This window comes from Oryx dammah, unplaced genomic scaffold (genome assembly GCF_014754425.2).
Source record: "Oryx dammah isolate SB20612 unplaced genomic scaffold, SCBI_Odam_1.1 HiC_scaffold_16, whole genome shotgun sequence".
NCBI lineage: Eukaryota > Metazoa > Chordata > Mammalia > Artiodactyla > Bovidae > Oryx > Oryx dammah.
The window spans coordinates 47,802,889-47,861,455 of NW_024070200.1; the positions used below are offsets into that span (position 1 = coordinate 47,802,889).

The 58,567-nt window shown below is 52.8% G+C and overlaps 3 protein-coding genes and 1 non-coding gene across 5 annotated transcripts; 2 read left to right on the top strand and 2 right to left on the bottom strand.

Moving 5' to 3' along the window:
* The first annotated feature begins 1,268 nt into the window (after positions 1 to 1,268).
* Positions 1,269 to 29,287, top strand: LOC120875628 (alanyl aminopeptidase, membrane). Of its 2 annotated transcripts, XM_040257556.1 has the most exons (21): positions 1,269 to 1,383; positions 12,105 to 13,096; positions 13,622 to 13,764; positions 13,889 to 14,028; positions 14,654 to 14,780; positions 14,870 to 15,024; positions 15,289 to 15,402; positions 15,503 to 15,646; positions 15,812 to 15,877; positions 15,994 to 16,059; positions 17,648 to 17,823; positions 18,087 to 18,166; positions 19,415 to 19,548; positions 19,667 to 19,722; positions 21,029 to 21,176; positions 22,809 to 22,900; positions 23,447 to 23,557; positions 23,687 to 23,854; positions 24,847 to 24,987; positions 25,563 to 25,644; positions 28,682 to 29,282. In XM_040257556.1, the coding sequence occupies exons 2-21, from the start codon at positions 12,465 to 12,467 to the stop codon at positions 28,829 to 28,831; spliced, it is 2,925 nt and encodes a 974-aa protein (XP_040113490.1). In that variant the 5' UTR covers positions 1,269 to 1,383; positions 12,105 to 12,464; the 3' UTR covers positions 28,832 to 29,282. The 2 variants fall into 2 exon arrangements, with proteins under 2 accessions (XP_040113490.1, XP_040113489.1); XM_040257555.1 differs by lacking the exon at positions 1,269 to 1,383 and having other exon boundaries at positions 11,574 to 13,096; positions 28,682 to 29,287.
* Positions 29,288 to 34,291: 5,004 nt separating this feature from the next.
* MESP2 (mesoderm posterior bHLH transcription factor 2) lies at positions 34,292 to 37,016 on the bottom strand. The gene is made up of 2 exons (XM_040257557.1): positions 36,186 to 37,016; positions 34,292 to 35,045 (listed from the first exon to the last, which is right to left on the bottom strand). The coding sequence occupies exons 1-2, from the start codon at positions 37,014 to 37,016 to the stop codon at positions 34,776 to 34,778; spliced, it is 1,101 nt and encodes a 366-aa protein (XP_040113491.1). The 3' UTR covers positions 34,292 to 34,775.
* Positions 37,017 to 55,649: 18,633 nt separating this feature from the next.
* On the bottom strand, positions 55,650 to 55,722 carry TRNAK-CUU. Its single transcript has one exon. It is a non-coding gene; the product is annotated as a tRNA-Lys (tRNA).
* A 1,240-nt stretch (positions 55,723 to 56,962) lies between these two features.
* On the top strand, positions 56,963 to 58,333 carry MESP1 (mesoderm posterior bHLH transcription factor 1). Its single transcript, XM_040257558.1, has 2 exons — positions 56,963 to 57,658; positions 57,973 to 58,333. Exons 1-2 carry the CDS (start codon positions 56,963 to 56,965, stop codon positions 58,045 to 58,047), a joined length of 771 nt encoding a protein of 256 aa, XP_040113492.1. The 3' UTR covers positions 58,048 to 58,333.
* Positions 58,334 to 58,567: the final 234 nt, after the last annotated feature.

Genomic DNA, 58,567 nt, shown 5'->3' on the forward strand with positions numbered 1-58,567 from the left:
CCCTTTCAATGAGTGGGGCTCCCCCTTCCCTCGCCCCAATTCGAAGGGTGGGCCTCTGTGCCCTTCCCCCAGGGGCAGATGCTGTCCAGATGGGGGCGGGGGCGGGGCCCTGGGGCTGCGGCCACGGCGGGACTGTTTGGGGAGCAGGGGAGGGGCAGTGGTTGTGGAAGCTGGAGACCTGGGGAACCAAAGAGCAATTCCAGGGCTGGCGGGCGGGCCGTCGCTGGAGCAGCTGCCCTCGGGGTGCTCCGGGGAGGCTGTGGGCAGGCAGGGGAGGAGTCCCGGCGGAGCTGCGGGCCGGCAGGGGTTAACCCGGGAGTAGTGGTCGGGTCAGGTTACTTCCCTTTAAAAAGAAGGGGAAAGGAGGAGTCAGGCCCTGGTGGGCAGTGTCCGTGGCTGGTCCGGCTCGTCCATCGGGGGAGGAGGCTCGCAGCCGGCCAGGGTCGGGCGCCTGGCAGCCGCAGGCAAGTCGAGCGCGGTGCAGAGGGGACCGGGTGCGCGGAGGGGCCGCCGGGCGCAGCCGGGCTGAGGAAGGGACCTCGATGCAAGCGCGCGCAGGACTCCGACGTCCCTGCCGACGCCCCCTTCCCAGACCGGCACACTGAGGTCCAAGGCGAGAGAAGGAGAGAGACCCCTCTAGGATCGCGCCGCCAGGATGGTCCCGCAGCGGGCCTGTCAACCGGTCGGGGGTGAGGGGTCGCCCCTCTGAAGAGGTGGCCCCCGGGGTGGCAAGCGCGGCTGCTGGCGCCTCTGGGGGTGTGAACCGACGGAGAAACACCACTGGTGCGGCGGACTCAGCCGTGCTGGGGTCCCGGGCCGCGTGGGGTGGGGACAAAGCGTGGTGGCGAGCGTGGTGACTGGTGGTGACTGCGAGGCTCAACCGCTCAGACTCGCAGTGGGTGGGGCGGAGCCAAAGATGCGCGAGGTCCTGGCCAAGGCTGGGGGTCTGTTTACACAGCCCCCAGAGGGGAGGGGGGCCGGGGTCAAGACTCCAGCAGGAGATCCCCTTAGCTAGCCTTGGACGTCTTGCCTCCCTCCAGAGCCCTCCACCCGACTACTATTTTAAAGGGAATTCCTATTTTTAGTGAAAGTTGCTCAGTCGGTGTCCGACTCTTTGAGACCTCATCGGCTATACAGTCTGTGGAATTCTCCAGGCCAGAATATACTGAAGCAGGTAGCCTTTCCCTTCTCCAGGGGGTCTTCCCAACCCAGGGATCGAACCCAGGTCTCCTGCATTGCAGGCAGATTCTTTACCACTCCCCTACTCCTTACGACACCACCACTGGGATGAGGGTTTTCCTGATGTGGGAACAGAGTGCTTGCTCCAGCCCTACCCCGAAGCCGAGATGATCAGTGTTCCTACTGCTTTCGGCATTTGCTCTGGTAAGGGGCTTCCAAGTGGAACCAGTGGGGCCCTAACCTTGCGCTTCCCCACCCCCGAAGCAGTGCGGTGGGTGGGGGTGCCCAGGTGGGTCATGCCTTGGGTGTTGTGACTTGAATCCTCCTCCTCCTCCCTTCATCCCAGCCCAGGGCAAGGTGCTAGTTACTAGAATCAGTGGGACAGTCAGGCAGTGTGGCTGACTGGTCAGAGTGCAGTTCTCAGGCAGACCTGAGGGCTGATGCTGGCTTAGTCCCTGAGTCTCTCAATGACTGGACGTCTCTGGGCCCTGCTTTATTCACCTGTAAAAGAGGAGTGTGGGCCTTCCCAGGTGGAGCTAGTGGTAAAGAATCTGCCTGCCAGTGCAGGAGACAGCAAGAGACAAGAGTTTGCTCCCTGGGTCAGGAAGAGCCCCTGAAGTAGGTAATGGTAACCCACTCCAGTATTCGTGCCTGGAGAATTCCACAAAGGAGCCTGGCGGGCTACAGAACATGGAGTCGGACACTACTGAATGACGCAGCACACACAGGCACACACACAGAGACACACACAGTAGTGTCTGAAAGAGCAGTCTTGGAGCAGATGGGCCTTCGAGTTGACTGTGGTTGAAGAGTTGGCTGCAGACACATGAGGTGGGGGAGGGGAACAATGGGGGCGCAGCCAAGAGAAAGTGGGAATGGGCCTCGGATCTGCCAAAGACCCCCTCCCCACACACTGGGGGCAGAGGAGGTGGGGAAAGCAGGGTGACTTCCCCAACTCTGGCAGTAGGCTGGCATCCTCCCCTAGCCCACCTCCCTAAAGAGCCCTAGAATCTAAGGCTAGACTATGAGTGGAAGGAAGCTTAGCCCAGGGAGCTGCCTCCACTTCACAGATGGAGAAACAGGCTTAGCTGTGTGAGGCAGCCCAGCGCCTGCCCCGTGATTCCCCCCCAGAGTCTGCTAGAGTGGGGCATCAACTCCCCACTTCCACCACTCTTAGGCCAAGTTTTCCAGCCCCTTTGCTTCAGGAGTTTTATTGCTAAGCATTCCAAGAAGAAAGGTTGGGGTCCACACGTGGGAAGGCAGCAACCTTCCCAGTATTGGAGTTGGGCCTAGTTCCTGGGCCTCTGCCTTTGGTGGAAGACCAGGACCCCACGCTGGGGACTCTTCCAGAATCTGGGAAGGACGGTGTGGATGGTGGGCCAGCCACTCACATGGAGCCCCCTGAGTGCCTTCCTTCACACAGGCCACCAACCATCACCTCCAGCCTGGGCCCAGGCCTGGGTGTCATTCATCTGAGGCGCAGCAGTGTTTCTCAGCTGCACCCTGAAGGCAGACCAGGGTCCCCCACAGCGGCCTGAGTCTGGGAGCACCGCCCTCCCCTTCTGATAAGAAGTTCCACTTCCTAGTGCCCCCACAGCTCCGGGTCCTGGTCTAGGGGCAGGGAGTTGCTGGCCTCTTTGTAGAGCCCCCAAGCTGACTTCCACCAGATTCCCAGTCTCTCCTTGCAGTAGCTACTCCCACCATGTCCCTTAGAGTGCCTATAAAATTCAGAAGAAGGGACACACAGTTCCCCTAAAAGATGATCAGATCTTTCCTCCTGCCTGGCCTTCTTTAAATTGCTGTCTTGTGCTGTCTCCTCCTGAGGTCTCTTGAAAGATGTATGTCTCCTCCTGAGGTCTTTTAACCCTCTGGGGCACTGCGCAGTAGGAAATGTAGGTGCTGTATGAGAGGACGCTTTCGGGAGGTATGTATAATCCAGCAATAGTATCTGCCACAACTGTCTGTGTGACCTCGGGCAAGTCACTTAACTTTGTGCTGTGGTTTCCTCAAGAGCCAGTGGTGGTGATTATCCTGGTGGTGATTGTCTGGTGGGTCACACAGAAGGGAGTTTTCCAAGCAGGATCTGCAGCCCAGAAAGGCCCTTCCAAGGCTGGTGTCCTTCCACCCACTCCCCACGGTCCCCGTCTCTCCTTTGCTCCTGAGTGCCCTGCATTGGCTTCCAGAGGTCAAAACAGGAGCTGACTTCCTATGGGGGCCTTCTGTGGTTCCCACAGGATGGACAAGGTCCAAGGCTCCCAGAGGAAGCACCCTGGGGGGCTGGCCTGGGCCCAGGCTCCTGCAGCTGTGGGTGGAGACCTCAGAAGCCTGGGAGAAAGCCAGGAGCCTCAGGGGCCAGAAAGTGCCGGCACTGAGGCCCCAGCCTCATTCCTGCTCTTCACTGTCTGCTCCTTCAGAGCAGATAGCTGGCCTTCGGTTTTTCTATTGCTCCCAGCCTGCCCAGCCCTGCAGCTAAAGGGGACGACGGGGGAGGTACTGAGTGAACCTGAGCAGCAGCTTACCCCCAGGGCCCAGTGGTCTGGGAGGGAGCCTGGGCTGCATAGTTGCCTGACTTCTGATCCTGGGTTTCCCATCACAGTCCCTCCCAGGCTGCTGGTGTTTTCATGTTTGAATAGAAAGTAACTTGCACTCCTATATCTGAGATAAAGCTTTGTCTTCTATATGAGTGGCTATGCCTTAAATATTCTCTAACACGAGGGTTGTTAGCCTTTCTTTCTTTCTTTTTTTTTAATTTATAACTTTTGTTCTCTGGACCAAAGCATAATTGGGTAGGAAAAATATAAACCCACAGGTAGAAAGGCAGCTTTGGTTGAGGCAGGGGCTGGGGACTCAGCTTCTTCCCCATCCAGAGATAAATAGTGAAAGGAATGCGCTCATTGGCAGAAATCTTCCATTCCAAAGACCTTCTGCACCTGTCGCCTCCCCCAGAATCGGGCGGGATGGAGCAGTGATTCCCAAAGTGAGCGCAGCTGAACACGATGATTTTGTTGGCTACCTAGATGAATGATTTTCATTTATTTATTCATTTTTAATAACTCAGTTTGTCTTTGGCTATGCTGGGTCTTCGCTGCGGCATGGACCTTTCTCTAGTTGCAGCAAGCGGGGGCTACTCTCTAGCTGTGGTTTGTGAGCTTCTTACTGCGGTGGCTCCTCTTGTGGAGAACCGGCTCTAGGACACAAGGGCTTCAGGACCTGCAGCGCCTGGGCCCTGGAGCACGGGTCAGTAGTTGGGGCATGGGGGCTTAGTTGCTCTGTGGCATGTGGGAGCCTTTCCAGGTCAGGGATCAAACCTGTGTCTCCTGTATTTAGCAAGTGGATTCTTTACCAGTGAACCACCGGGAAAGCCCCTTTATTTATTTTTAAATTTTTATTGTATAAGTCATTTTCCTTTTTCAAAGCAACCTCATCTGTGGTACTTTGTTATGATGGCCTGAGCTGACTAATACATTGATTTTATTTTTATTTATTTAGTTTAGTATTTATTTGGCTTTGCTGGGTCCTGACTGCAGCACATGGGACCTTCAGTCTTTGTTGCACCATGTGAGGTCTTCAGTTACGGCCTGCGAACTCTTAGTTGCAGCATACGGGCTCTAGTTCCCCGACCGGGAATGCAACCCAGGCCCCCTACATTGGGAGCATGGAGTCTTAGCCACTAGACCAGCAGGGAAGTCCCGAATTGTCTTATTGCTGCACCTGTTCCATGAGCATGTATTACCTGCCTGCTGTGTACCAGGTGCTTACCTGGTGTAGAGGATTCTACCCTCATGGCACTGAGTCTTGAGGGTACTGGGAGGGCTTCCCTGGGGTAGCATCGCTGAAGTGAGCTTCCTGGGTGAGTGGATGGCAGGTGAGGGAAAGACACAAGCTTTCCAGGCCCAAAGAGCAGCTTGGGGTGGGAGTGAAGGGTGGAGGAGGGAAGAGATGATGGGCTTGAGAAACCAAAAGAGGCCAGTGGGGCAGAACAACAGGGGGCAAAGGCTTGAGATGAGACCAGAGACTCACAGGAGGCTAGATCATACTGGACCTATAGGCTGTTGCAAGGAGTGTCGACCTTGTCATTCATTCAGCCAACACTGAGCTTCTCCCCTGTGCTAGGCATGGCACAGTCTACAAAGTCATGGCACCCTTGAGGTGCCTTGGTCTAGTGAGAAGCTTTTGAACAACATAGATGGCCTTTTCTTAAGTTCTGTGATAGAAGTGTGAGCCAGAGGCCAGGGAAACACCAGGGGAGAGGAGCTGCCTCTGCTTGAGAGGGCAGTGACATTTGACCTGGGTTTTGGAGGATGAATAGGAGTTTGACAGGAAAGAGAGAAAAGGCATTCCCAGCAGTGAAAGCAGGCACAGAGGTATGAAAAAGTCCAGGGAGTTTGGGAGAAATGCCAACAACTGAAGTCACGCTGGGCACTGGAAAGAGGAGAGGCCAGAAGGTCAAGTCCACAGATTCTCAGGCTTGAGCCAGAGGTGAGCTTTCGTCCTCCGAGCAGTGAGGAGAGGGACACCAGGTGTGAGCAGGAGAGGAAGATCTCTCTGCCAGGTTGTGGGGCAGGGGGGGCGACAGGAGGGGAGAGCGAGGTCACTGCTACCCAGTGGGCTGTAGCCATGGCCATGTGGGGGCTATGGCGGGGGCTGGGAGAGAGATCTCTTTATATTTTCAAAGAAGGTGGGGGCTGTGGAGCTTGCCCCTCTCTGTGTCCCCAGACTGGGCCGGCACAATGCCCAGAAAAGGGACCTCTCATTCCAGGGCAATGGGCTGCCTGCTGCGCCAACTTTGAAGACCAGAGGCCCTTTCCAAAAGAGTAAGGATTCCAGCCAGCTGGGCCCATGGGCTGTGTCCAAAGCAAACAGGAAAAGGCCATGGTGGGCCAGGCAGGGCCTCTTTCTTTGTTTGGAGTCGGAACAGGCCAAGCAGGCTTGTGTGTCTCTCTGCTGCAAAGGTGGGAGCAGGCTGCAGGCCCTACAGAGTGAAACTTGTTGCGGGGGGAATACACGGCCCCTGGGTGCCAGCCTTCAAGGGCACAAGAAAGATGGCTTTCCTTGGCAAATTCTAGCCTTGATGGAGCGAGACGGGGAGCACACGCTTCTCTCTCTCGATCATCCTCAGGGGCCTCTGTTCCCTCGGTCACAGTGCCCAAGCTGGAGCCCTCCCCAGGGACTTGGTTTCCCACTCTTGCCTTTTGGTCATCAGCCCAGGCCTAATAGGGGTGGCTGCAGGTCACTGCAGTGGAAAGTCCACACTGCCCAGACCAGGGCCCCGGGGGCATGTCTCCAGAGAGAAGGAGGGAAGTGCTGACTGCTCAGAGCACCCTCGAGCCCAGGGCACCCGGGATTCCCCTGAAGACTCTATCCTGTACTCAGACCCAGGCCAGATGACAGGTGGCAGTCATTCAGTCTCCCAGGGATGCCTGGATGAATTAACCTATGTATATATTCAACCCACTCACGCATTTGTTTCCCAAGCCTCCAGGCAAGCTCAGGGGATGGCCAGCCCAAGCCAGGGCAGGGAGTGGTAGAGGAACAGGGTCCTCAAGGAGCTGATGGAGGAGGCAGACTCAAGCCTGAGATGCATCTGGCCCAAGCAAGAGTCTTGCCTGTCTGCCATGGTTGGAGAAGGGCTCAGAGAAGGAGCAGACCATTCTCCCAGGGCAAAGTGGAAGTGGAGACAGGGGTGGGGACGGGCTACAGAGACTCCAATAAGGCGTGACCCCTGAGTAGACTCACTCATTCATACATGCACCAGTCCCTGCCTGTGTGTATTCACTTCAGTTCAGTTTAGTCGCTCAGTCATGTCCGACTCTTCGTGACCCCATGGATCGCAGCATGCCAGGCCTCCCTGTCCATTACCAGCTCCCGGAGTTTACTCAAACTCATGTCCATTGAGTCGGTGATGCCATCCAGCCATCTCATCCTCTACAGTCCCCTTCTCCTCCTGCCTAAAATGTTTCCCAGCATCAGAGTCTTTTCCAATGAGTTGGTTCTTTGCATCAGGTGGCCAAAGTATTGCAGTTTCAGCTTCAGCATCAGTCCTTCCAATGAACACCCAGGACTGATCTCCTTTAGGATGGACTGGTTGGATCTCCTTGCAGTCCAAGGAACTCTCAAGAGTCTTCTCCAACACCACAGTTCCAAAGCAACAATTCTTTGGCACTCAGCTTTCTTTATAGTCCAACTCTCACATCCATACATGACTACTGGAAAAACCATAGTCTTGACTAGACGGACATTTGTTGGCAAAGTAATGTCTCTGCTTTTTAATATACTCTCTAGGTTGATCATAACTTTCCTTCCAAGGAGTAAGCGTCTTTTAATTTCACGGCCGCAGTCACCATCTGCAGTGATTTTGGAGCCCAAAAAAGTAGTTTGTTACGGTTTCCTCTGTTTCCCCATCTATTTGCCATGAAGTGATGGGACCGGATGCCATGATCTTAGTTTTCTGAATGTTGAGCTTTAAGCCAACTTTTTCACTCTCCTCTTTCACTTTCATCAAGAGGCTTTTTAGGTCCTCTTCACTTTCTGCCATAAGGCTGGTGTCATCTGCATATCTGAGGTTATTGATATTTCTCCCAGCAATCTTGATTCCAGCTTGTGCTTCTTCCAGCCCAGCATTTCTCATGATGTACTCTGCATATAAGTTAAATAAGCAGGGTGACAATATACAGCCTTGACGTACTCCTTTCCCGATTTGGAACCACTCTATTCCATGTTCAGTTTTAACTGTTGCTTACTGACCTGCATACAGATTTCTCAAGAGGCAGGTCAGGTGGTCTGGTATTCCCATCTCTTTCAGAATTTTCCGTAGTTTGTGGTTATCCATACAGTCAAAGGCTTGGGCATAGTCAATAAAGCAGAAATTGATGTTTTTCTCGAACTCTCTTGCTTTTTCCATGATCCAACAGATGTTGGCAATTTGATCTCTGGTTCCTCTGCCTTTTCTAAAACCAGCTTGAACATTTGGAAGTTCATGGTTCATGTACTGTTGAAGCCTGGCCTGGAGAATTTTGAGCATTACTTTGCCAGTGTGTGATATGTGTGCAATTGTGCGATAGTTTGAACATTCCTTAGCTTTGCCTTTCTTTGGGCTTGGAATGAAAACTGACCTTTTCCAGTCCTGTGGCCACTGCTGAGTTTTCCAAATTCGCTGGCATGTTGAGTGCAGCACTTTCACAGCATCATGTTTCAGGATTTGAAATAGCTCAACTGGAATTCTATCACCTCTACTAGCTTTTTTCGTAGTGATGCGCCCTAAGGCCCACTTGACTTCACATTCCAAGATGTCTGGCTCTAGGTGAGTGATCATACCATCGTGATTATCTTTGTCATGAAGATCTTTTTTGTATAGTTCTTCTGTGTATTCTTGCTACCTCTTCTTAATATCTTCTGCTTCTGTTAGGTCCATACCATTTCTGTACTTTATTGAGCCCATCTTCGAATGAAATGTTCCCTTGGTATCTCTAATTTTCTTGAAGAAATATCTAGTCTTTCCCATTTTATTGTTTTTCTTTATTTCTTTGCACTGATCACTGAGGAAAGCTTTCTTATCTCTCCTTGCTATTCTTTGGAACTCTGGATTCAAATGGGTTTATCTTCCCTTTTCTCCTTTGCTTTTCTCTTCTTTTCTTTTCACAGCTATTTGTAAGGCCTTCTCAGACAGCCATTTTGCTTTTTTGCATTTCTTTTTCTTGGGGATGGTCTTGATCCCTGTCTCCTGTACAATGTCACGAACCTCCGTCCATAGTTCTTCAGGTACTCTGTCTATCATATCTAATCCCTTGAATCTATTTCTCACTTCTACTGTATAATCGTAAGGGATTTGATTTAGGTTATACCTGAATGATCTAGTGGTTTTCCCTACTTTCTTCAATTTAAGTCTGAATTTGGCAATAAGGAGTTCATGATCTGAGCCACAGTCAGCTCTCAGTCTTGTTTTTGCTGACTGAATAGAGCTTCTCCATCTTTGGATGCAAAGCATGTAATCAGTCTGACTTTGGTGTTGACCATCTGGCGATTTCCATGTGTAGAGTCTTCTCTTGTGTTGTTGGAAGAGGGTGTTTGCTATGACCAGTGCGTTCCCTTGGCAAAACTCTGTTTGCCTGTGATCTGCTTTGTTTTGTATTCCAAGGCCAAATTTGCCTGTTTTTCTAGGTGTTTCTTGACTTCCCACTTTTGCATTCTCTAGTCCCCTATAATGAAAAGGACATCTTTTTGGAGTGTTAATTCTAGAAGATCTTATAGGTCTTCATAGAACCATTCAACTTCTTCAGCATTACTGGTCAGGGCATAGACTTTGATTACTGTGATAATGAATGGTTTGCCTTAGAAACAAAGAGAGATCATTCTGTCATTTTTGAGACTGCATCCAAGTATTGCATTTTGGACTCTTGTTGGCTATGATGGCTACTCTATTTCTTCTAAGGGATTTTTGCCCACAGTAGTAGATATCATCTGAGTTAAATGGTCATCTAGTAGTAGATGGTCATCTGAGTTAAATTTGCCCATTTCAGTCCATTTTAGTTTGCTGATTCCTAAAATGTCAACATTCACTCTTGCCATCTCCTGTTTGTTCACTTCCAATTTGCTTTGATTCATGGCCCTAACATTCCAGGTTCCTATGCAATATTGCTCTTTACATCATTAGACCTTACTTCTATCACCAGTCACATCCACAGCTGGGTGTTGTCTTTGCTTTGGCTCCATCCCTTCATTCTTTCTGGAGTTATTTCTCCACTGATCTCCAGTAGCATATTGGGCACCTACCGACCTGGGGAGTTCCTCTTTCAGTGTCCTATCTTTTTGCCTTTTCATACCGTTCAGAGGGTTCTCAAGGCATTCACTTAACAAATATTTATTGAGGACATCCAGTGGTGAAGAATCCACCTGCCAATGCAGGGTACATGGGTTTGATCCCTGGTCTGGGAAGATCCCACATGCTGTGGAGCAACTAAGCCTGTGTGCCATGACTACTTAGCCCACGCTCTAGAGCCCGTGCTCCACAATGAGAGAAGCCAACTAGAGAGCAGCCCCCTCTCCCTGCAGCTAGAGAAAGCCTGCCTGCAGCAATGAAGACCCAGGGCAGCCAAAAATAAATAAATAAAAAATTAAAACTATACATAAAAAAAACCAAATATGTGTTGAGTGACTACTACGTGCCTGATGCCCTCAGTGAGCAGGAGCAGCCATGCACTGCTCTCATGGGGGCCTGCTGGTGGTGGGCGTGGGGGAAGCACTCAGGCCAGCACTACACAGGTCAAATGGAAAACTATGCCCAACTATAGGGCTTTGAAGAGAGGTTTGTGGTTCTCAGGACCTTGACCTAGCCAGGGAGGCCAGCGTATCTTCTCTGAGAAAGCCTTGAAGAATAAATAGGGAGTAACCAGGGCAAGAGTGGAGGGAAGATGATCCAAGCAGAGAGAATTGCACATGCAAAGGTCCTGTGGTAGATGGCCTGGATGAAGGCCAGATTGGCTAGGGTTCCACAGCAGAAGGGAGTGTGGTGAGAATGAGGTCAGGCAGTCAGCCAGCTGACAGCACTTGACTTGTGGGTATCGTTAGAAGATTTGGTCTGAATTCTGAGAGCAAAAGGACACTTTTAAGCAGTGGTGCAAAATGATTCAATTTATGTAGCAAACTGGTTTGGTGTTGTTGTTCAGTCAATAAGTCGTGTCTGACTCTGCAACCCCATGGACTGCAGCACATGAGTCTTCGCCATCTCCTGGAGTTTGCTCAAACTCATGTCCATTGAGTCAGTGATGCCATCCAACCATCTCAGGCTCTGTCATTCCCTTCTCCTCCTGCTTTCAATCTTTCCCGGCATCAGGGTCTTTTTCAATGAGTTGGCTCTTTGCATCAGGTGGCCAAAGTAGTGGAGCTTCAGCTTCAGCATCAGTCCTTCCAATGAATATTCAGGGTTTGAGGAGCCCAAATGTTAGCAAGGAGTCCATGAGGGTCTAGAAGTGCCCACATAAACAGTGAGAATCGCTTTGACTCAGGACATGGTGAGACTGGGGGGCAGGGTGAGTTGAATGTTGGGGTGGGGATCAGGCAGTGTTGAAGTCTGAGAAACTGGGCTGGTGGATGGGGGGCGGTGACAATGAACGTCATATTCCTGTAAGAACATATTATATTGAGTATGATAAGTAATATCTTCATTTTTCCCAGGGGTAGAATGGCTGACTTCTGGGGAAAAAGGACAAAGGACTTTCAGGTTCTACTATAATTCGTGTGCTCGGTCACTCAGTTATGTCCGACTCTTTGCGACTCCTCAGACAGTAGCCCACCAGGCTCCTCTGTCCATGGGACTTCCCAGGCAGGAATACTGGAGTGGGTTGCCATTTCCTCCTCCAAGGGGTCTTCCTGACCCAGGGTTTGAACTCTCGTCTCTTGCATCTCCTGCACTGGTAGGAGGATTCTTTACCACTGAGCCACCTGGGAAGCCCTCTACTATAGTAGATGGTGTTTAATATGTTTTCTCATTAAATCTGTTCAGCAAACCTGAGAAATAAATTCTAACATGTGTGTATGAAGAAAGGGGTCTCGGAAAGGTAAAATAATCATGGCGGGGAAGAGGTTAAGCCTCCACCAGCCTCCTCTCTTTAAAAAAAAAAAAAAAAGGCAAAACAACTTCATTTCATTCTACTCAGTGTGCTGATAATTGAGGGGAAAGTTTTTGGCAAGAAGGGAAAGGGAGGGGACCTGGAAGAACTCCTTGCTCTGGAAGAATGCAAGGGAGGCTGGGGCCATGGCTCTGGGGCACCCCAGGCCCTGTCCAACCACAGGGGTGACCAACTTGCTCTTGACCCGAGCCAGAAGCCGATTCTCCCTTTCCCTCTACCTCCCACCTCCTGCCCCGGGGAAGTACTCCTAACCTCCCGGATCTAACCTCCATCCTCCTGTTTCTGTGACCGCTGTCTCAGCTCGCAGGCACATCCAAGCCACCTGGCTGCTACCTCTCCCCGCTGGCTGCCTGCCTGCCCTTCAGCCCTTGGTGGGGCTCCCAGGCGGCCTGTAACTGGATACCAGACACCGATTCGTCCCTTCAGGCACCCCCCTGAGCTGCACTCCACACACCCTGTTTCTGGATCTGCTCTTGGAAACCTGGATAGTGCGTGTTTCCACTCAGCCCAGTGACCTTCGCCTGTCTGAGCCCTGGTTAATTTTTGCCCAGTCTTTGCAGGCTCTGGGGCCCCTCCCCTTCGGGGATATAAGCCTGGCCTGAGGCTGCCCTATTCCCTCCCCGTTCCTGAGCCTCCCTGAGCTCCCTCCCCGTCCTCACCATGGCCAAAGGATTCTACATTTCCAAGGCCCTGGGCATCCTGGCCATTCTCCTGGGTGTGGCGGCTGTGGCCACCATCATCGCTCTGTCTGTGGTGTACGCCCAGGAGAAGAACAAGAATGCCGAGTGTGGCACCGCGGCCCCGACGAGCCCCACGAGCCCCACGAGCCCCACGAGCCCCACAGGCCCGACAACCACCTCGGCCACCACCGTGGACCAGAGCAAGCCGTGGAACCGATACCGCCTCCCCACAACCCTCTTGCCCGACTCCTATAGGGTGACGCTGAGGCCCTTCCTCACTCCCAACGAGAACGGCCTGTATATCTTCACGGGCTCAAGCACCGTCCGCTTTGCCTGCAATGAGTCCACGGACGTCATCATCATTCACAGCAAGAAGCTCAACTACACCAGCAGCAATGGGCACTTGGTGGTCCTGAGGGGCGTGGGGGGTGCCCAGGCCCCTGAAATCGACAGGACCGAGCTGGTGTTGCTCACAGAGTATCTGGTGGTGCACCTCAAGAGCCCTCTGGAGGCGGGCAAGATGTACGAGATGGAGACCACCTTTCAGGGGGAGCTGGCCGACGACCTGGCGGGCTTCTACCGCAGCGAGTACATGGATGGCAACGTCAAAAAGTGAGTCAGAGGTGGGCCTGCCGGCTGGGGGCAGATCCTAGATGCCGGGGCAGAGCAGGATCCTGGGGGCCAAGGAAGGGCTTGGATTCGGGGCCTTTGAATGTTCCAGAGCCCTTGGCTGGCCCATCGGTCCATCCAAAGTTCCCAAGACAATCAGCCATTTTCCCCCAGCACCCCCGCAACCCCCCACCCCACTCAATAGGGAATCAGGGGTGAACAATGAAAGCCACCTTGGACAAATAAGAGAACAGGCTCGGAGGAGAGAAATGTGTCAGTGGATGGGGGCAGCCAGGACTTTGACCCTGAGTCCAGAAGGAGCTCTGATCACCCATGTCAGCTGGCCTGTCAGCCTCGAGGTGGCCTGGGAGAGGAAAGAGGGGGTGAGGGGTAAGGGGACAGGGATGAGGCCAGTCAGCATCTGTGAGCCCGCCCCCTGCACAGCCAGCCACAGCCTGCAGCCCCTACCCTGCACACCCACAGGCACAGACACTGTGGACACACCCTCTAACCCCCTGCTCTGGGCAGGGTGCTGGCCACCACACAGATGCAGTCGACAGATGCCCGGAAGTCCTTCCCCTGCTTTGACGAGCCCGCCATGAAGGCCACATTTAACATCACCCTCATCCACCCCAAGGAACTCACAGCCCTGTCCAACATGCCACCCAAAGGTGAGCAGGTCTGGCTGGGGCCTCATGGCCTGGGGCCTGGGAAAGCCGACCCTCCCCCGCAGGGCTGGGGTGCAGGGGCAGGGGATGGGGCACACCTCCACAGGTCTGCATGCTCCCTGCCCAGGTCCCAGTGTCCCGCTTGAGGGAGAGCCCGACTGGAACGTCACTGAGTTTGAAACCACGCCTGTAATGTCCACGTACCTCCTGGCCTACATCGTGAGCGAGTTCACAAGTGTGGAGTCAGTGGCGCCCAACGGTGTCCAGGTATGAGGCCCAAGCTCACCTCGCCTTCCCCAGGGTTGGTCCTGGCCTGGGAGACATTCCTGTTTATCCTCATCCTGGTCCCAGCCCCTAGGCAGTGTGTGAACCCCAGCTCTGAGTCATCTTGGGCAGGTGTCTTTAGTTCTCTGAGCCTCAGTCTCTGTGTCTGAAAAGCGGGACCCTCCTCATTAGCGGGGGCTTCCGCAGTGGCTCAGCGGTAAAGAATCGCCTGCTGGCAGGAGACACAGGAGGCACAGGTTCAATCCCTGGGTAGGCAAGATCCCCTGAAGGAAATGGCAACCCGCGCCAGTATTCTTGCCTGGAGAATCCCCCTGGCGGGCCACAGTCCATGGGGTTGCAGAGAGTCAGACACAACGGAAGCGAATTAGTATGCACCCCTCATGAAGGGAGGTCCTGATTCCCTCTCTAGGTGCCAGAGAGTCGCCATGGCTCATTCCCCACAGGCCCCTCCCTACGACTCTAAGAGAGACACCCCCCACTCCACACACTCCCTGCTGACCAGCTTCCCAGTTTAACCTGGTTGGTCACCAGCCTGCCAGACTCTGGGACTTGGCCTACTTGCACGAGACCCAGGAAGAGCCCCTGACCTCTCCTATCCTCTTTGCAGATCCGGATCTGGGCTCGGCCAAAAGCAACTGCAGACAGCCATGGCCTTTATGCCCTGAATGTGACAGGTCCCATCCTGAACTTCTTTGCCAGTCATTACAATACAGCCTACCCACTCCCCAAATCTGGTGAGTGAGGGGGCTTGCATTGGGGGAAAGTGAGTGGGTCTCCCCCTTCATTCCCGGAGGCCATCCTGCCAACCACCTGGCCTCCCCAGACCAGATTGCCCTGCCCGACTTCAACGCTGGTGCCATGGAGAACTGGGGGCTGGTTACCTACCGGGAGAACGCGCTGCTCTATGACCCTCAGTCTTCCTCCAGCAGCAACAAAGAGCGAGTAGTCACTGTGATTGCTCATGAGCTGGCCCACCAGGTATCCCCCCATCATGGGGAGCCCAGAGCAAGAACATGGGGGGCTCCGGGGGGAGATGGCCCAAGTCATGGCTCTGTCCTCAGAAGCTGAGAAGGGAGTGGGGATTCCACCTGGCCAGGGGTTCGGGGAGGAGTCAGGATGAAGTCAGTAAAGCCTCCAGCTCAAGACTGGCGTGTGGGGAGCATTTGGTGAAGGGTAGCCCTGAACGTCGTTAGTGACCACGAGGTCTGAGTGATTTGCTGGGCTGACCCCTCTCCCCTACAGTGGTTTGGGAACCTGGTGACCCTGGCCTGGTGGAATGACCTGTGGCTGAATGAGGGCTTTGCCTCCTACGTGGAGTACCTGGGAGCTGACTATGCGGAGCCCACCTGGAATCTGGTGAGCCCCCTGCCTAGGGACCGCTGGTGTCTGGGATAGGGGATGACCTGGGTCACCCCCTCCAAGGCCAGTCCCCTGATTGGCTGTTGGGGGTTTGCAGAAAGACCTCATTGTGCCGAATGATGTGTACCGTGTGATGGCCGTGGACGCGCTGGTCACCTCTCACCCACTGACCACCCCTGCCGACGAGGTCAACACCCCTGCCCAGATCAGCGAGATGTTCGATACCATCTCCTACAGCAAGGTGCTGCCCAGCCCCCATGCTGGTCCTCAGACAGTTGAGGGGTGGGTGGGGAGGGTGGCGGGGGTTCAGCCCCCCAGGGCTCCGGGAGCACCCGCCCAGCCTGATGGGGACACAGGGTCCCCCGGCTGGCTTGACATAGCCTCTTGAGCTCCCTCCTCTCCACAGGGAGCCTCGGTCATCCGGATGCTCTCGAATTTCCTGACTGAGGACCTGTTCAAGAAGGGCCTGGCGGTGAGGATCCTCGGCCAGTCACGGGGTTGAGGGGGGCGTGTTTCCCCAGCCTCACAGAGGCTGTGGCTGAGCCTGGGGCCACAGCTCCGCCCTCACAGAACTCTGTCTTTCCACAGTCCTACTTGCAGGCCTTTGCCTATCAGAACACCACCTACCTGAACCTCTGGGAGCACCTGCAGATGGTCAGTACCAATCAGCCCTCCTGAAGACGTTCTGTGGGGGTCCTGAGATGCTGAAAGCCCCAGGGCCGGCAGCACCCCCGTGGGAGAGAAGGTGCCCAGCTCCCCTGCTTGCCCCACCCCCCAGGCAGGACATCTGGAGCCTGGCCTGCTCATTGGCTGCTCCTCTGTGGGTGCAGCGATGGCTCCTTGAAGGAGGTGTGGCCAGAGCCTGGGTCATGAGCCTGGCAGGTGGCCCCTCCCCACCTTGCACTATAGTGAAGTTTATGAGGGGAGCTGGGGAGCACCCTCCTCTGAGTGTTGAGGAAATGGGCTCTCACATTTCCCAAGACCAAGCCATCATCTCCCTGGAACTTTGGAGCCAATCATTTACCAGCTCAGCACTCCTGGCTGCCCTGTGCCCCACCCAGCCCCTCCCAGACACCACTTTGCACACACCAGCACCCTCAGCACGCCCTCTGACCCTCCCATCCAGCCTCACTTCACATTCCTGTCCACTCAGACCCCGAGGGGCCCTGTCTGGGGCAGACCCTCTGACCACTCCTACCCTCCCACCTGGCCCTCCCCGCCTCTCCTGAGCCTGGCGTCTGCACCCTCTCCATCACCCTCCGTCATCTCCCACCCTTTCTCTGTGGCCCTGGTCAGCCTGGCTGACCCCTCCATGTGCCCGCATGCCATGACCAGCCTGACCAGGGAGGGGAGACACCAGGCCTTGTCACAGAGTCACAGGTGGGCTCCTGGGCCCTCCTGGGTGATCTCCAGCCCAACATCCCTCTGTCGTGAGCCTGGTCCCCACCCCCACCTCTCGCAGCATCAGTCCCTCTCCTCTGCTTCCACTGTCTGCCTTGCCCAACCTCAGTTTCCCATTCCTTTCCTTCTCCACACCGACACCCCTCCAAGCTGCATCTCCCCCACCCTCTCCCCCGAATCCACTCTCTCTGCAGCCCCCCAGAGATCCTCTCCCTCTCAGCTTGCACCTTCTGATAGCATCTTCTGCCCTCTATCTATGCTCTTCTTAGTTTTTTATTTTCTCCGTTATTAACAAATGTGGTTGGTTTTTTGTTATTATGAAAGCAATAGGCACACGTGAGAAAAGATTTAAGACAATAACAACCATCCTAAGCCTATCCCCAGACCCCCATCCGCGTGTGTTTCTTTCACATCGCCCACAGCCCTCTGCTTCTCCCTGCCTGTGACTTGGGGACACTGGTTTCCCTTTATCTCTGTCTCTTCCCCTTGCCTGTCTTCCCAGATTTGTTCAGGCTGAGCCATAGGCCATCCTGGGTGCCCCTCCCTGACACACACACACCTCAGGCTTGATCACAGAATGTGGGGTTTGGGGAGGGCATGCAGATTTCCTTAATCAACACAGAATGAACCAGAGGCTGGACAGCTCTTGGCTCGTCCAGCACTGGGCAGCTGAGAGGAGGGCAAGGCAGGCTGGGAGCCCAGCTACAACCTCATGGCCCAGTGCTCCTCCACTACCCCCCAGCAAGGTGGCCCCCTAAGGAGAGGGCAGAGGTGCAGGGGGAGAATGGTGGGGAGGAGGATGGCCGTCCGCTCATGGTTGCACCATCGCCCTCTGCCCAAGGCTGTGGACAATCAGTCGTCCATCATGCTGCAAGACACTGTGCGTGCCATCATGGACCGCTGGACCCTTCAGATGGGCTTCCCGGTCATCACCGTGGACACTGACACAGGGACCATCTCCCAGAAGCACTTCCTCCTTGGCACCAACTCCACTGTCACCCGCCCCTCAGAGTTCAAGTGAGCAGACGGGGTCACCGAGACAGGCGTCCCAGGGAGGTTCTTAGGGGCGGTTGCCATGAGATCCTCTGACCGTAGCAGGGCCTGGCCCGCTGTGCTCCTGCCATCGTGGTTGGTGTCAGTCTAGCTCCTGGGCCAGGAGGAGGGGGGCATTTAGTGCCAGAGTCAGGCAGAAACTGGGAGCCTGGGCAGGACTGTTTTTTGCTGGCATTGGCCAAGAACTGCCGTTTCTCACCCCTGGCCTCTGGGATTTCTTGTTGCAGCTATCTGTGGATTGTTCCCATCTCATCCATCAAAAATGGCCGGCTGCAAGAACACTACTGGCTTCGGGGCCAAGAGACAAGTAATCCGGCCCTCCCCTAGGGGACAGTAACCCCCAGGCCATCCTGCCAGCTCCTGGCCCTGTTCTGGGGTTTTGGCAGGCCTCATCCTTGGGGGTGTCCGTCATCCTTTGGAGCCAGCTTCTTTAATTCTAATTTCTACTCTGTTGTTGCCCAGCTGTGTGACCTCAGTCAAGTTACCATCTGTCACTGGTCTCCCATTTCCCCATCTGTAAAATGGGGCTGGGGACATCTACCCCCATTGAGTTGTATGAAGATTAAGGGAGAGGATTCCCATGAAATGTTCACAACAGTGCCTGGCACGCAGTATGTGCAGTCCTGCTCAGCCAGGCACCGAGGGAACCAAGGTCAGGGCAAGCCATCCCCTGCCTAAGCCAAGGCTGCAGATGGAGGGAAGGGAGACAAGCCATTCGTACTTTCTGGAGCTGTGCTGAGTGCTCCATCAAAGGCGTTTATGGCCTCTGGGGCAGGTGGGCAGAGATCAGAGAATAAGGAGGCTTTCACTTCATGGAGAGGTGAGGAAAAGCTTCCTGGAGGAGGTGAATTGAGTCAGAGGACTGGCAGGTGCTCACCAGGCTAATGGTGGCAGAGAGAAGCCGCCCAGGCAGAGTCAGTAGCAGTGCAAGTCTTGAGGTAGGAGAGAACGTGGGGACTGAGCTTGGCTGAGACAGAGGAGCAGCCTTGAGGTGACTCCGGCCCCTGCCAGCTGCAGGAGACAGTGCCCTCAGGCCAGGAGGAGCCAACGTGATTGAGTCTGATCTGCAGGCACGGAAGGAGCCCCTCTAGCTGCCAGGAGGAAGGCTGGAGGTAGACTTGAGAGAAGGGGGCGTGGAGCCCCCAGGAAGAGATAAGCAGTGCTGGGGGGCTAACTGGATAGGAGGCGCTTCCTGGGTGTGATGGAAAGACGGGAGGAGGAGGGGCTGGAGAAGGAGCAGTGGCCTGGGAAGTTGAGTCTGAGCTGGAGAGGGTGTTGCCGATGGAGTTGTCCCAGCGGGTGTCACTGGCCCGGCCACTGAGGTTCACAGATGGCAATTGGTCTGTCCAAGGCCACCCGTCAGAGTTTGTCCGGGCACCTGGTCCCACCCTTCTTCTCCGCCCCTCACCTTGGTGTGGGCCCAGCGGCCTGAGGGCCAGCTGCTGCCAGGCTGCCCAGGAGGCGGTTCTGCCGAGGCCTGGGGAGGGGAGGGCCCGGGTCAGGTCAGCCTGGGGCCTTCTGAGCAGCCCCTCCCAGCTCTGGTCTCTCCCCGCAGCCCAGAGTGACCTCTTCAAAGCCGCAGCGGACGACTGGGTCCTGCTGAACATCAATGTGACGGGCTATTACCAGGTGAACTACGATGAGAACAACTGGAAGAAGATTCAGAATCAGCTGATGTCAAGGCCGGAGGTGGGTGCCTGCCAGCCCATGCGTCCCCTGCCCAAGGCCCAGTCCCAAGATGGCAGCCCAGACTGCAGGGCCTGCCGCATGGCCCGCCTGAGGTCACACGCTCTGTTGCCCCTTCTAGAGCATCCCTGTCATCAACCGGGCGCAGGTCATCTACGACAGCTTCAACCTGGCCAGGTGAGTGCCTGCCCCTCCTCCCTTGGGCCCCCCGGCTCAGCCGCGGAAGCCCGGCGACTTGGAAAGTGTGGCTCCATAGTGAGAGCCCGTGCTCCCTTCCATGGTCCTCATTGTGTACCAGGAATGGGGTACGGGCTCCCTGTGCTTCGGGACACCCCTCTCTTGGCTCCACAGCCCCAGACAGTATCACCATTCAGCCCAGAGTTTCCAGAGAAGGAATCAGAGTCTCAGAGTTTGAGCATCTTGCCTGAGGTCATACAGTAACTCATGACAGCCAGCTACAGATCTGTCCAACTCTGGAGCTCCAGTGTGCTCCACCACACCCAGGTTTTCCTGAGGGCTCCCTGTGGGTCAGGCTTCCGAGGTGGCACTAGTGGTAAAGAACCCACCTGCCAATGCAGGAAACTTAAGAGACTCGGGTTCGATCCCTGGCTCAGGAATATCCCTGGAAGGAGGGCATTGCCTAGGGGATCCCATGGACAGAGGAGCCTGGCAGGCTACAATCCATTGGATCACACAGAGTTGAACACAACTGAAGTGACTAAGCTCACATATGTGCCCCTGTCTCTCTCTTGAGTCACTCAGTCGTGTCCAACTCTGGTAACCCCATAGTCTATAGCCCGCCAGGCTTCTCTGTCCATGGGATTCTCCAGGCAAAAATACTGGAGTGGATTCTGTTTACTTCTGTTGGGGATCTTCCCAACCCAGGGATCGAACCAATATCTCCTGCACTGCGGGCAGATTCTTTACCCTTTACCGACTGAGCTATGAGGGAGGTCAGGCTAAAAAACCTGGGAAGGACATGACAGGAGAGAGGCAGGCATAGATAAACAGAGATTTATTGAGCAGCTGCTGTGTGTGTAAGCGCCGGCAGGTGCTAAGTTCTTTGATGTAAGTGATGTCACCCATAGACATGGACATTTATGAACAGATGGCCTGAGAAGGTGGAGGGAGGAAATCTCAGAGGGCCAAGCAAATCAGAGAAGAGGTGGGCAGAGCAGAGAGAAAAGGCCTCTTGTCTTTTTGAATCTCAGATCTGTCTCTTAAGGTCTATGTGGCCTTTGGCAAGGTACGTCACATCTCTGAGCCTCAGTTTCCTCATCTGTAAAATGGGGATAATGAGCAAGGCATGTGACTGGGAGTGGGTGCGCGTCCACTACCCCTCCCTCCAGCTCCACCCGAGGTGAAGGCTGGAGCTGGCCCATTTGGGCCTCTGGGACCTCAGGCTCTGGGAGGGGGCTGAGATTCCCACAGAGAGCCCGGGCTGGGTAGGGGTGCTTACTTGATCCCCTCTATCTGTTCCCAGTGCCCACATGGTCCCTGTCACCCTGGCGCTGAACAACACCCTCTTCCTGAAAAGTGAGACAGAGTACATGCCCTGGCAGGCCGCTGTGAGCAGCTTGAACTACTTCAAGCTCATGTTTGACCGCACAGAGGTCTACGGCCCCATGCAGGTACGTGCAAGGGGCCTGCCAGCGTCCAGTTCCCCAGTGCCTGAAATGATGCCACAAGGCAGTGAGTAGAAATATTGCCTGGAGTGGTGAAGCGCTGCACCCAGTCCTTGGTGGTGGTGAGAGAGCAGGAGGGATGGAAGGGTGAAGGGAGCAGGGACTGAGAAAGTGAGCAAGTTGGGCCCCGCAAGAAACGGAAAGACTTCTAACAAAGTTGGCTAAATCTGGAAATTAGCACTATCAGAAGGCAACAGAAAAAGCCACAGTACAGGAAGGGGATGGGAGTGGGAGCAAAGCCTCCAACCTGTTATGTGGCCTCCGGCAATCCTCCTCAGCCCAAAAGAATCCTCTGTGAAAAGAGCGGGCCTCTGCTTGCCTAGCAGATGTGAACAGTTTGGAAGCTTGAGGGGAAGGTAGAGGGAGGGGATGGGGGGATGGTGCCAGCTGGGGGATCAGAGGCAGAGGCAAACTGCTTGCTCTGTATCCATAACTGAATGCAGAGGGATGTTCACTGCAGTGTGGTTTATAAAAGACAAGAAAACCAAAACCACTTAAATGTCCAACAGTTGGGGATTGGTTAAGTAAGCTAGAATATCCATTTGATGGAATAGTATGTAGTCATTGGGCTTCCCTGGTGGCTCAGTGATAAAGAATCTTCCTATAATGCAAGAGGCGCAGGTTCCATCCCTGGGTCAGGAAGATCCCCCTGGAAAAGGAATGGCAATCCACTCCTGTATTCATTTTTTTTCATATATTTATTTTAATTGGAGGATAATTTATTTACAATATTGTCATGGTTTTTGCCATACATCAATATGCGTCAGCCTTAGGCATACACCAAAGGATTCTCCAGTATTCTTGCTTGGAGAATTCCATGGACAGAGGAGCCTGGCAGGCTACAGTCCATGGGGTCTCAAAAAGTAGGACAAGACTGAGCAACTAACACTTTCTTAACACTTTGGGGTGGTTAGTAGTTTCTGCTTATGCTTTACGGAGTTTTCTAAGTTCCCCACAATAAAGGCAGAATACTTTCGATTGGGCAGTGGGGGATGGTAGGCCCTAAAACGGTATCAGGAAAGAGTGACACTTAGACATGGATTGTCAGAACTGGTGGGGGCTTTGAGGAGAAAGAACCTCAGATCAGTCATCTGAAACCTGGACTAGTGCTGCCCCTTGGAGTACTATCTGGCCTTGGGCTACTCCCTTAGCCTCTGGCCTCTTGCTTCTGTAACCATTAACCCTTGCTATGCTTGCTCACTCACGTCAGAGGTTCCGTGGGGCTCCAGGTGGGTCAGGCTTGAGTCTCCTCTTTGATTTTTTTTTTTTTTTAATATTTATTTACTTACTTACTTATTTGGTTGTGCCAGGTCTTAGTTTTTAGTATATATTTACTTACTTACTCACTTATTTGGCTGTGTTGGGTCTTAGCTGCAGCACACGGGATCTTCATTGCATCGTGGGGGGTCTTCCCTTGTGGCACGGGGCTTAATTGCCCCAAGGCATGTGGGATCTTAATTCCCTGGCCAGGGATCCAACCCAAGCCCCCTGCATTGTGAGGCAAATTCTTAATCACTGGATCACCAGGGAAGCCCCATGAGTCTCCTCTTTGAAGCTATTCATGTTTTCTTTCCCCAGAATTACCTCAAGAAGCAGGTTGAACCCATCTTCCTACATTTTGAAAATCTCACCAAAGGCTGGACTGAGATGCCAGAAAACCTGATGGAGCAGTGAGTATGACCTGTCTTGGGTCTGGAGACCACAGGTGGCCCAGACACCCTGACCTGGGAAGTCCAGAGCAAGTTCCCACAGCATCCTCCTCGGAACTTCCCAATTCCTGGCTAGACCAGGGCCACCAGTCAGGGAGGAAACCGCCCCCTTCCTGACCCCACCCAGGAGTGGGGGCCCCTGCCCCGAGGCTCTGTGTGGCCTGTGAACCCCTCTGGCCTCTTTGTGTGAAGGACCAAACTGAACCTCCCTGGTCCCCTCACTGGCATGGTCATGCAGATTCTAGGTGTTAAAGTGGGGCTGGGGTCTGTGCCAGCCCTCCCTGGGCTGCACATGGCAAGAAGCAAAGCACCCAAAGGGTAGGTGGGCTGTGACCTTAGAGCCCCACACCTGCTGCCCTGCCTGGAGTTATATGCCAGCAGGTGGGCTACAGTCCACAGGGTCGCAAAGAGTCAGACACGACTGAAGTGTCTGAGCGTAAGTACGAGCACAGGGAGTCAGGAGTCAGGGCCAGGCACGCTGACAGAGTGTCATCACCCCCGGTGCAGATACAGCGAGATTAACGCCATCAGCACTGCCTGCTCCAATGGGTTGTCTAAGTGTGAGGAGCTGGCCAAAACACTTTTCAGCCAGTGGATGAACAACTCTGCAGTTAACCCGTGAGTGTGTCCCCTGCTTCTCCCCTGATCTTTATCTGTCCCTCAAGCTCACAGCCCTGTCCTCATTAGACCCTCGTTCCCCGCCCCCTTGCTGCTTCTCCACCCCTGACACCCTCAACTCCATGCCAGGATCAACCCCAATCTGCGGTCCACCATCTACTGCAATGCCATCGCCCAGGGCGGCCAGGCAGAGTGGGACTTTGCCTGGAGTCAGTTACAAAAAGCAGAGCTGGTTAATGAAGCTGACAAACTCCGCTCAGCCCTGGCCTGTACCAACCACGTCTGGCTCCTGAACAGGTGAGGACCAGAGCTGGATGGGGCTGGATGAGTTCCCCTCCCACCAGAGACCAGGGTCCCAACGTGGGGGAGAAAGAACCAGCCAGCCACCCACACTTTCCTTCGTGGGATCCGTCCTTCCTAGCCTGTACAGTGGGGCAGTGTGTTTCCCATTTTACAGATGAGGACACAGAGGCTCAGAGAAGCAAAACAACTCGCCCGAAGTCCAGAAGCTTTGCTAAGTAAAAAAAAAAAAAAGCAACAACTAAGATTTGAGTCTGGATCTGGGTCCACATCCTCTGCTTTTAACTGCTGCATTTCTCCTGGCCTTTACCTCTCTCTCAAGGGTCTTGGCACAGGCTTCCCTGGGGGCTCAGTGGTAAACAATCCACCTGTGGTGCAGGACACCTGGGTTCGACCCCTGGATCAGGAAGATTCCCCTGGAGGAGGAAATGGCAGCCCACTCCAGTATTCTTGCCTGGGAAATCCCATGGACAGAGGAGCCTGGTGGGCTACAGTCCACGGGGTCGCAAAAGAGTCGGACACGACTTAGCGACTAAACAACAAAAAGAGTCCTGCTGCGGATGGACCTGAGTCCTTCTGGACATCCAGCTTGGTACCCCCAAACCCTTTGATGAGGGCTCCTGGCTCCCACTGTGTGCCTCATTGCCATCTCCTGGACTTCAGGAAAAGAGAGCCACCCTCAATGTCAAAGACAGGAGTGGCCACTCTATCTGATATAGGAATCACCCCTTCCTTCCTTCCTTCATTCATTACTAGATATTTATCAGATACCTGGTCTGTGCCAAGCATGACACCTGGCATAGCAGTGACCCTGCTCAGGGGACTCAGGGTCCCTCTATGAGAGGGATGTAGGACCAAGGAGGCTTCAGCCCGCAGCATTCTGAAGGGATGTTGAGAAGATGCAGGAGAGGATGCAGGATGAGTGTGTGTGTGTGGGTGGGGGGTGGATAGGCTCATTTTACTCACTGCACAGCATGCTGACCTCACAGGTACCTGAGTTACACCCTGAACCCCGACCTCATCCGGAAGCAGGATGCTACCTCCACCATTACCAGCATTGCCAGCAACGTCATCGGGCAGTCTCTGGCCTGGGACTTCATCCGGAGCAACTGGAAGAAACTCTTTGAGGAGTGAGTCTGCCAAGGGCATGTTAGGGGAAGCGCCCACCAAGGCTGGGTCCCCTGGGGGTAGGGGTGGGTCCCCTGTGTGCGCCAGACCCCGCAGGGTCAGGAGTAGAGAGCAGACACTGCATTGGAGTGGTCCAAAGAGAACCCTGGTGGTCCAGGGGTTCAGACTCTGTGCTTCCAATGAAGGGGGCTCAGGTTCAATCCCTGGTCAGGGAACTAAGGTTCCACATGCCTCGAAGTGCAGCCAAAAAAAAATGCCACGAAAAACAGACAAAACAAAAAAACAGATGAATCCAGCTTGAGGTCTGGAGGGCAGGAATTGAAAGACGAGGCGGTGGGGTATGGCCGTCCCTTTTCCCACTGTGGGGAAGAAAGTCTGCCTGGTGGGAGTGTTCTCTGAAGAGATGGGAGCAAGGACATGCGGCCAAGCCTGGGTTTGGGTCCCTGGTGGTGTCTCTTTGGGCGTGTCATTGCCTTGCATCTATGAGACAGGGATGGTCACAGCATGTCGCCTGCCAGTCCCCAGACATTGCTTCCCCGCCCCCCTCATGGCTCCTCTCTCTCCTCCCATCCTGCAGTTATGGTGGTGGTTCCTTCTCCTTCTCCAACCTCATCCAGGGTGTGACCCGAAGATTTTCCACTGAGTTTGAGCTCCAGCAGGTAAGAAGCCTGGGACCCTGGGGCTCATGTCTCGGGGGCAGCCGCCACTCAGCTCCCACCGAAAGGCAGGGGGTGTTCATAAGGCAGTGGGGCTCCATGCGGTCAGGCCTTCTTCGTGTACAGAGGAAGCTAGGTATCCAGACTTCTTAAATGTCACAGTTCAATCACAGTTATTCATCTTGGAATTTTTGTATTGGCAAAAGGTAAAGAGAGTAATATAATGAACCTCCATGTACCCATTGTTCGGATTGAATAATTATCAACGTTTGCCAACACTTTTTTTAGGGGAAGACAATTTTCAAGCAAATCACTGATATTATATAATTTCACTTGTAAACACTTTAGTCATATCTAAAAGAAAAATTTAAAACATAATCTATCATTAGCAAACCCAAGAAAATGAACAATTCCTTACTATCATCCTATACCCAGGCTATTTTCAAATTCTCTCTCTCTCTGTCTTTATTTTGGCCATGCCTTGGCAGCTGGCAGGATCTTGGTTCCCCAACCAGGGATCGAACCCATGACCCCTGCTTTAATTAAGAGTGCAGAGTCTTAACCATTGGACTGTCAGGGAAGTCCCTTATTACACATTTTTGAGTCAATCTCTGTTTTCACTTCTCTTGAATGTATTCCTAGGAGTGGAATTGCTAGGTCATTTGATAACTATGTTTTTTGAGAAACCACCAAAATGTTTTCTAAAGCAACTGCATCAATTTACATTCCCAACAGCAATGTATGAAGGTTCCAATTTCTTTATGTTTGGGGGAAAATTGTTATTTTTCTTTTTTGTTTTAAAAAAAGTTTTACATCCCGTAAAGTGTATCTCATGGTTACGAGTTTCATTTCTCAGATGACTCACGATGTTGAGCATCTTTTCATCTGCTTTTCGGGCATTTGTATATCTTCTTTGGAGAAATATATTCAAATCCTTCACTCAGTTTTTCATTAGTGTATTTGCCTTTTTATTGTGACTTATAAGAGTTCTTTATATATTCTAGATACCAGGCCCTTATTAGACACACGATTTGCAACTTTGTGAATTGTCCTTTCACTCTCTTTACAATGTCTTTGATACACAGAAGTTTCTTTTTTTTATTTTGATGAAGTCTAATTTACTATTTTTCTTCTGTTGCTTGCGCTTTATGTGTCATATGTAAGAAACAATTACCAATTTGAAGTCACATCTATGCTTCTTACTAAGATTCTTATCATCTGAGCTCTTACATTTAGGAGTGATCAATTTGACTTGATTTTTGTGTCTGGTGTAAGGCAGAGGTCCAACTTCATTCTTTTGCATGTGGCTATCCCGTTGTCCCAGTCCCATTTATTTAAAGGACTATTCTTTTTTGTAATATTATTCATTTAAAAAATTGTCATTGGAGTATAGTTGAGTTACAATGTTGTATTCGTTTCAGGTGTACAGCATAGTGAATCAGTTATACATATACATATATTCATTCTTTTTCAGATTCTTTTCTCATACAGGTTATCATAGAATATTGAGTGGTATTCCCTGGTCATCTAGCTTATATATAGTGGTAAATTCTAAGTTCCTGATTTCTCTCTCCCCAACCCCCATGTTTCCCCTTTGGTAACCATAAATTTGTTTTCCATATCTGTAAGTCTTTTTCTGTTTTGTAAATAAGTTCATTTATATCATTTTTAAAATTAGATTCCACATATAGTGATAATATATATTTGTCTGTCTCTGTCTGATTTACTTCACTTAGTGTGATAACCTCCAGGTCCATCCATGTTGCTGCAAATGGCATTATTTTGTTCTTTTTCATGGCCGAGTAATATTCCATTATATACAGGTACCCCATCCTCTTTACCCATCCCTCTGTTGATAAAATGACTATTCTTTCACCTATTGAACGATCTTGGCACCTTTGTTGAAAATCAACTATAAATCAACTATAAACATTAGGGTCTATTTCTGGACTCTCGATGTTATTTCACTAATCTATCTGTAGGTTAGCACAGTGTTGTCTTAATTGTCATAGATTTGTAGTGAGTTTTGAAATCTGGATTGTAAGCCGTCCAACTTTGTTCTTCTTCAAAGTCATTTCGCTATTCTGAGTCTTTGCATTTCTTTATGGATCAGCTTGCCAATTTCTGCAAAAAAGGATAGTTGAAATTTAGCTGGGATTGCACTGAATCTGTGGATCAATTTGGGGAGCATTTCCACGTTAGTAATATTAAATCTACCAATTCATTAACCCAGATTTATTTAAGTCTTTTTTCCCCTTTTATTTAGGTCTTCTTAATTTTTCTCAACGATATTTTGTAGTTTTCCACATACCAGTCTTGCACTTCTTTTGTCAAATTTATTCCTAAGTATTTTATTCTTTTTGATGCTATTGTTAATGGAACTGTTTTCTTAATTTCGTTTTCAGATTTTTTACAGCTAGTGTATAGAAATATAATTAATTTTTGTATATTGATCTTGTATCCTGCAAACTTGTTGAACTCAAGTTTTAATAGTTGTGCTTTTTTTCCCTTTCAATTCCTTGAGGTTTTCTGTATATAAAATTGGGTCATCTGTAAATAGATATAGTTTACTTTTTCCTTTCTGGATGCTTTTAATTTCATTTTCTTGCCTAATTGCCATTGGTACAATGTCCAGTACTAACAAATATTTTAATCTTTAAAAAAAAAAAAAACAACCCACTTATTTGCTCAAGCAGTCAGGTCATGTGTGCTATAGAAATGGCCACATTTTGAATTTGGCTGCTTGCTCCCTTGTGGTGCCTGTTTAATTTGTCCTTCTCTCCTCCCTTGATTGGATTAAGATTGTATTTCAATTAAAAACAGAGGATCAGCTCAATGAAGAACCTCACAATGAAGTCCAAATACACATAGGAGCCTGGTTGGCCCTTGGGGCTGTCATTTTTGACCTCTGCCAGTGAGAGGGAAGGACTCCCTACCCCAGGGGTTCTAACATGGCCGGGAGGGGTACAGGACCTGGCAGCCCTCTCCTCGGGGCTGTTAGAGACCCAGCCTGAGGCTCAGAGCATCCTTTTCCTGGCAGCTGGAGGAGTTCAAGAAGAACAACATGGACGTCGGCTTCGGCTCAGGAACACGGGCTCTGGAGCAAGCCCTGGAGAAGACCAAAGCCAACATCAACTGGGTGAAGGAGAACAAGGAGGTGGTGTTAAACTGGTTCACAGAACACAGCTAAACAGTCTCTGGTCCTTACATTCACCCGGTCCCTATGTGAGATGCCCATGTGCCCCTGTCCCAGAGACCCACGGCAGGGCCCGTTTCTGATGCTTGAGGCACCAGTGTCCTCCCCTTGGGGACAGAGTCTCTGGCCCATGTTCACTCCACTCTTCCCAGGGGACCACTCCAGTTTCTGATGCTCAGACTGTCCAAGTGCCTCCCAGCTCCTGCCCCTCATGCCAATGGCACCCCAGGCTTGGCATGCCTCCTGTTGCCCAAGGCTCTGGGTCTGATCTCAGGGAGTCCAGCTCCAGGGTCAGATGAGAAGCCCTCAGTGGATGATGGATGGCCTTGGGGGGCTGCCCTGTGCCGTCTCCTATCCTTCCCTAAAGGCCCTGGAACTGAAAAGTCTACAGAGCACCAGATCTGTATATTTTTTTCTAAGATAAAATGTAAATAAAAGATTTCTAGATGAGCTTCCAGACTCATTACTGAACTTGAGCAGAATGGGTCTGCACATAGGCCAAGGGCATGTCCTGCCACCTTCCCAGGATCCCAGGGTGACATATCAGTTTTTTTAAAATTAATTTTTAAAATTTTGGCTGCGCTGAGTCTTTGTTGTTGTACACAGGCTTTCTCTAGTGGTAGCATGCAGGCTCTCTAGTTGCTCTGTGGTATGTAGGATCTTAGTTCCTGAAGCAGAGATCAAACCTGTGTTCCCTGCACTGGAAGGTGGATTTTTAACCACTGGACTATCAGGGAAATCCTTCAATTTTTAAACTGGTTGTTTTCAAGAGTAGCCTACAGAAGAAGACAGGTGCCCTCCAGATCACCCGGGGCAGCCAATGATCAGGGCCAACTCCGAGGAGAAGGTCTGGGACCAAGAGGGCTCCTCGGACCACATTGGCCTTGGTGGAAATTTCTTGGCAAGGGAGGCCCAGCTGAGTGCCCAAGGCTGCTGGGGGTGGGGGGGCAGGAGAAGCATAGAGGGTGGGAACATACAGCCCAGGCACCTCAGGGGTCACCGTCAGTTGACATCACCTGTGAGCTGCTCCAGGCAGTGTTTCTCCCCACCCTCTAGGCTTTGGTTTCCTCATCTGCGGTATAAAGACATCATAGGGTTGGCTTCCCAGGTGGTGCAGTGGTAAAGAATCCGCCTGCCAGTGCAGGAGATGCGGATTCAATCTCTGGGTCGGGCAGATGCCCTGGAGAAGGAAATGGCAACCCCCTCCAGTATTCTTGCCTGGAGAATTTAATGGATAGAGGATCCTGGTGGGCTACAGTCCACGGGGTCACAAAGAGTCAGAATGACTGAGAGCCTGAGCAAGCACGCATATCATACGGTTGGTGTGTGGATCTAAGGAGAGTCACGTGCTTAGCGCACAGTCTGACACTTAAGGAGAGCTGTCTCCTGCTCAAGGCCCCATTGGGCCTTTTCCCTCCTAGCCTCTTGTGAGCAGCTCGCGCCAGCAGGCCTGCCTGCGTCCAGGAAGACTCCTCCGCGCTCGGTTGCCTTCCGCATATCAAAAGATGGGGCGGGGCCAGCCTCGGTTGTGGGTCCCTCCACCAACCAGGAGGCTCCCCCCAGCCCAGCCCCTCTGGACCAGCCCTTCCTGTAGCCAGGGCTCAGTGGCTGCGGCTGGCACTTGACCTTCTGGGTTCCCCGCTGGAGAAGAGACCAGACCCGCCATCTAGGGTCCCTGGGGGAGAGCTGGCCCCTGGGTAGAAGAGTCAGCAGGGACTGTAGTCTCCGAGCCTGGCACTGCTAGGCGTTTATGCGCATTATCTCATTTGGTTCTCAACAGGGAGATAAGGACCGTCTTTATCTCAGTTTTGAGATAAAGAAACTGTGGAGCAGGAATATTAAGACTCAGGCTCTAATGCGGAGGGTGTTTGCTATGACCAGTGTGTTCCCTTGGCAAAACTCTATTAGCCTTTGCCCTGCTTCATTCTGTATTCCAAAGCCAAATTTGCCTGTTACCCCAGGTGTTTCTTAATTTCCTACTTTTGCATTCCAGTCCCCTATAATGAAAAGGACATCTTTTTTGGATGTTAGTTCTAAAAGGTCTTGTAGGTCTTCATAGAACCGTTCAACTTCAGCTTCTTCAGTGTTACTGGTTGGAGCATAGACTTGGATTACCGTGATATTGAACGGTTGGCCTTGGAAATGAACAAAGATCATTCTGTCCTTTTTGAGATTGCATCCAAGTACTGCATTTCGGACTCTTTTGTTGACCATGATGGCTACTCCATTTCTTCTAAGGGATTCCTGCCCACAGTAGTAGATATAATGGTCATCTGAGTTAAATTCACCCATTCCAGTCCGTTTTAGTTTGCTGATTCCTGGAATGTTGGCATTCTCTCTTGCCATCTCCTGTTTGACCACTTCCAATTTGTCTTGATTCATCGACCTGACATTCCAGGTTCCTATGCAATATTGCTCTTTACAGCATCAGACCTTACTTCTATCACCAGTCACATCCACAACTGGGTGTTGTTTTTTGCTTTGGCTCCATCCCTTCATTCTTTCTGGAGTTATTTCTCCACTGATCTCCAGTAGCATATTGGGCACCTACCGACTTGGGGAGTTCCTCTTTCAGTATCCTATCATTTTTGCCTTTTCATACTGTTCATGGGGTTCTCAAGGCAAGAATACTGAAGTGGTTTGCCATTCCCTTCTCCAGTGGACCACATTCTGTCAGACCTCTCCACCATGACCCGCCCATCTTGGGTGGCCCCACACGGCATGGCTTAGTTTCATTGAATTAGACAAGGCTGTGGTCCATGTGATTAGATTGACTAGTTTTCTGTGAGTACGGTTTCAGTGTGTCTGCCCTCTGATGCCCTCTCACAACACCTACTGTCTTACTTGGGTTTCTCTTACCTTGGACCTGGGGTATCTCTTCAGGGCTGCTCCAGCAAAATGCAGCCGCTGCTCCTTACCTTGAATGAGGGGTATCTAACATGGAAGCGATCCTCCATTTGGGGATGTGGTATTTACCTGCTCGTCACCTGACCGCTCACAGCACTGGAGTTCACAACACCTGTGTGGCTGGAGGAACTATGTCTGGAGGATGCCAAAGGGACAGGCAGAGCCAGAGACCTGTTTGCAGGTGGTAGGCAGAACAAGAGGTGACTAGAAGTCCAGTTGCTCAGTCTCGGTCCAGAGCTTTGTCTGCAGGTGGGTCCACCTCTCCCAGCCAGCGGGTGATGGCATGTCCTTAAGATGAGCCAGAAGCAGCAGGGGGTGGTACCCTTTCTCACCTCCCCACCCTCCAAGAGACTCCTCAGGAGGCATGTCCTCTGCACTGCAGGGTCATTGAAAGGCCTAGGAGAGGTACTCAGCAAATTTCCAGTCTCCTGTGGATGGTGCCTGGGTCCCCAGGAAGGTAGGGGTAGACCAGTCATCCCAGAGAGGGGACCAGCCTCCCCTGCAAGGCACTTCGTGGAGGTGCAGCCAAGAGCAGCTCTGCCTGGGATGGAGCCATAAATGGAGGCAAGGGGCTGATGGTCCTGAGAGGTGGGGCTGATGATCCTGAGAGGCAGGGCTGAGCCTGCACTCCCAAAGCGTAAGGACAGGGGTAGGGGGTTGACCTAACCCCCCTGGGCCTTGCTTCCCCCACTCCAGCAGCAACTAGGAAGTGTCCCAGGCAACTCCAGCTAGGGTGACAGCAGCCTTTTGCCTCTGCCTTTGTATCTCCCAGAGGAACATCTCTTGAGGGGCGTTGGGAGAACAGGGTTGCCAACTTCCAGAAGACGCTCAGCTCTGGCTGCTGCTGGTGGGAGCTCCACTCCAGCCCCTGACGATGTCATTAGTGACTGGACCAGGAAGTACTTCTCTCTGTCCCTGTAAAGACTATGCCTAGACAGGTGGGAGCCCAAGGAAGGAGACGGGCGGTTATTCAGCTCCACCTTCTGTGCAGGTGCTGTGAGACTGTGGAGCCAAGACCTTGGGTCTTCTCAAGAAGGAAAGAGCACTGGTCAGGGAGTCAGGGGCTTGAAGGGCTGGACAGAGTTCTCTCTGGACCTGTTTTCATAAAAATGAAAGAGCAAAAAATATCCATTGCTCCTGGACGTGGCTGGGCCTCAGCCCCAGGTTCCCAGGTCCTGGCTCCATGCACTGAATCACACTCTCAGGGTGGGACCCTGGAACCCGGATTCAACCTGTTATTGAGGTGAGGGGACCACTGGACTGGAGCATCACGGGGTCACGTAACTCTATCCAGGTATTCTGTATTGAGCTTTTGTTGTTGTTGTTTAGTTGCTAAGTCATGTCCAACTCTTTGTGACCCAGTGGACTGTAGCTCGCCAGGCTCCTCTGTCCATGGGATTCCCTAGGTAATACTAGAGTGGGTTGCCACTTACTTTTCTAAGGGATATTCCCAACTCAGGGATCAAATCCATATCTCCTGCATTGATAAGCAGATTCTTTCCCACTGAGCCACCCGGGAAGCACTGAGCAATTACCATGTGCCAAGCCTAAGAACCCTGAGAGGTAGGGTTTATAATTGTCTCCACAGCTGAGGAGACAAGAGGCTCAGGGAGGTTTTGAAGCTTGCCCACAGTCACACAGAGTTAAGAGCTGAATGAATGCACACCCAGGGCAGTGGCATCCTGTGTCCATCTTGCTGTACGCAACCTTGGCTGAGGTTTCCTCCTCCTCTGAGGGGGCTGGCAGCTCCCACAGAGGGCCCTGGGGTAGGAAACAGAACCCACTTCTGAAAGGTTGGGGGACTGGTCACCTAAACCAGTTCCTCTTTTAAGAGATGGAGAAACTGAGGCACAGAGGAGTGCCTTGCTGGGGTCAAAGGGCATACCAGCAGACAGCGGGTCAGATGGGAGGCCCTGCGTGTGGGAATTCATGCTCTGCTTTTCCTCCGGCCCCCTCTCTCACACTGCACCACTAGAACGGCCCCCAGCCTGGCTCCATTTCCATGAGGCTGCCATAAAGACCAAGGAAGGTTCTGACTAGGCTGTCTCATGGCAGCGCCGATAAAATAATACACTGGGCCTAACCCATGGGAAAAGACGCTGATGTCGAGAAAGAAGGCAAAAAGGGGTGGCAGAGGATGAGATGGTTGGATGGCAACATTCAGTGGACATGAATCTGAGCAATTATGGGAGACAGTGAAGGACAGGAAACCTGGCATGCTGTAGTCCATGGAGTTGCGAAGAGCTGTATACAACTGAGCGACTGAACAACAGCACACGGGAGCCACGCACAAGCACCTTTTGGGAAACAATTTCACCTAACTGTGAAAGAGCCCTGTGGGTCAGCAGGAATGCACCCAGGAGAACAGGAAAGGGCCACAGTAGTGGGGTTGAGACAAGGGGACAGGGCCAAGTGTTAACCCACCTTGCCCAGCGGACCAGGTGGAGCCCCTGAACGATAATTACTGTCAAATTGACAATTGAGGGCTACATCAACCTCAGTAGGCCTGGATTCCCAGTGGGGAAAAGCAGCATGACTTGTTCCTTACCCTATGGGAACATTTTTCCTTTTTCAGAAGCAATAAAAACCCAGGTAGACAGAAGGAAAACAGACCAAACCAATTTTTTTTTTGTTTTAAGAAGTACAAAATCTAAGCATATAGATTTCTTCTCACTCCCACCCCAACCACCCTCCACCCCCAGTCCACTCCCCTACCAGTCCCAGCCTGGCCAGCCACTGTGGTCAAGTAACCACCAACTTACTGCCACTCAGGCTGTGCCCTGCAGAGCACTGGACATTCTAGGGGATGTCGAGGAGTGGAGGGACTGCCCCAGCCCCGACTTCAGCCAGGGAGGTGACCCCCTATCTGCTTTAAACACTGCTTCTATGAAAGACATCACTTGGAAAAGGGATCCTTGATAAAAGAAAGCCTGAATACTACTGAAGTAGCCAATGATGTGGGCAGCCTACACTACAGGCCTGATTCCTGGCTGAAAAGGGGGGTGGCCTTTACTATTGGCAGGCAAGGCCATTAGTAGAACATGCCCAGGTGGGTCCCCGCCAAATCTTCTTGCCAAAATTCAGGGCAGCCGCTGAGTGGAAGGCCTGAGTTCTGGGGAAGGCTTTCATCACTGAGCTGGAGGGCAGGGCCTGGTCCCTGGTCCTCTGAGTTGGGCAGCACCTCTGCAGTGTGGCTCCAGCATCCCCACTGGGTCTGAGGCTGGAGTCGCTGGCAGGCAGGGCGGGGCAAGAGAGGAGGGGTTTCTGGCAACAGACAGGACTCCGGAGACACAGAGATACCCTGAGGGAGAGAAGAGCAGCAAGTTAGTGGGCCACTGCCTCAGGCCTGAAATCTCGAACCTGAAGGTTGCCCATAGTGTGGCTGGCAGCTGCTGAACGGCCCTGGGGCCATAGATGCGCTGAAGCACAGTGGTTAAGGGTACAGGCTCTGGAGACACACGGCTGCTGCTGCTGCTGCTAAGTCGCCTCAGTCGTGTCTGACTCTGTGCGACCCCATAGACGGCAGCCCACCAGGCTCCCCTGTCCCTGGGATTCTCCAGGCAAGAACACTGGAGTGGGTTGCCATTTCCTTCTGCAATGCATGAGAGTGAAAAGTGAAAGTGAAGTCGCTCAGTCCTGTCTGACTCTTCTCAACCCCATGGACTGCCCCCTACCAGGCTCCTCCGTCCATGGGGTTTTCCAGGCAAGAGTGCTGGAGTGGGTTGCCATTGCCTTCTCTGGGAGATACACTGCCAGGGTTCAACTCCCAGCTCAGCTACTCACTAGCTGTGAGAACTCGTGGATAACCTCTTTTAGTCTCAGTTTTTTCCTCTAAAACACGGTGATGATGACAACAAAACCCACTTCGTAGCGCTGCTGGAGGGCTGATGAGTTAATACACGTAAAGTACCAAGAATGGGGCTGGGCACACAGTAAGCATTCAGTAAATCTCCTTTATCAATATGCTCTTTTATGGAAGCTTGAGGAAAACTTGAAGGTCACCAGTTCCAAGCCCATCTGCTTAGGAAGCCCCTCCCCCTGGGACAGCCAAGTCTCCCCTCCATTCTCACAGCCCCCCACCTCCCGGCAATACGGGAGCACAGAGCACCAGGAGGGAATTTCCTGAAGGTCCCTGCTACCTTCCACCCTGTAGTCTTGAAAGCAAGTCTTAAGATTCCCCGCTCCTCGACATGGCTGTGAAGGCGTTTAGGTAGAGGTGAGGGTGGACTTAACTTCCCAGGGGCCCACCAGTCTCCCCAAGGAGGTTAGGGTCCTCTTTATCCCTCCGCTTCAGTTTCTCTCCATCCCTAATTTAGGATTAGGTAACCCGGGATCTAAAAGGCATGAGATTCTCAGGAGACGAGAGTTTACTCACCCCCTCCGTTTCCAATCGAAGCCTGGGGACCACTCCGAGGGAAGTGGCGAGAGCCTGAGCGCGCACCCGGTACACTGCAGCCAGCTCCAGAGACGCGGGGGGCGATGTCCAGGGCGTGGGCTGGTTCCGGGGCTCTGGGGGTGTCTGCGTTCCACAAAAGGCTTGAGGCGGCGTCCAAAGGGCCACATCAGGGGCTCTTCCTTGAGAGAGCTGCGGGGGCGACTGCATCCCGGGGCAGTAAGGGGGTGTCAGCCAGGGTCCCATGTCGGGGACCCTGCTCCCCAGGCGCTCGGGTGCCGCTAGGGCCTCAGGGCGGACGGGCGGGGACCCGCAGGACACCGCGACACCGGCGGCCGAGCCGGAGCAGCAGCCTCGCCTCTGCGCCTCCGCGGAGCCGCCGTCGGGGCACAGCGCGCAGCCCCGAGGGGGCGCCGCGACACTGCACTGCCGGCGCCGGCGCTGCAGGCTGTCCTCGCTGAGGCCCAGCACGGCCGACAGGTGTCCGATGTAGCGGATGGCCAGGCGCAGCGTCTCGATCTTGGTCAGGCTCTGGCCGGCGGGCGCCACGGACGGAGGCAGGAAGCGGCGCAGCTCGTGGAGGGCGCGGGCGAGCGTGCGCATGCGCAGCTTCTCGCGCTCGCTGGCGCTTTGCCGCTGCCCGCCTGCTGGCCGGGTGCGCGCTCGGCTGGGCGCCGTCGAGGTGGCCTCTGCGGCGCCTGGGGCTGCGGGCACGGGCTGCGAGGGCCTGCGGGCACGGTCGCAGGGGCATGAGCCCGAGGAATCCGAGGAGGAGGAGGCCGGGGACGTGGAATCCGAGTGGCCGACCCAGCCCCAGCCCTGAGGGAAGATCCAGTGCTCGTGGCCGAGGAGGCTCTGCAGAGGAGGGGACTGGGCCATGGCCGGGGCTGGCTGCGGGCTCCTCGAGGCAGGCCGGGCCGGCCACCTCCAGGACTGAGCTTTTATTCGGACCGAAGGTGCGAGGTGGACCCCCGCCAGGTTGCAGAGAGGTGTCAAAACCCACAGAGCCCAGGGAAGGTCTGGGCAGGGGGGGCCCTGGGAAAGCGGGCCCATTTGCGGAGGTGTGGATTCTGACTCCTCTGGGGGGCTCTAATGGAGGTCCCTGCTGCCGGGGCAAGTGTGGGAGGAACAATTCGCATCTGGATGGAGCCGCGAAGCTTCTCACCGTGTTCCCACCCACCCCGCCTCGTCCACTGCTCCGGTGCGTGCCCGGACCCTGACAGTGGCGGGCAGTGGCGCCGTCTGGGGGCGGCCAGGCAGTCCCTCAAATGACTCATGGACCCCTGCAAAGAGTGGCCGCCTCCCTCATCACCACCCTCCGGGAGGCTGTGCCCAGTAACTCCCACCCAAGTGCCTAAAATTGTGCGGGGTAAGGCGTCAAGATAAACGCCGCGGGACTTGCTCACAGTGATGGCGGGAGAGGGGGTTGGGGAAAGGAGCGGAGGTCCAGGTGGACCCTTCCTGGGTTCCCAGAACCCGCACTTGCTGCTTCGCTGAGTGATACCGAGAAGGTCATCTCACTGTCCACAGTTTCTTTCCCTGAAAAATAGGACAGAGCCAGCAGCCCAGAGAAGAGACATGGAGCGTAGTGGGTGATGAAAATGAGGGAGGGTGGGCCCCCAGGTGGGCCTGAATCAGATCCTCCTTATTTGCTGTGTGACCTTGGAGAGTTCATTTAACTCCTCTGAGGCTCATCCTCATGACAGTAATAACATAAAATACCTACCACCTAGGATGATTGCTGGTGCTAAATGGAACCATCTATGGGACCACTTAGTAGAAGCCTGGCAAGTGGGCTAAATGTTTGCTACTATCATTTTCTAAAGAAAGTATCAATATTTATGTCTCAAGATGCTTGTGGGCATTAACCATTTAATTCATATTTGTTTAGCAACTGGTGAATGTCAGGCATGCCAGAGTGAACAAGAGAGTTGTGGTCTCTGCTGTCAAGGGATTTCAGTCATGGGGAGATATGTCAGCATATAATTAGTAGCTCTACTGCTAGCTCCCTGTGTGTCCTTGGGCAGCTCTGAGCCTGAGTGCTTAAAACAGGAGTAATAATTATACTATCTGCTCACAGGACTGTTTTTACAGTCTTATAGTATAACCTTTGACACAGTAAAGTTTAAAAGTGCCCACTCCTCAGCAATAATTGCAGTTTAAAGGAGGTGTCAGTGTTCTTCATATCTTCCGAGAATAGGCTGAAATCCAAGGCTAAAGGCCAAGTGAGGACCAGGAATGGTTGAGGTCTGGCCACAGAGGCAGAGAGGTCACAGCTGGGCCTTGAACCATGATTAGGACATCTGTAGGGAGAGAGCCAGGTAGGTAGAGAGCATTCTGAATATGGGAACTGCATAAGCAGAGGCCTGGCAGGGGGACTTCCCAGTGTGCTTCGGTGTGCCAAGATGGTGTGAAGAGCACAAGCTCACCTTGGCTGGGGCCATGCTAAGAAGGTGGATTTTACTCCTAAGGCAAGGGGGAGCCAAGTGACTTTTGAGCAGAAGTGTGACAAAAAAAAAAAAAAACAAAACTCATCATTCAATAACTAAAAGTTAATGTGATGATGTTTCAAGAGTAGTCTAACTTGCACCAGCCTAAAGTAATAAATGGCCTTGTGGTATTTTTGTGACTGTTTAAAAATTAACTTTTACTTACACCAATTATATAACAATATGTTCTCTGTATAAGAAATGGAAACAAAGCTGGAGTCCCTGTAACCGCTCCCCAAGGGTCATGTGTCCTTCTGGACTTGGTCCCTGTGCACTCCCAGAAACATTTGTATCCTTAGAAAACATATGGTATGAATGAGATAACATTATGGTAAGTTGTCTGTAATTTGCTTTTTCTCATTCAGCAGTGTATCTTAGAGCCTTCCATGTCAGGACGTGTTTAGCTGACTTATAGTTGGTCTTAGTTGATTTAATTTTAACTGGAAAAAAAAATAATGATAGGAGGTGCAGATAAACCTTCAATGATGAAATTATATCACTTTCTCCTCAGAACTTCATTCTTTAAATATTGGAGAAAATATGTCCAAGTTACTACTCTATGATGAAATAATAATTGATATTGAAAATAAGATTGGTCAGGGCACCTGTTTTTAGTTTACTATAAATAATGAGGGCACATAATTAATTTGTCCATCACACAAAAAGAAGGTGGAATCAATCAACAATGGCCTTGATTTCAAACAGGAAGGAAGCAATTAGTTATGCAATGTTTCATGATTTAAAAGGGTTTAAACCAAGGTTAAAAATAATAATCCTGGGTACTTCCCTGGTGGTCCAGTGGTTATGACTCCTTGTTTCCAAGGCAGGGGGCATGAGTTCAATCCCTGGTTGAGGAGCTAAGATCTCACATGCTGCATGGTGCAGCCAAATAATAATAATAATAATTTAAAAAATAATCCTTTTTTCTAAGGAGAGGGAGATTTAGAAAATAGTCAATCCTACACTTTTAAGGATTAAAATAATGGCAAATCATTATTTATCCAAGGCTGTACAATAATACTTTAAAGATCTTGACATACACTATCAGGAAATTTATGTAGATATAACTGACAGTTATAAACCGGATTCATCAGGTTTCATGTATATTTCTTGATCTGGATTCTGGAGTGTCAAATTGAGGTGCTGTTGATATTGAGTGCTCCAACTCACCTCTTTTCACTGCAATATAGTATTCATAGCATGCTCACACCATAGTCAGTCTCTTTTAAGGCACCTTTGGTGTGTTTTTAGCTTTTGCCAAAGAGTGCTGCTTTGCACAGGCAACTAGGTATGGAGTGGTGGAGTGGCCTTGTGATTCCCAGGAAGGAACAAGCCTGGAGGGATCTCCTGTGAGAGCACTTGGTGAACTAGGGGAATTCACCATTGGCAGAGCCCTGCGTACTGTCGTTTCCTCTCTAGCATAGCCTGGCTTCCTTCTGTTTTAGTTTGAGTTAGTCCTAGAGCCCAGGCCTCAGGCTGACTGTGGGATGGCAGAGCCTAAGTTCTGGGAGGTGAGGCCCTGGAGCTGGTCTGCTGTGGCCCCTGGCTCTTCGCTGGGCCCCTCAGCCAGGCTCCGGGAGCACAGGGGCACACTGCTGGCCCCACTCAGCGTTGAGAGGCAGTGTGGTTTAGTGATTAGGAGCCTGGACTGTAGAATCAGATAGACCTAGGTTTAGAGTCCAGGCTTCATCCTTTCTCAGCTGTCAGAACTTGAGCAACTTAACCTCAGTTTTATTGTCTATTAAGTGGGGATTCTCATTTCCAGGGCAATTGTTGGTGCAAAAGCAAGATAATGCATGTCTGGGGACTTTCCTAGAGATCCAGTGGTTAGGACACTGTGCTTCCAACATCACAGGCGTGGGTTCAGTCCCTGGTCGGGGAAGTAGGATCCAGCATGCACCACGGTGTGGCCAAAAAATAAATAAAAAATAATAAACGTTAAAAAAAAAATCTGTTCAATCAGTCGTGTCTGACTCTTTGTGACCCCTTGGACTGCAGCACACCAGGCTTCCCTGTCCTTCACCATCTCCCAGTTTGCTCAAGCTCATATCCTTTGAGTCAGCAATGCTGTCCAACCATCTCATCCTCTGTCGTCCCCTTCTCTTGCCCTCAATCTTTCCCAGCATCAGAGTCTTTTCCAGTGAATCAGCTCTTCTCATTGGGTAGCCAAAGTACTGAAGCTTCAGCTTAAGCATCAGTCCTTCCAATGAATATTCAGGACTGTTTTCCTTTAGGATTGACTGGTTTGATCTCCTTGCAGTCCAAGAGACTCTCAAGAGTCTTCTCCAACACCACACTTCAAAAGCATCAATTCTTTGACACTCAGCTTTCTTTATGGTCCAACTCACATCCGTAAATGACTACTGGAAAAACCATAGCTTTGGTTATATGGACCTTTGTGGGCAAAGCGATGCCTCTGCTTTTTAATATGCTGTCCAGTACTCTTGCCCGGAAAATCCCATGGACGGAGGAGCCTGGTGGGCTACAGTCCATGGGGTCGCAAAGAGTCGGACACAACTGAGAGACTTCACTAGGTTTGTCATAGCTTTTCTTCCAAGGAATCACTGTCTTTTAATTCCGTGGCTGCAGTCACCATGTGCAGTGATTTTGGAGCCCAAGAAAATAGTCTCTCACTGTTTCCATTTTTCCCCATCTATTTGCCGTGAAGTGATGGGACTCCTTAAAAGGAAAAGGTAATGTATGTCATCACTACCATGTCACAGAGCCTTTGTTTATAAGTCTTTCTTATAGCAAGTTCGAGGCAGCAGAATGAAGTGGGTTAAGGACGAGATTGCATTGTGGTAAGACGGCTGACAGCTTCATCCGTGGCCCCAGAAGATAGTTCCTTCCTCCCTCGCTCTAGCACCAAGCCTTGGGCCTCCTGCCCTAAACCCCTCCTCCAACTTCAGCCTGTATTCTCCATGGATCCAGGATGGGGTTTGTCCTCAGCAGGGCACTCCAGCTCCTGGCCTGTGGCAGGGCTCACCAGTGCTGCAGGGCAGAGGCAATGGAAGAGTTCTAGGTGTTGGAGCTGGAACCAGAGCCAACTGGCCCAACCAAGGCCAGAAAGCGGAAAATCTGAATCAGCTTCTCCTGGTGGACTGGGTCCTGGCCCAGGTGTTTCCCACTTGCTCTCTGGCCCTGAGACTCTCAAGCATTCTTCCTTGTGTGCTTGAAGCAGCCCCGGGTGGTGCGTGAACAAGCGAGGTCTCGCCCCCATCCCCCAGGGGCTTCCAGCTGGGCAGTCTCCATTTCTCGTTCATTTGACTTGCCTGGTGAAAGGAGGGATATCTATGGCTGTGTGCTGTTAGATAAGGTGATTAACTTTTGAGCCTCAGCATGATAGTGACACCAGTTTCACCCCCTTCCTTCCTATGATAGGAGGAGGTGGTAGCTAGATCAGGGAACCATGGTCAGTAGAATGTTCACTAGTGTGGCAGACTCTTCTGGTTGTCCACACACTGTCTGTTATTGCCTCTATTCTTCTTTCTTCTTTAATAACAGGGCTCTGTATTATGGAGGGTAATGTGCCCAACTGAAAACTACATTTCCTAGCCTCTCTCGCAGATGGAATCATCAATGAAATGTTAGTAGAAATATTGTACGGGGTTTCTAGGAAAGCTTTTTAAAGCAGAGAGATACACTCCTCTGACTCTTACTCTCTTATATTGTCATCCTGGAAAATTTAAGTGATGGCTGGCACTTCAGCAGCTTTTTTGTGACCCTCAAGCAATCTCAAGGACAAAAGTCACATCTAAGGAAAGCCTTCCTCAGTGATCAGTGCAAATGAATAGAGGAAAACAATAGAATGGGGAAAGCTAGAGATCTCTTCAAGAAAATTAGAACTACCAAGGGAACATTTCATGCTAAGATGGGCACAATAAAGGACAGAAATGGTATGGACCTAACAGAAGCAGAAGATATTAAGAGGAGGTGGCAAGAATACACAGAAGAACTATATAAAAAAGATCATCATGACCCAGATAACTACGACGGTGTGATCACTCACCTAATGTCAGATATCCTGGAATTTGAAATCAAGTGGGCCTTAGGAAACATCACTACGAACAAAGCTAGTGGAGGTGATGGAATTCCAGTTGAGCTATTTCAAATCCTAAAAGATGATGCTGTGAAAGTGCTGCACCCAATATGCCAGCAAATTTGGAAAGCTCAGCAGTGGCCACAGGACTGGAAAAGTCAGTTTTCATTCCAATCCGAAAGAAGGGCATTGCCAACAAATGTTCAGACTACTGCACAGTTGCACTCTTCTCACACGCTGGTAAAGTAATGCTCAAAATTCTCCAAGCCAGGCTTCAGCAATACATGAACCATTAACTTCCATATGTTCAAGCTGGTTTTAGAAAAGGCAGAGGAACCAGAGATCAAATTGCCAACATCCGTTGGATCATTGAAAAAGCAAGAGAGTTCCAGAAAAACATCTACTTCTGCTTTATTGACTATGCCAAAGCCTTTGACTGTGTGAATCACAACAAACTGTGGCAAATTCTGAAAGAGACAGGAATACCAGATCGCCTGACCTGCCTTCGTAAGAAATCTATATGCAGGTCAAGAAGCAACAGATAGAACTGGACATGGAACAACAGACTGGTTCCAAATTGGGAAAGGAGTACGTCAAGGCTGTATATTGTCACCCTGCTTATTTAACTTATATGCAGAGTACATCATGAGAAACACTGGGTGAGATGAAGCACAAGCTGGAATCAAGATTGCTGGGAGAAATATCAATACCTCAGATACACAGATAACACCATCCTTATGTCTAGAAGAAGAACTAAAGAGCCTCTTGATGAAAGTGAAAGAGGAGAGTGAAAAAGTTAGCTTAAAACTCAACATTCAGAAAACTAAGATCATGGTATCCAGTCCTATCACTTCATGGCAAATACATGGGGAAACAATGGAAACAGTGACAGATTTTATTTTGGGGGGCTTCCAAATCACTGCAGATGGTGACTGCAGCTATGAAATTAAAAGACATTTGCTCCTTGGAAGGAAAGCTATGATCAACTTAGACAGCATATTAAAAAGCAGAGACATTACTTTGCCAATAAAGGTCTGTCTAGTTAAAGCTCTGGTTTTTCCAGTAGTCATGTATGGATGTGAGAGATGGATTATAAAGAAAGCTGAGCACCAAAGAATTGATGCTTTTGAACTGTGGTGTTGAAGACCCTTGAGAGTCCCTTGGACTGCAAGGAAATCTAACCAGTCCATCCTAAAGGAAATCAGTCCTGAATATTCATTGGAAGGACTGATGCTGAAGCTGAAACTCCAATACTTTGGCCACTTGATGTGAAGAACTGAGTCATTTAAAAAGACACTGATGCTGGGAAAGATTGAAGGCAGGAGGGGATGACAATTCAAAGATTGAAAAAGGGGATGACAGAGGATGAGATGGTTGGATGGCATCACCGACTCAATAGACATGAGTTTGAGTAAGCTCTGGGAGTTGGTAATGGATAGGGAAACCTGGCGTGCTGCTGTCCATAGGGTCACAAAGAGTCGGACACGACTGAGCAACTGAACTGAACTGAAAGAGATTCTGTTAGGCTGGAATGACTCATGGGATCTAATTACTAATAAGGTGGAATCAACAGAGCCCTATGTACCCTCCTTTTAAGTTCAGGGTCAGGAGGCATCGTGTAACCAGCAGCAACTGTGAAACAGGCATGGTTGGTCATTGCTTTCCAGGCGCCAAGGGTATGAAAAATGTGATTCCGTTCCTGTTTTCAAGAAAAAGGGGATCTTTAATCAAGGAGAATGAGATGATTTAGATAGCATCACCAACTCAATGGACATGAATCTGAGCAAACTCTGGGAGACAGTGAAGGACAGGGAAGCCTGGCGTGCGGCAGTCCATAGGGTCACAAAGAGTCAGACACGACTTAGCAACTGAACAATGACAGCCCTGCTCCCAGAGGCGGTGGTCTCTTATCGCCTACGTGGGGTAAGTGGCCACACCTGGGGGCCACAGTTTATGAGGGCAGGGTACAAACCTAGCTCAGGGGAGGGAGCTTAGTGAGGGGGTGTGACTCTGGGTCACCAGAGAAATAGTTGAAGGGCTCGGGGATGTTTCATGCAAAAAGGAAACACAGGGGTTGTGAGCATCATCTCCAGGTGCTGGAGAAATACTCCAGGGAGAGTCTGAAGGACTTTCTAGATCACAGGGGCTGTCTTGGGGGGGAGTGAGTGGCCTATTCATGGAGGTAATCAAGAAGAGGCCAGACGAAGGGACTTCCCTGGTGGTCCAGTGGCTAAAACTCCATGCTCCCAAAGCAGGGGGCGCAGGTTCAATCTCTGGTTGGGGAAGTAGATCCCATATAATGCAACTAAGAGTTCACATACCGCAACTGAAGACCCTGTGTGCTGCAATTAAGACCTGGTGCAGCCAAATAAGTAAATTATGTGTGTGTGTGTGTGTGCGTGTGTGTGTGTGTGTGTGTGTGTGTATTTTTAAAGAGGCTGGAAGAGTACACATAGGAGCTGGAGGGGATGGCTGCTACTGCTTCTGCCAACACTGACCAAAAGTACCATAAAACTGAGGCCAAGAATCCGCAGCTGTCCTCTCAGGGCCCTGGGCAGTCTCAGGGCCAGGGAGCCGTGGGAGACCTGGCTTCAGGACATCTTGGGCAGGGGGAGGGCAGAGCGAGGCCTCACAAGCGTTTCAGCACTCGTGACACTCCTACCCTTGCTCTTCTCTGTGCCTGCGGCTTGGGCTCAGCTGGGCCTGCTCTCAGGGCCGGCACCACAAGGCCCTGAGTCAGCTGCGCTCACTCGTGTAGCACCAGTCAGCCGGGCGCAGAGGGGCAGGCCGCGTCCCCGTCAACACTCCGATTATAAGTGTTAGTAGTTCAGTCGTGTCTGACTCTTTGTGACCCACCGACTGCAGCCTGCCAGGCTCCTCTGTGCATGCAATTCTCCAGGCAAGAATACTGGAGTGGGTTGCCACGCCCTCCTCCAGGGGATCTTCCTGACCCAGGGATCGAACCTGCGTCTCTTATGTCTGCTGCATTGGCAGGCAGGTGGGTTCTTTACCACTAGAGGCACCTGAGGCCCCTGTGGCATCATCCCCTGATTGATGCCCCAGACCCTGGTCAGAGGAGAAGCGCAGAGAGGCCCAGCTTGGAGTCAGAGTGTGTTTTAGCTCCAGCCCTGCGACGGGCTGGGGCAGGCCATGCCTCCGGTCGGCCTGTGTTTGCTCGGTGGCTCAGCGCAGACCCCAGCCCTGCTCCCAGAAGCTCTCCACCTGCTCCTTCTCCCTGGGCAGGCGGGGCGGGGCCCTGGGGAACAGGCCCGGGCCCTGGAGCTGGTTGCAGGGCTGGCCTCTGCCCCTCAAGTCTTCTTCCCTCCTGCGTCCCTTCCCAGCCCTGGGGTGGCCAGGCAGTGGGAACGTGGGGGTGTGGGGCAGGGAGGCAGGCTGCTGGGGGCTGCAGGGGCTGCCGTGTGGTATTCTCATTACCAGCCAGCGCGAGGGCCGGCCTGGCCTCCCCCTTGGCCACGGTGGCTGCCTTCACACCTCCTGTTGCCTGTTGACACAAGGCCGCCTCCTCCGGGGCAGAAGGTGTCGACTTGGGAACCAGAGTGTGCAGGGGCCTCCAAAACAGCCCGGCAGCAGGTCCCCTTAGAAACCCCAGAAAGCACTTCGGGGGTAGGGGCGGGAGGCCACAGGCCCCCTTGTGGGAGGCTCAGGGTAAGGGCAGAGCCTGTGTCCCTGGGTTGGTGGCGAGGTGGGGGTGATATCCAGGAGTCTACGTGTGCCCCTTGCTCGCTCCAGGAGCCCTGAGTATCCAGCCCAGAACCCTGGACACTCTCCTCCCGTGGCTCCTGGGATGGGCGTGTGACTCTGGGCATAGCCAGGGAAGCCCAATGACCAGGCCCTGCCAGGCAGAGCACCATCAGTGTCCCCCAGGGGCGCCCAGAGGCTGACAGCCACCCGGGAAGGGCATGGAGCAGCCCTGGGCACTGTACTCACCCCGACCGGGCCTGAGCACTTCCACACCCCACAGTGCCCAGCGTTGCCCACAGAATTCTGTTCAGTGCTCAAACCCCAGGCCTGACAACCTGCTATTCCCTGTCTTGCTGAGTGGGGAAATTGGGCCCAGAGAGGCCCCTTCCTTTGCTTTAGGGCATCCCAGAACCAGAATTCAAACCCATAAAGGCCATGCACACCCCCATGAGGAAACATCGTTGCTGACCAGGGGGCTGAGACTCAGGGTGGTGGGGGTTGGGGGAGGTGGTCGAGTCTCTGCTGCTCTCTGGGAGCTGAGAGTTGGAGGAGGAGAAAGACGAGTTCGCTCCAAGAGTCTGTGGAGGCCTGATGTGCTGGGAGGCCATGGGTGACAGAGAGGTGCTACCTGGCCAGGTGATCAGGGCGGTCCCGGTCCCGGGAGGAAGGGAGGGCCCTGAAATTGTGGATTTTCTCCAGGTGGGGGTGGGGTCTTCCTGGCCAAGGGGAAAGGTGTGAGCCTGTCTGGAAGCAGGGACGCTCAGGGGTAATTGGGGCGATGCCAAGCCGTCTGGAGCCCTGGGACAGAGGTGGGGAGGCTGGGAGGGGTGTGGACAAGAAAGTGGGAGCCAGGTGGGGTTGGAAAGTCCTGCTGAGTGAAGAGTTTGAACTCTTGGGGAGGCAGTGAGATTGCACAGAAATTCTGAGGAGGAGGAGGGGTTGGAAGGTAAAGAGATGGAGACAGGAAACAGGAGACTGCGGTTACATGAGGGCAAAGGCTGTCTAAATTGGCTACAGGCAGGGGCCCTGGGAGTGGGCCAAGGATACCATAGGAGGTAATGTGGGAAAAGATGGCTGGGGGTGCATGGGAGAGGCTGGGGCCACAGGCATCCAGGGAGTGCCCAGCAGGCTGAGGGCAGGGAGGTGCACGCCATGTTCTTTCTCCAACAAGAAGGGTAGGCCAGGAGGCTGGTGTGGAAGGGCCTGCAGAGGCCCCAGGGTGGCCTGGTCCAGCTCCTGGGGCAACAAGTCTCGGCAGAGACGGCTCAAGCCTAGGGCCAGCCATGCTTGGGCTCAGTGCTCACCTTTTAGCCTCAGTCTCCTCATCTATGAACTGGGTGTCCTTGCTGGGAGGATTAGATATAGCATCATATGTTCATCATGGGGGACTCCACGAGTATTGCCTGCCTGTCCTGCTGGAGAGGAGAGGCCATCTGTGGTCTTGCAGCTCTTGGGAGGGACAAAGTGGGAGAAGGAGAGGCACTAACTTCTGCAGGCTCTGCAAAGGGAGAGCCAGCCGCCCCAGCCTGATTACCGAAAGCCTTAAGGGGGCCTAGGTCCACCATCTCTGCTACCGGAATGCAAACAACCGAGGCAAAGGGGTTGCGAAGTCTTTTTTCCTTCCCTCCCTTCCTTTTCTTTCTTTTCTAATTTGTCAAACCAATAATAATCATTACAGAGAAGTGAGACTCGGGCTTCCCTAGTGGCTCAGGGGTAAGGAACCCGTCTAATTCAGGAGACGAGGGTTCAACCCCTGGGTCAGGAAGATCCCCTGGAGAAGGAAATGGCAACCCAGTAGAGTATTCTTGCCTGAAGGACCCCATGGACAGAGGAGCCTGGTGGGCTACAGTCCATGGAGTCGCAAAGAGTCAGACATGACTTAGCGACTAAACATCAAGAAAGTATAGACAATCAAAATTAAGGGAATTTTAAAGCCCCCACTTCCATCTACCCAGAGAGGACCAGGGTCACACTTAGTCTATATCTCTGCATCCTAACCTTTTCTAAGCATCCCTACAAATACAGAACATGGAGATGGAACCATTAAGGGAGCATACTGAGTTCTTTGGGCTTCCCAAGTGGCACAGAGGTAAAGAATCAACCTGCTAATGCAGGAGACACAAGAGATGTCGGTTCAACCCCTGGGTTGGGAAGATCCCCTGGAGTAGGAAATGGCAACCCATACAGTATTGTCCTTTGGTGTGTCTGGCTTATATCACAGTGTAATCAAGGTTCATCTGCAGGGTAGCATGTGGCCAAGCTTCATTCCTTCTTACGGTCGGATAATATCCCATTTTACATTTATACCACATTTTGTTCACTCATCACTTGATAGACATTTGGGCTGTTTCCACCTTTCAGGTATTATGAACAATGCTGCGATGAACGTTGGCAGACAAACAGCTATTTTAGCCTCTGCTTCCAGTTCCTTTGGCTGTATAAAGTGCATGTTGTTTTGTGACCAACTTCTCTCACTAATGCATTAATAACTTTCAAAAAATTGGAGTATAATTGCTTTACTATGTTGTGTTAGTTTCTGCTGTACAACAAAGTGAACGGGTATATGTATATATATAACCCTCCCTCGCGGACCTCCCCCCCGACCCCCTCACCCACCCATCCAGCTCATCACAGAGCACTGAGCTGAGCTTCCTGTGTTACACAGTGTGTGAATAACCTTTTCTAGATCACTAGATCTATTTCTGCAATGAGATTTTAAAGTACTCCCTGGTGTGACAGTAACTGTTTAGGTGACACATTTTCTAGGATATACTGAGATGCCTCCAAGTTTTGCACATAGGTATATATCCATATACCTATACTTTTAAACTGCACGTGTCACATGTGAATGCCAACTCCTTGTAAAAATTTTAAACCTTATAGATATGATCTCTTTATATCAGCCCTCAGAACCCAGCCCTGCCCCACCCGCATGCCAGATAAGCCCTAGATCTTAGCCTTGGTGAGTGTGCATTTACGCACACACATGCTGTGGACCCTTACAAAATGCACAGTAGGGGTTGGTTTTTAGATTTTTGTTCTCTTTTGCTTTTCCTTATATCAATCAAGTCACACGGAAGGGGTTTTCCTGCAGTTTGGATCTGTCACTCAGCAGCAAGTCTTCACTTGCACCTTTAATCTTTTCTTATCAGGATGAATTCCCCATCAGGGAAATCGCTGGGCAAAGGGCATGCTGAGGCTGTTCTGAAGCCTGGGGCCAGCCTTGGGGAGGGTCGGTGAAGGGGCAGAGGTGGGGTTTGTCAAGGTCAACCTGGTTGTGGGAGGCAAGCAACAGGTGTCAGCACTCCTGGGGGCCTCCGCCAGACTGGCCGCCCATGCTGGGTGCTGACTGTGCACTCCCAGGGCCTGGGGTGAGGCATGATCTCCAAGGGTGAAGGAAATTCCTGGGCTCTGCCAAAGGCTAGACTTGGATTTCTCTTGGTGGGTTTATTCTACCCTCTGCTGCTGCTGCTAAGTCGCTTCAGTTGTGTACAACTCTGTGCAACCCCATAGACGGCAGCCCACCAGGCTCCCCCGTCCCTGGGATTCTCCAGGCAAGAACACTGGAGTGGGTTGCCATTTTCTTCTCCAATGCATGAAAGTGAAAAGTCAAAGTGAGGTCATTCAGTCGTGTCCGACTCTGCGACCCCATGGACTGTAGCCTACCAGGCTTTTCCATCCATGGGATTTTCCAGGCAAGAGTACTGGAGTGGGATGCCATCGCCTTCTCCGTATCCTACCCTCAGTAGGCACATAATCAGTACTGACCATGTAAGACCCTTCTTCTGTTTATAATCTGGTCAACTTAAGCCCTGCCTTCCCATGTGGTGCTAGCAGTAAAGGCAGGTTCTTTGCAAGAGACATAAGAGACGCAAGTTCTATCCCTGGGTTGGGAAGATCTCCTGGAGGAGGGCCTGGCAACCCACCCCAGTATTCTTGCCTAAAAAATCCCATGGATTGAGGAGTTTGGAGGGCTACAGTCCATAGGATTGCAAAGAGACCTGACTAAAGCGACTTGGCCTGCATGCACGCAACTTAAGTTTTATCCCCGCCCCCTACATGTTCTCCACTCGGTTCAGGGCTGTTTCCCAGTCTCTGACAAAGGATCCTATGCTCAGAAGCTCTTCACTTCCCCAGACCTTACCCAGACATTGCAGCCCACTCCCAGGAGCCCCCATTCTGCTCTATATTAGGTCTGAAGTTAGATACCCCAGGAGAAGGGAGGTGATGTGCTCCTTCCCCAGCCCTTGGGAAGGACAACCTGGAGCTGACTGAGGCCCAGAGCCACCCAGTGACTTGGCTGGAGCCTCACCATTGTCCTGGCTCCTTACTGTTCTGCTGTGCAGTCTCCCAGAGCAGGCATGGGGTTAGAAGAAGCCAGAATCCTGTGTATCCTGCCTGGAGGAAGTGCCATCTTGTGCTTTCTGCAGGTACTGGTGCTGGATGTGCCCAAAGTTGGCCACTGAGCTGGGCCTGTAAATCCTTAGGGGGAGCTGGTGAGCCTAGAGTTTTGGTCAGCTCATGGTCTGATTGCTTTCAACCTCTGCTTCCAGGGGTATGTATGGAAGGTAGGGAGACTTGAGCCTGTCTGCCTTCTCCTCATTCCTATGGGTTCCATCTTGCTTTACCTTTCTGCATACAGGTGTATGTTTTTCCCAGTGGACAGATAAGCAAATTGGGGTCTAGAGAGAACAAATGGACTTTCTGGGGTCACATAGCCCATCACACTGGCACGAAGTCAGCCTCACCCATTTCTTAAGCCAGCCTCAGCGTCTCTGACATATCTGCTTAGCTCCCAGTGCCCACCACCTCCACCCAGCACTGGCCCTGGCCCCAGAAAAACAAATAAAGTCTTTTCTGACAATGCCAGGAGGTCCGCCCAGCCCAGATCCCAAGATCCCAGGTAGCTGGGCAGCGCCCTCTGCTGTCTGTGGCTGGGAATGCAAGGACACTGGACACCCAGGTGCAGCTCTCTGGCTTGAGACAATGCTTTGCAACCAAGGCATGCAGTCTCCCAGGACATCTCAGCAGGTAGTTGGGAGTCCTTGCTCCATTTTACAGCTATACTAACTGAGGGGCCATGTGACAAGTTTCCCTGTATTCACATGTCTGCATCTTTGCTTTGGGCTGGTTCAGCTACTTACTTCACCCCGTTCATGCCCAGTTTCCCCATGTTTCACTATAAGGCTCAGACCTTCCTCCACTTACCCAGATGAAGTGAAGAAGCATGGATGTGACACCTCTAAGGGGAGAGACACGATCTACTTTCCCTGCCTTCTCAGCCTGGCCCGGCTCCCAGAACTGGCACTTCCTCCCCAGCCTTACCCGGAATCTGACAGATCTCTCTCCTTTCTTCCCACCCCCTCCCTCCTCATCGCCCCTCTGCCTCCTTCCTGTGACTTTCACTGGCTGTGCATTCCAGCTGATCCATGACCAAGATAATCAGATTATCATGGGTCCAGAATAATCTATTCCATATGGCTTGCCAAGCCAGTGGCTCCGGGAGCTAAAGGTGTGAGGGGAGGGTGGTGATCTCAGTTGGAAGGGGCTTCCTGGGAGCCTTGGGGGCCTTCACTGGGAGCTGATGGGGAAGGAGGGAGGTGGAGGGGAAGCTGGGAGCCTTCCTGCTGGGCCCTCTGATGGCTCTGGGCTCCAGGCGGCTGCAGCCCCACCTCCAACACAAGCACGGCCTCATCTGTCCATGACACAGTGGAGTGCATGGTGGGGGCTGAGCCCTCCCCATGCCTCTTCCACTCTCTGGATTCGGGGGGCTCACTGTAGGGCACGGCTTCCCAAAAATGGCTGAGCTTCATCGTTCTCAGGACATTTCACTTTACATACCCGGAATCTCCTCCAGGGATTCTGGCTCAAGCAGGTCCAGGGTGGATCTGGAAATGCTTTACATTTTTAACCTCTCAACAGATCCAGGTGACTTGTAGCGAGGTTTCAGGGGGCCTTGAGGACTAGGGGGCACCGCCCCCTCTTCCTGCACCCTCATTCTTGAGGCGGCCCTCCAGGAATAAGGAGCCACTGGAGGTTTCCAGAGAAGACAGGGGAGCTGGTGGGAGGACAGGACACTCGCTTGGGTCCCAAACAGCACCAGATGGACCCTGGCTCTGCCCCTACTGGCCATGTGACATAGGTCCACCCCCTGCGCCTCCATTTCCTTAACTACCAGGTGAAGCAGTGACATCCACATCACAGCGCGCCTGTGAGCTGGGATCCGGCAGAGGCCAGGCCCCAAGTGACAGCAGGGACATGCATGAGGCGCTGCTGGAAGTATGGTCTGTGCAGGATGATTTGACGCCCTTGCAACCTCAGCACAGCAGCTATGATTCATGGAAGGGATGGAGACTGAGTTACCCAAGTGACACAGGTGGTACGTGGCAGAAGAGGGATTCGATTCTAAGCTACACGCCTAGGAGGGGTGTCCTAGGCTGCCTAAAGGTGGGGCTTCATGAACAGCAATTACTCTCCTTGAAAGAGCCTTTCTCTCAGACTTGTGCCGAGGTATGGTGGGAAGATCCCCGGCAACAGGGAACACCCAAATTAGGAGCCTCCCAGGAGGTGTCCCTGCTGATGCTAAACAGGCTGGCGGTAGGAGAGCCGCTTCCTTCTCCTGGGGCCTCTGGCTCCGGCGGCGTTGGGATTAGGGACTGCGAGGGGAAGACTGACATTGCACCTTTGATTAGCACTCTCCTGTCAGAGGGGCTGGCGGGGGAAATGAGGGCACTGAGGCTGGGAGGTGGGAGGGGGCAGCGCCCAGGATCCAGGCTCGACCTGAGGCAGCCGGCTGGCTCCTAGAAGGAAGGCTGAGACCCAGGCCCCAGCCCAAGGGGGTGCTGCCCTGTCCTGCCTGCCCCCACCCTGGCCGAGGACCCGCTGAACTCTCACCTCCGCTCAGTGGGGCTGCCCCAAGGCCTCATTTCCCAGCCTTACACGTTGGCAGGGGAAGGCAGGCTCGGGCCGGGGGAGCAGGAGCCACTGGTTCTGGCACTTGTCAAAACACAGGCCCCAGAGGTGTGAAGGCCTCAGCCCAGCGGGAGGGCGTGTGGGCCCTGCTGCCCGGAGAACTCATTAACTGGGGCAGCTCCCTAATGAACCCACCGGAGGGGCTGGCGATAAGAAGATCAAAGGTGCCAGAGGCATGCGGACCCGGGGAAGAGGGAGGCCAGCTGATGGGAGCCTGGAGAGCCCGGGCTCCGGCTTGGGGGTCTCTCCTTTCCCCTCACTTGGCTTCAGCAGACCCATAGCCTTGCACACACTGGGCCTTGAGGGGTCACGGGAGAGGGAGGGATTCCAGCTGGCACCTCCAATTTGTCAGCCTTGGAGCTGAAGATGGAAAGATGAAGATGGAAAGACTGGAGTTGGGGGCAGAACCACCCCGCCTCTCTCATGCCGTTTTTTTTTTGTGTGTGTGAGTTCTTGGCCTCCATGGACACCCCTGAATCCTTTTAACCCACTCTCAACCCTGACACCAGAGATCTTCCCATCACACGTCACACACAGTGTCCCTCTCTTGCTCCATAGCTTTCGGTGGTCCCCACGTAAGTGAGCAATGGATGTTAACTGGTGGCTCTTAGATTTGAGCATCCTCAGGGGCCAGAGCTGTGTTTTCAGGATCAGCAGTCTACCTCCCACACACATATGGCCCTTTGTTTAAAGAATGTCTAGTTGATTTTGTACTTAACAAAAATTCACTTTAAGAACATTGTTGCCCACAAACCTGTCATGATAGTTTCCCCTTGACTAGGAATTGGAGACCTCAGAGGCAGAAGAGTAAAGAGATTTGATATGCACTCTGTACTTATTCAACTTTTAATCATGTGCATGTATTAGATTTTCAAATAAATAATAATATAAGAATACAAGAAAAGGGTGGCTGATTTCCTAGGAGCTTTTGGTCATTCTGAAAGTGAAACTATCAGTCACTCAATCATGTCTGTGGGACCCCATGGACTGGAGCCCCCTAGGCTCCTAAATCCATGGGATCTCCAGGCAAGAATACTGGATCGGGTAGCCATTCCCTTTTCCAGGATATCTTCCCAACCCAGGGATCAAACCCTGGGTCTCCTGCATTGCAAGTGGATTCTTTACCGTCTGAGCCACCTGGGAAGCCTGGTCATTCTGAGTTTTCTCAATTATTAGCTACAAAGTGGAAATCAGAATTGTACGGGAATTGGAGGAATTTGTTGACATTCAGAGGTTGGCAACAGCATGCCCAGAGCCCCCTGGGATCCCACCCCTCCTACCTGACCAGCTTTGACTCTGCACCTCCTCCTACAACCTGTTTCCACTGTTTGTTAGCTCCAGTCAAGTGGGATTAAAGGGGGGTCTAATGCCAGGTTCTTGGCTTGGATCTAGAACCCCATCCATTGTGCAGGATCCAGACAGGGCAGAGCATGCTGACAGCTGCAGGCCTGGGAGGGTCCTCATAGGCCAGGCTCTCCTATGGAGCCAATGGGCCCTGTGGCTTGTGCCCATGGCATGGACTCTACCCCTTCTCTCCAGGGGTTGGTTGGCCCTGTCTCTCCTATATGTGATCATGGGCATAAGCGTCTGGGGCTGCTGGGACAGACTGCAGAGTAGGGGGTATAGAGGGCGTTAGAAGAGGCCAAGGGCAGTAGAAGAGAAAGGAGACAAGGGGAGAGGGGTGGTGGTGAGCAAAGATGCTCAGGAAGAAGGTACCAAGTCACTTGGCTTTCTTTGCTACAAACCAGCTCACCCGTGAGTCTCACAGAACTAGAAGCCTGGGGGACGCAAAACAGTAGACCTCTGAAAGAAACCCTAGACACCACTTCTTTGGAAGACATGATACCAGACACCAAATACTTCACAGTCCAGCTGGAGAGCAGACTTCCATGCTTGAAGGAGCTATTGTGACAACGTGTAAACTCAGACCCGAGGGGTCAGGCAGGCGATGCAGACACTCTGAGCTTTCCCATGTGGACAATCATGTTGTCCATAAATGGAGACAGTTTTATTTCTTCCTTTTCAATCCATATGCCTTTTATTTCTCTTTCCTTATTCCACAGGTGAGACCCCCACCTCCCAACATTGACAAGGTATTGGTAGGAGCCAACATCCTCGTCTTGTTCTGAGTTTTGAAGGAAATCTTTCAGTCTTTCCTTATTTAGTATGCTGTGAGCTGTAGGTTCCCTGAGGATGCCTTTCATCAGACTGAGAAAGTTCTCCTTTAGCTTAAATTTGTTGAGAAGTTTTATCATGAAGGGTTTTTTTTTTTTTTTTTTTTTTTGCCATGCTGTGGCTTGTGGGATCTTATTTCCTGACCAGGGATAGAACCTGGGGCCCCTGCAGTAAGAGTGCTGAGTCCTAACCATTGGACCACCAGGGAATCACTCTGAATTTTCTTAAGTGCTTTTTCTGTGTCGTTGTCACTCACATTTCCTTGGCAAAGCCCATTATACCTGCCCCAAAGTGGTGGGATACCAGCTAAAGGCCAGAGGTGGCAGCCATGGCAACAGGCCAAGCCCTTGACTCTGCCAGGCTGAGGGTGTCCTGGAGGGCAGCAGGGCACCTCTCCTCCAGCTCAGATGGTTCACCAGCCTGGCCAGATTCTGCCAGCTTGCTGGATTTACCTAGGATAGCTTCGTCTCTCCCACTCACCACCACCACCAGGGAAGGGTGCACCCAGGACCAGTCGGCCCTGGAGGAGGAACATGGAGTCGTGGCTCCACTCCCTCCTGGCCTCTACAGGAGTCCAGGGACCTGCTGCCACAGTGTGCCTGAGTTAGTCACTCAGTCATATCCGACTCTGTGCGACCCCATGGGCTGTATTAACCTGCCAGGCTCCTCTGTCCATGGGAGTCTCCAGGAAAGAATACTGGAGTGGGTTGCCATTTCCTTCTCCCCCATTATACAAACTGGAAACGAAGGTTAAATAAAACTTTTTTTAAAAAGCATTTATTTATTTCTGGCTGTGCTGGGTCTTGGTTGCTGCGTGGGCTCTTCTCATTGCGGTGGCTTCTCTTGTTGCAGAGCCTCGGCTCTAGGGTGCGCGGGGGCTTCAGTAGTTGCCGCTCCCGGGCTCTATCTAGAGCACAGACTCAATAGATACGGCGCACTGAGCTTAGTTATTCCGAGGCGTGTGGGATCTTCCTGGACCAGGGATCGAATCCATGTCTCTTGCATTGGCAGGCAGATTCTTTACCGCTGAGCCACCAGGAAAACCCTCAAGATAACAAGAATTTGCATAAGGTTTCCGACAGGTGAAGGCAGCCCCAAACCTAGGTACCAGAACTTGCAGTTCCCTGACCTGGCTTCCTTTAGCCTGCTGAGCTGATCCAACACCCTGGACAGCGCCTGCCACTGGCGCGAGCAGAAGGCCGGAGTGTCCGGGTCAGGTGTCCATGCGAGGGCCCAGGTGGGGCCAACCTGGCGCAGCCAACAGGCCGACACCTTCGCCCCCCGCAACCCCCACCCCGACGTTGGTTCAAAGGGTCAAGCCCAGCCCCCGCCAGGCCCCCGAGCCCCCTTTGAAGTGCTGATGCGGCCTGGAAGAGGCCACTTCACACTTCGGGGCTCGGGGATAAAGCGGTCGCCGGCCGCCGGCCCCCAGACACGCCGCCGCTGCCATGGCCCAGTCCCTGTGCCCTCCGCTCTCTGAGTCCTGGATGCTCGCGGCAGGCTGGGGCCCAGCTCAGCCGCCGCCGGCCGCCGACGCAGACTGCGGCTGCTCCCCCGCTTCGTCCCCGGACTCTTGGGGCAGCGTCCCGGCCTGCAGCCCCGTGCCAAGCCCCAGGAGCTCGGGCACCCGCGCCGCCCTCCGCGCCCGGGTAGCTGGGAGGCGAGGCGCGCGGGGCGGCCGCCTGGGCGCCGGGCAGCGGCAGAGCGCCAGCGAGCGCGAGAAGCTGCGCATGCGCACGCTCGCCCGCGCCCTCCACGAGCTGCGCCGCTTCCTGCCTCCGTCTGTGGCGCCCGCCGGCCAGAGCCTGACCAAGATCGAGACGCTGCGCCTGGCCATCCGCTACATCGGACACCTGTCGGCCGTGCTGGGCCTCAGCGAGGACAGCCTGCAGCGCCGGCGCCGGCAACGTGGCGACGCGGCGCCCCCTCGGGGCTGCGCGCTGTGCCCCGACGGCGGCCCCGCGGAGGCGCAGACGCGAGGCTGCTGCTCCGGCTCGGCCGCCGGCGCCGCGGTGTCCTGGGGGTCCCCGCCCGCCTGCCCCGGAGCCCTGGCAGCGCCCGAGCTGCGCGACCCTCCGGTGCTTTACGACCGCGGGGCGGCGTGCCCGGAAGGACCGGCGATGGAGCCGAGCCCCTCATCCCCGGTTAGTATCGCCCTCCTTCGCGCGGAACTCCCTCCCGGCTCAGCGCCGTCGTGGGGTGGCACCACCTACCGTCTCATATCCCCACCTCACACTCCGGGGACCAGCCCCCGTGGGACTCCCCCACCGGCGGCCCGGCCTCGCCTGCTCCCTCTCTGGAGCGACACGGTTGGCGTGCGCGGGGCGCCCGAGCGGCGAAGGGAGGGAGGGGGACACTGGGGACGCCGAAGGCCCCCCTGAGAGCGGAGCTCGCGAGCGCGGACACCCAGGCTCGGCGGCCTCACGTTCAGGACCACGCTGTCCCCTGTCTCCTCCAGCTCTTTCCCGGCGACGTACTGGCCCTGCTGGAGACCTCGATGCCCCTCTTGCCCCTGGAGTGGCCGCCGGCCTGAGAAGTTGAAGTGACGGCTAACATCTGGCGCCCAATTCTGTGAGCACTGACGCCTTTTTGGCCTCCGCGCCTTCGAATTGGTCCCTCTCCAGACTCCCTTTCCTGAAAGAGGGCGCCGGAGATACCGGCATGGGCATCGCTGAAAGTGAGAGCCGGTCCCCACCTAGGACGGACTTCCGAAACCCCTCCCGCGATGGAGGGACTCAGAGGGTAGACACTTGGAGACAGGCAGGAGCTCTGCCTAGTATGTATTTATTTATTTGTGAATAAACTCTGTGCTGGTGTCAGTTGGCACGTTCTTCCTTCACAGGGACACAAAGCTTCCCTCCCCTCCTCCAAAGGACGTCAGGGATTTGGGAGTCCCCAAAGCACACAGCCTCAGACCCCTTCCTCCTTGCCCCCAGCCCCGTTTTAGCACCCCCTTGTTCCCAATGGGCCCGCCTGAAGGGGGCAGGGCTTCATTTGAGAAAGCGGCCGCAAGCTGTCTGTCCACCTTTTCTTTGAACCTGGATAAAACCAAG

Coding starts and splice junctions, on each gene's coding strand:
- LOC120875628 (XM_040257556.1), top strand. CDS start 12,465: ATGGCCAAAGGATTCTACATTTCCAAGGCCCTGGGCATCCTGGCCATT. Junction 13,765..13,888: donor GTCCAACATGCCACCCAAAG/GTGAGCAGGTCT, acceptor CTCCCTGCCCAG/GTCCCAGTGTCCCGCTTGAG. Junction 18,167..19,414: donor GCTTCGGGGCCAAGAGACAA/GTAATCCGGCCC, acceptor CTCTCCCCGCAG/CCCAGAGTGACCTCTTCAAA.
- MESP2 (XM_040257557.1), bottom strand. CDS start 37,016: ATGGCCCAGTCCCCTCCTCTGCAGAGCCTCCTCGGCCACGAGCACTGG. Junction 35,046..36,185: donor AGCTGGCTGCAGTGTACCGG/GTGCGCGCTCAG, acceptor TCTCTCCCTCAG/GGTATCTCTGTGTCTCCGGA.
- MESP1 (XM_040257558.1), top strand. CDS start 56,963: ATGGCCCAGTCCCTGTGCCCTCCGCTCTCTGAGTCCTGGATGCTCGCG. Junction 57,659..57,972: donor AGCCGAGCCCCTCATCCCCG/GTTAGTATCGCC, acceptor TGTCTCCTCCAG/CTCTTTCCCGGCGACGTACT.